Genomic DNA, 72,089 nt, shown 5'->3' with positions numbered 1-72,089 from the left:
TTCAAAGAAACATCAAGCAGAGCTGGAAAACTTAAAATTAGCCATCTAAAATCACTATAACACAGAAAGTCATGTTATGGCCCTGGAGCAAGCTGAAGTAATTGCATCTGAGAGCAATACACACCAACACTGAGTTAAAGAGGATATTGAGAAAAAGAAACAGATCAAATAGATGGGAAACGAGATGAGGAAGGTGGTACACTCTACACATGAAGCACTGCCCTAAAAAAAAAAAAACTACAGCAAATGCCATATTCCTGTTTCCTCAGCTAAACAAGCGTATAAGCCCTGGAGGCATACATCACTCAAACACCTGTGACATTTTTGTGACCTCAGCACATGTCAGAGCTGCCTAGGTTAAAAATACTTGTCAGTTTTTTCACACGAGGGTAGTACGGCACAATAAACACGTGGCTAGTAGAGCAATGCTAAAAGGAGGGTTGCAGGTGTTGTCTTAAATGGTAGATTTTTGTGTGCAGATAGCTGTGGCTGTCAAGAACATCCAGGATCTATATATCTTGCAGCCGCAGCCAGTTCCGTTTCAGGTGTAATGATGATTTCAGAATTGCTAATTAGTAAATATATAATATGTTGGTCTTCTGATATCAAGACGGATTGCAACGCTCTACATCTGAGGCACAACGTGACAAACGAGTCTTCCCACAATCTGCTCAAAATCAGTCATCTTGATATATGCTTCCAGTGCCTTTTCATATTCAAATGAGGAAGACGTTGGAGTGAACAGAGACCAGGCAGCTGTGGAAAGAAGAACCCATTCAGGAGATTTAAACGAGTGATCATCATCTCGTATCAGTCATCTTGTCCCAGCTCTGCTGCTACATCCCAGAGGAGAGGCCGTATTCGTCACTGTCTTCCAATTTACTGGAGATTTTCATCGTGTTAAGTCGGGAAAAACCATGTCAACATGTATTTAACAGGAATTTGCATTCAGCCTGTCATCAGTTACTGCTAAGTATATCACATTAACTAATAATGGAAGTCATGACAATCCTTTTTTTTTCTTGTTAACAGCCTGTATGTGCTGACAAGCACATGCCATTTAAGATAAATGTATCAATAACACTCTCATGTCTCTACACGAAATATGAAGCTACTGCCAGCAGCTGATTAGCTTCGCTTACCATTAAAAATGATAGCAGGGGTAAACACCTAGCCTGAACACGTTTTAAGGGGGATTATATAACTATTTCTTGGCCTGGTGTAGTGATTAACTGGACACTCCTCTCTGGCAGCCTCATGGATACAACAACTTTTGCGACTCCAAGGAACCACAGATATATATCTCTTCCATCCCTAATACAGAGACAGGTTCAGTCTGGTCTTCAGGATCCTTCAGATGCTGCAGCGCCATAACTGGGGCAAAGCATACAGCAGATGAAATGTCGGTTTACATTGACCAACATCCAGCTAGACATTTGGCAAAAAGAGCGCGTTAATTACTTTTGTTAGAGTAATGATTCAAGTGTAAAAGCAAGTTGCAGTTTAATGGGGAATGATATGGCGGACTGTTGCTGTAAGTTCTTTATTAAACATTAAAGATTAACTATGTTTCATGCACATATATACATATATATGTTATACAATTAGCCTACATGACTTATGTTATAGTTTTTCGTCCTCAGATGACAGGAGAAGCCTTCCACAGCTGAGAAACGTATGTTTGTTTTCTACTCCAGCGTACCTCTTATGAGCTGCTGCAACCCATTTCCCCACTTGCCCTTGTTATTATATACAGTACGCCCTTACAATATTAAAGCATACAATTGAGTAGAAGACATATTAATAAATCCCTACAGTGTGGCTGTAGCTTGCCTGCAGAAAGCAGACCTGTGAAATCTCCCCGTAACAAGTATGTTTGTTAAAACATGAAACGTGGTATCTACACTACACGGTGAGAAGGTATATGGGCTGTAATAATGTGTGGCTGTTCTCCTATTTTTACTTTTTCATAACACAGCGAAGAAAAAGGTTGTTAGGAAACTAACAGTTAACAAGCAGTTTTGTATTCAGTATTGTACCTTGTAGAGACCCAGTAACTAAACTAAATTAGATTGTAAATTGCAGGCTGCATCATAAAGTCTTACCATGACTGCTCATTAATCTGTAGGGAGAAAGAGATTAGTGACTGCGAAGATTGTATCTGAACTGCAGAAATTTTAGGATGCCATGATCATATTTAATGGCTGAAATCAAATGCCCATTTTTTTGTGTAACTAATACATTTGCAAGGCATTGATGTGAAATATATTTAGGTTTTTCTTTTCATGTCAGGCCCCGATAAGGATTTTGGCCATACCCTGTGGCAAGAGATAACTTGGTGTCACATGACAGTGGTGACATGTAATTAGTAAGCTCTGACAAGCCAGGCAACAGCTGTGTCCGTCAGTGCAGAGAGAAGCCTTAACCAGCTCGATCAAAGCGGGAGATTTTAGTGGGGCGATGTGACAGTAGCATGCCACTCTGATTTATTTGCTGGCCCTGATGTCATCCAAACACTGAGCACTGGTAGCACTGCCTGTAATCACACACACAACTCACACACACACACCACTGCTTCATTTTAGTGTCACTCTGTATTCCATGGAGAATAATTATCAGGCCATTACAAAGATCTAACAACTCATGAAACAATTCTCTGTAATTACATTGTCAACCTGTATGAAATGACTTCCTTGTGCATGTGGCTTAAGTGATTGGAATAAGTAACTCCTGCAGCTACTTTTATTGGATTTCTCAAAAAAGCTGAAATACCATGCAGATCAACTCTGAGATAACTGACAAGACAATTATTTCTCCCTTAAAGAAATAATTGGTACTTAAAGAAAATAAAGTAACTGTCAAAAAAACAACAATAAAAAAGACCCAAAGTGTTCTGCTCTCTGTTTCTGCTGTCGTCTCATTTGCAGAGATCAAAGAACATCTCTCACGGAGGTCAGCTCAGATGTCCCGCAAGGACACATGCCAACAAACACAACACTTGTACAACCCTTAACTGAGTCATGGATTAAACCACAGCAACAACCAGGAAGTCATGGGAATTGATTAGCAAAATGCTGAATCATTTATCAACCATCATCTTTTGCCCGCTAACTGTGAGCTGAGGTACTCATCTGAAGCGATTCAGGGAGAAAGACCATCTTTAATCATGGGTAAACATCTTAATGATGTACCACACAGGATGTGAGTTTTGGCACAGGGCCATTTGCCGCTTAAGGGGCGTCAACTGTGACAGAGCCAGTGCAAAAGAAGCCAGGCAAAGCTGACAGAGTAAAGTTCCTAATTACAGCATCACTAACACTCCAGATGAACACAAGACTATCCAGGAAAAGCCTGGGGTAGAAACTCGCGCCCATGTATAGATTTACATTCATTAGAATTACCATTGAATGAGAGCTGAACATTTCACTGTAATGTAGATGTGTGCATCAGTTACTACTGAGTTTTTTGTTTTTTTTTAGCTTTAACGAAACCAAAAACACTGGATTAAATGGCACGTTTATCCACTCTATAATGGAAGCTCCATGTTAGCATGCCTGGCACATGAGCTAAGTTAACAAAATTACTTTTTAGGGTTACAGGTAACATCTTCACCCTGCGGAAGTGAAGATCATGACAATGCTTTTACCTGCTCTTTATTTGACCCAGTATTTCAGAGAAGTTGTAAATTTGCAGTTATCATTGTAAACTACACTGTGCACAGACTTTCTTCATCGATGCTGTGCTGTCTCAACATTTCCTTCTGTGCCGGGTCATACAGTTTATTTGTTTACACTTGGGGATTTTTCATGTGTTTGCACTTTTTGACCAAAGTGACCCTCTAAGTACAAGCATTCATTGACTCCTCCCTCACTTTTCCAGCTTCAGGAACAAACTACAACTTTTAATGCTGGTACAGCAACTTCTTAACTCTATCTCCCTCTGCAGCTGATTACTAAGAACATAACTCTAGAGTACCTACATAGAAACATTCAGTCTCTCCATCTTCCTCTCTTCCATAGCCCTCTCACCTCCTGCATCAATCCATAGTTCACTAAATAACTAATGAGAACATGCAGCATGCTGGCTGTAAAACTGCACCATACCTTTGATCTCTCCAAAAACTTTTACATCAAGGTCCTAACAACTCTGATCCAAGAAAACATGTTTTTCTATGATTCCCATTTGAGAGCTCTGGCCTTTTACTGTATATCCTTGGTATGGCGTTTGTACAGGATCACTTTGAAGTTGCCTTGAGAAGCCCTAATAAAAACTGTCATATTAACATGCTGCTTTTTCCCTTTCTGTCATCTCTCTCCCACTTCACTCTTTCCAGACTATTCTAAACCCAGCCCCCAGCCTCTAATCCTTCAGCTTTGATTCTTATTCTCACTTTCCAATCATTTGTCTTCTCATCTATATCTTCTCTTCCTCCAATTCAATTTCTCTGCAAGAAGGTCAGTCTTTTTCCACTTTTCTCCCCTCTGCCCAATTCTCAAACCTTCTCAATCACTTCTATTACAGCATGACAGTCCACTCAGACAACCGGGTGACCAGGGCAGATGGACTGTCTATAGGGGATGAGGATCTCTCTCTTATCCCCCCATCACTCTTGCAGCCTACCTTATTTGTCAGGACTGAAGGTATGCAGTCACCAAGCTTCCCAAATCTAACTAAGACACCACAGACACCACAGACAGTCAGCCCCTCTCTTCAGTCAAAAGCTGCCACATTTTATCCTCAGAAGGGTGTGGGGTATTGGTTCCTATATGTGTAGTTAGCTTCACACTCAGCTTGATAGATTCAGTAATGGAGTGGCCTTTGCAATTGTACTGAGACTGACAGTGAGACAGCTGTGACAGATGCCGCCTGGATGTCTGTAGATGCAGCTGCCAGCTGGCACTGTGAGCCATGGACATGGATGACTCAGTAGTGAGAATAGCTGGGGAGTAGCCTCTCGACTTCTTGTTGTGCTCTACACTGCCACTCAAGAAGAAATACATAGGTTTAACGTAAAATGTGTCCATTTACTGTAATAGGGTGGAATATCGTGCAGAATGAGGCACTGCCTGGAGGACATAGTTTTGTCAGCAGGAGGTTAGAAATGTAGCAAATATGAAATATCAAAAACTATTTCTCAAGACTCATAACTTTGACTCTCTACTGACTGAAGATTTGAAAATTTTGAACTCAGGTGGAACCATCACAGAATATATTCACACAAAAAGATACCCTTGCCTGCTCTTCAAGGGAATAATTCAACATTTTGGGAAATTTGCTCATTAATTGTCTTGCCAAGAGTTGAATGAGAAAATTGATAACTCTAAACTTAGGCTACAGCCGGCAGCTGGTTAGCATAATTTAGCTAGCATAATGACCAGAGACAAGGGGAACAGCTAGATAACAAAATCTACCTATCTGCACCTCTAAAGCTCATAAGTTTACATGTTTTATCTTGTTTGTTTAATCTGCAAAACAAAGTCAGTCCTCCCAGTCAAAAAAAGCACTGCATATTCACTATTTTTATATTAACAAGCCATAATGTGTTAATTAGCAAGCTCTAGAGGTATTAGTAAATCGATTTTGTTCCTTTGAACAGAGTCTTTCCCCCTGTTTCCAGTCTTTAATTATGTTATGCTAAGTTAGCTTGTTAGTTAGCTTAGCATGTATAGTATATGAAGTTACAGCCAACAGCCACTAATAGCTTAGGTTCTACCATGCAGCTACCATTTCCTCTGTTCACTAATTAACACGTTGTCTCTGGTCATTAGTTAAACTACATTAACCGGCTGCTGGCTGTAGTCATCTGAGATGAGAATGGTATCAATCTTTTCATCCAACTCTTGGCAAGAGAGTAAATGAGCAGATGTTGTTCTTTAATTGTTAATTTTTATTTCTTACTGGCCAGACAAAAGAAATACAACATGTTTATTAGAGCACTTTAGAAGTGCTGGTAGGCAAATTTTATTACCCTTTGACAGAGCCAGTCTAGCTGTTTCCCTATTTCCATTCTTTATGCTAAGCTTAGCTGACTTCAGCTGCTGACTGTAGCATTTCACTTACTAAACAAGAAAGAGTGATTTTGTCGTTCTCATCCGACTCTCTACCAGAATGCAAATAAACTTACTTCCCATGATATGAAACAATTCCTTTAACTATTTACATTAATGGTGTGATTTATAGCAAACATTACCATGAAACAGCTTTTGATACCATTTATGGAGATGGAGAAGATCAAATTCTAATGCATGTGTAGTGTTTTCAGTACAGTGTGTGTGTGTGTGTGTGTGTGTGTGTGTGTAGTAGTAGTTATTTTCTGAGTGTATTAAACTGAAAAAATATCAACCCTAACCTAGTTGTGAGTCGATATTTGCTCTGTTTGCAATGCCCCCTCACACCTACCTGCAATGGCTCTGGCTCACTTGTGAAGCTGACTTCACTGCGGTAGACAGGACTGCCATATTATACACCAGCACAGCACAGCTCTGTGTGAGTGGTGAGTAATCTGTTACCTCAGGTGCTACAGATCCTACAAAAACAGTTACACACAGACCTTGAGCCAAATTTTCATTCAACTTGCTTTGTTAAGTGCAATAGAGTTATATCAGCAAGTAATTTATTTATTATAATAATATTTTCTAAAGTTCAGACACAGTATCTTTAACAGCTGTTGGACTTTACTTTTTTTTTATTGACATGATAGAAGATGCAAACAGTTAGAGGCAAGAGTGAGAAGAAAAAAGACAGCTGATCAATTTTTCCTTCAAATAATTCTGAGCTATTAAATAATTTTACTGAATGGCTTTATGGGTAAAATGCTATAACTCTATAATTGTAATTTATAAAACTACAACATATAAAAAGTGTCCTTACTGCACTGCTGTATATATTTATATATATGTTAAAAGGTCTCTGACAGAAACTGACTAAAATTTCCTCCACTGTGCAATTCTTTAGACATAACAGGCACACTCCATTAAGTAACGTCTGAGAGTTTTGTTTTTTCAGACTACATCCTATTATTATGGAGAAAGGCATCCGCATACAGTATGCACACACAAGAAGCAGGGCACAGAGTCATTATGTGTGATGCATTTATCTTTGTGGGAGGCAGCGTGAGCAGAAGGCAGCTAGTCTCCTCTCTGTCACCCATACTAAAGAGACATGAGCGAGGACAAGAAGAGAATTCATTAGGAAGAAGTATCAAATATAACACAGCAGAAATGTAAAGGGTGGGTGATTGGTCATGGAGAAGTTTTCAATATTTGCGTTTCAATTAAATGTGAGCAAGTAGTTCAACCTCCGCTGCCCTCTCGTAGAAGAGATGAGATGAGGGCTGAGTTTTAAAAACAGACACAGGAGAAATAATGTGGATAAATTGAGAAGGACTAGAAAAAAGGAAATAGAGGAGTTGAAGAGAATAAAGGAATGGAAAGGGCAGTGGTGAGGAGGTGAGAGTGAGGCTGGAGGAATGAAGGTGCCTGCTGTGTGTGGAGAAAAGCGATTAATCCTAGTCTGTCTGACCTCTCTCCTTGCAAAAGTTGGCCTGCTATGCCATGAATCATATTGTGTCGTGGTTACACTTTAATTCACTGGTGACGAAAACACACTTTCACACTGCTGTGAGAGCTGCAGCACCTACTGTTCAACCAGCACATACATTCATACTTACACATAGTCAAAACCTTGACTTATAATATAATACATTCGTTTGTGTAAAGGTAATTTATTCTTTTGAATGATTCTATTAAAATCAGGTTCTATAAAAGCATAATTCTTTATTACAAATTGTGTCTTTTTTTGTAGTTTTAACCATTATTTCTACCAATTATGAAACAATGTGCTGACACCTGGGAGCTCGGTCTTACCAGGTATGAAAAATAAAGGTAAAACCAAAAGTAACCACACATGTACTGTGCAGTTCAAAGCTGCAGTTGGTCTGCAAACTGTGATGGACGTTTTCAATTGAAGTTTACAAACTGCCTTCCATTTCTTTTTCAAATCCTTAAAGTTTGGCTAACTTGTGGTGTTTCTTGCCCTGTCAGGCTTCTCTTAAGAATTCAGCTTAGATCTCTCCTATTACGTGTCACATCCATCGCCACCAAGAAAATTGGCTCCTGGCATTGCAAACTTTCAGTACTTGAAAAAGTTTCACTTTATTTCTTTGCACTTGTGTCCGGGTAATATATGGCACAAAGGGAAGTAAATGTCAAAATTTAGTGTGATATGATTAAGTTAAGGTAATGGTAACAGAAGGCTGCAAACAGGTGAAGGTGTTATTTCATCGGCCCTATAACTTTGACAGCTGAAGACTGGTGAGTTAACAGCAACACGAGATAGGTCTAGCCTGACGATGTAGCTGGTTATAAACAGACTGTGGAGATGCAGGCTTGTATTCTATCAATCATACAGCACAGAGCATTTCACAGATGAAGTAAGTATAGCTGTAGCGTCTTAAATGTCATGTATAATTAAATGTACTGTAACAGCACTTACAGTGCAGGCATAAACCTGCTGTAAATGCCCAATTAAATATACTCACAGTGAGGAATCCTCCCCTGAATAATACAATGCAAATCAAAGGTTCTTTCATCACCATTATACCTCCAGCACACATCCCAGTAAACCATTAAGATTGCTCTCTTAAGGCAAGCATGTAGCATGTGTGTGCACATTGACTGTCCTGTGAATTTTTCATTCGCGTTATCCTCAGGCCAAGCAGAGGTTTTCCATAGCTCGAGATTTAAAAGAGCTCCATAATAAACTTCTCCCACCTCAATCCACATTGTTACCTGAAGGTAGCGCAGTGAGCTTGCCGGCAGCCTTTGTAGCACGCACAGTCCCAGACTGATCCATAAGCAGGGTGTGGAGAATCTGTCTGAGGTCAGAATCAACAGGTTGTCAGGACAAGAGAACTGTCAAAGAAGCATATTTTACCTGCAGGATGTAAAAAAATAAAAAGTAAAAAAAAAAAAATCTTTGTGTGATTGCTGCAGCATTTTTTAGTGTGTTACTCAGTCAGTTATTTCTTGCCGGCAAATTAATGAAGTTTTTAAGAGGTGAAAGCAGAAATAGAGGTGAGCTTTTTTTTCTGTATGGCTGAATAGAAAAGTGCTTAACTACAGATGCAGCTCAGTAGGTTTTGCTCAGAAAAAAAAAAAAAAACTATTTGAGAAAACTCTCAAGTGGTATATTTATATTTTTCTTTATAGCTTTAAGTCTCAGAGGCTTTTGTTCAGCACCTGAATTCTCACCATAAAAGCCCTAACAGATTCAAATCCCTCTTCACTACTGCCAACACACACATAGATTCTTTTACCTTTGGTTTCTGAGAATCAAAAGAAAGTTCAACATTAGTTCAGAGATTATAAATTGGAAAGGAGAAATAGGCATATTGCGAAATGGTCCTTACTATCAGTCAAAGAGACACCATCATTAAATGAAAACTGGCAAATTCCAACTCTGTCTTTTGAGGATGTCTCATTAAAATCCTCTTATCTTAGTGAAGGGCTTCACAACTTCAGTGGAGCAGCAGCTCACATGATAATGACTTTAGTGACATTGCAACATTTCTGTGCATATTATAATGTCCATTTGTAAAGGTGATTTAAAATAAATGAAGGAAAAAAAAATCCTGTTGAAAATTTGTGATCCTCAAGCTCTCAAGTTGAGCCTGAAGTTGACAAGAAATGCCATAAAAAACGAAGTCGTACTGCAATTTGGGAAATGAGTGCACACCCACTCATGAAAGAGTGCATGTCTTGATTGAGGATATGAATATAAAACAACATGATTGAAGTGAAGAAAATTGTAGGCAGCAGATTTCATTCGACTGTAGATTTTACTCAATCACTCCATACTGATGTCACTGGCACACAGAGGATTGGAGTTGTGTGTTTGATGTTTTTTCCCTTAAATTAATTGGCTAAGACCCACAATTAAACATGCATAACCAGTGGGCTATTTGGGCTTTAATGAATAGTTTAGAACTTGCTACAATATCATAATATTAAGCTATAAGGACATTTTCAAGCATCTGTGTTTACTTATGGAGAGTATTTCTCAACAATTATATCCTCTCCTATGAAAACACATTTTATTGTTATATGATGATTTTAACTGATTTATGATGTTGTCATCCATTATCCGTTTGTGCTGCAGCCTCCACCTTTGGGTGCACGTAGGAGGATGTATAGTTGTTGGTGAATACATTAATAAAACATAGGAATTATAAATACACTACAACTACTATGTGATGAAACAGAAATGCATGTGGAAAAATTGAAATTCATTAAAGATTGTATATTGAGTGGGGCAATGGGAGCCACATTAAATTTGACCTGCTTTGGGTAAAACAGTAGATTACAGCCTTTAAGTTCTGTCTTGGTAAAAAAAAAAAAAAAATGGTCCCAACATTTTCTCATGATATATCTTTTTTGCCCGAGGCAAGTAAAAGTATTTCTGAGAGAAAATTCCAGGGAGAATTTGATCATTTGCCGTTTTCAGTGTGCCTATCATTATGCGACACATGATGGACACCGGCTGTGCTTTGAAATGGCTGTCGAAAGCGGAGTAGAACTTTCTGGCACAAATTTACCTACTTCCAAGGCGCATGGGGAAAGTTACAAGTCTAAAAAGATCAAAAGTCCACAAACACTTGTAGTATATGGAACAACTGTATTGTCAGACCAATGCATGTCGGCTTGTCCATCTGGGTCCTTTTATACTACAAATGTTGTTTGAGTTTTAACCTCTTTAGGTTTGAAATGACTTCAATCGTACAAGAACAATACGACTAAATCTAACAGTTTTCAGTTTTAACTCTGCTGCAGTTGCCATGGGCTTCTGTCTTAATACAAAACTCACAGGCTCATATCTGTACATTCAAACAGTTTCTGGTCACTGTAATAATTCCTCCTCTTCACACTGTTTAACTCAGACTGCTGAAACCTCACATTAGCTTCAGCTCAAGTTTAGAAGTCTTTTATTTTTTGTTTCACAGAATGTCACCAGTGTACACATGTGTAGGCACGTGACTGTTGTTTTAAGACATACTCAAAGAAAATGAGAATTTACAATAATATGGCACTTCATCCGTGAGGATTATACCAAAATAATTTGGCAAGCGGAGAAAGCTGTCATTTTATCTGCTGCTACCATACATCAGTCACTGTACAGTCATAGTGCAGCTCATCTCCTACTCTCTCTGTATAGAGGGCTGATGTCAACCTGTAATTTTCACCACAAATGGTTGTGTTATCAAAGAAAGTGTCTCCCTAAGTAGAAAACATACAACAAATATGGGTTTCTGTAAGGGTTTGAATATAAACAGTGCTTAAGAGTATTGTATTATTTACAACAAATATCTTCTACTATAGCTTTCCTTAATAGCTTTTATTTTTTTATGAGAAAAATAAATAAATAAAGAAAAATAAAATAAAGATGCAGGAATAAACCCAAACACTATTGTCATCTTTTATCCAAAGACTGCTCTATAAACTAATGAGCCTGAGCCAGCACTGTTTGCATATAAATCAGTCTGAAAGAAGTAATTAGGATATTTCCCCGCACTTGGCTTTGTGAAATTGACCATAAAAGATTGATGATGTCTTATACTTTGAGTCCTAGTTTTTAAAATGTGATGAAATATAATAATTTCCACAGATAACCTATTAATAATCTTATAAATAATGGCAACATGTTTTTCCCCTGAATTTTATTAAACAACACTTATGTACAAATATATTCATTACAGGACATGTAAAATAGTACATCTCAGCACGCTGTAAATGGCTTTCGGTGCAACTAGTACAAATATCCAAACTCCACTAAGATACTGTAGCTATTCACACAACACTGAAAAACACACTTATGAAATTCAAGCATTAGCAACATTTTTTTGTGATCACTCTTTCCTTTTGATTGCTCATGATTTCTTTACTAAACTAACTGATCCATCAAATGACACATTTCATCATGACTTCTGTAGTCACTGTGGTGCCATGTAAACCTTTAAACTGAGGTTTCAAACCCACCAGATTCAAAGTACAATCATGCAGTTCCCTGAGAGGTTATTACCACTTTACCTACTTTGGCAGCCAGTCCTGGGTCAGAGGTAAGGGAAAAGAGTCATTATTTTTTCAGTCATTACAGCTTTTTACCGTATTTTCCTCTTGTCAGAGAGGAGCATCTCCTGGGTCATCCTGGACCTCGCCAAGAATTAGAAAAGCGTCTCCGTCCACCAGGAGCTCCTGTGGTCATAGGCAGTCCCTGCACAATGCCACCTGGCCGATACGATAGTCCCTGCAGGGGCATAGGCGCTGGTATTTGGCACTGGAGCCAGCGCAGCTGAACAGCAGCGGATCCTGCTGCAGGCCACATTCAGCATGTTCTGCTGAGAAGGCAGGGAAGAGGTGGTTCATCTCTGACTCCAGTCCCTCACACTGGAAGTCCAGCCTGGACACAAAGACAGAGAAGGAGGACCCAGCTTACAATGTAACATTTATTGTTTTCAGGTTTATAGGGTATTAACTGTTATTCCTCTAATAATATGTTTAATATTAATGTTAGCAGGAGTGCCAGAGGGTACCAGTGATTATTCCACTAATATTTAATATTAATTCTACAGTGTTGCCTCTAGAACCTCAAGGGGGGAAGGGAAATATTACAGGGAAAGGGGAGCCGGTGTCTTCTCTTGTACTTTGTGCTGCTGCATAATTTTGAAACTAGGAGTGCAGATGACGCACAACACCTTGAGGAGGGAAGATTAGTTAAATTCATATCTCCCTCAAGATGCAACATCTCATTTTTAAGACTTTCCTGAAAAGACATTACATTTCACTAAATACTGAATAGTGTGAAACAGTCTCTTGTGTTTAAAGGGGGGCAGTTCAACTTACTGTTTTCCTGTTTACTACCCTGATACATGCTGATAAACACTAAATCTTTTACATTAAGGAATGAAAATTAAGTGTGACAATTTTGTTATAATGCAGTGTCAACAGGAGCAAATGAAAAGATTAAAAATATGTAAGGCCAAATTAATATGCACAGTCATTAACAAATTATCCAAATGAGGAAACATCTTACGCGCTGAAGGCCTCCTTAATGTTGATGAAACGATACAGGGCGGGTTCGCAGATTAGTCCTGCACTCTGACACGCTTTCACACATGATTGACCCTCCAGCGAAGCCAAAAGCCTCAGCGCACTGAGTGGAGGCCAGGATGTGTAGGAGCTGCCGTTGGACGCCCAGGTTAGGAAGCTAGAGTTGGGCAGGAGGATGAAAGGGCTGGGAGGGCTGCCCAGCCACGTCCTAGACAAGTTTACTGGAGGAAACTGAGCTTGAGGAGAGCAAAAGTCCTGCAAGTGCGAAGACAAAATGTCCCAGATCAGTAATATTTTGAGTGTTATATTGCAAACACTTTGACCTGTCAGGTAAAAATAAGCACTATACTCCACTGCAGAACAGTGACAAAGTATTCAGCTTAGCAATACATACAACTTCTGGACAACTGATACGGGAAATAATAATGGAAGTGTTACAATGCAAAGATGCTTATCAGAACTGACAAGTCCTCAACAATCTTCCAGGAGAAATATATGAATGCAGTTATACAACCCAATAACAAATGAGGATTGGAGGCAAAATTAGGCTCAGGTGAAAGCCCTGATTACATTCCCCCTCCAGCTGGAGCTATTCATAAGACCCAGGTAATAACATTTCTCTGACATGTCCCTCTGGCCTCTAGACCCGTTTATTAAACAGGCTCCTAGTGCCCACAGGCAATAACCAGGTTTCCAATCTCTCCATCTCTGCTGCACCTCCACTCTTAAACACAGACATCATCCATGACACGCAGGCACGCACCAACACACGGACACGCGCACTAAGAAATCTGAAACTATAAGATTAGATAGTCACATTGGTCTGTGCAGTCAGATGATCACACAGGTTTGTTTAAACATGTTATGTACATATTATCTGCACAGGTGAAAGTGATTACCTGGAAAGGTTTTTTTTTTTCTCTACATGAGAAGTTGTTGTACTTTTTCAATGCAATAGATGACTGTAATGGACGTTTTGAGCGTGTTCACTGTTGGGTTCATGAGGAATAAATTGGGTGTTTGTTTTGAAAGCCCGTGTGATCATTTGAATGGAATGATTTTGAATGAATCATGTGGTAATGTTGCCGCCCTCACCAGTTCAGTTAATGAGGGAAGTGTTTTCTTGAATGCGAAAACATATTTTAGTATATAACTTATAATGTCTTACATTAATGCAAATGTCTGCATTATTATTTACACATTGCATATATTCTTTGTACAATGAACATTAAAACATTTATAACTCCTAAAGATTTCACTGCTGTACGTCACAGGATGACCCCCCACCAGCCCATAAATGCATTGTAATAATAAAAATAACTGTTGAACACAAAGTTAGCAGAAAGTAAACAAACATCTTTCTCTGTTTACTACTCTAATTGTGTGTGTTTGAAAGAATTGTCACTGTTATTTTTCAGTTAAATGCTTTCTCAGTTATTGGGATACTTTAAGGACAAAAAATAAGAGGACATTTGCCATCATGGTGTCCTATAATCAATGCTTTTTTGTTGGGGGGGGGGGTTCACAATGGGGGCCCTGGAACTCTGTCAGTGGATGGAGGTGAGAGGAAGTCAGAGTGGGAGATAAGGAGGATTACAGATTCAGCAGGAAAGTAGAAAAATTTGAGAAATGTGAGCGATTTGTGAAGTTAGAAATAAAATTGGAAAATTCTGAAAGGAGGGTCAGGGAGGGTTGAAAAAAAGTGAAAGAAAAAGAAAAGGGAGGAGAGTCTGATTGGGAGTCTGACCTTGTACACGCCAGGCAGGCAAGCAGTCACAGTCTCAGTCAGTCACGGCATGTTGAGTGTGTGTGTGTGTGTGTTTCTGACAGCGGGGGAGAGATTGTGTCAGAGCAGAGCAGAGGCTAACACATTTCCTTAACCTGCCACTGCCAGACCCTATACCAACCATCACAACATAATAGATGTGCCAGAGGATGTCAACATGAGTGAATATACAAATACAAAATACAAAAATGTGTGTATGTTGGGTTTGGATGTGTGTGTGATGAGTGTATTCTTTTTTGTTTGTTCGTTTGTTTTGGTAGAAGGACTTCTGTACTGTTCTGATTACAATAGTATGCGATGTAACATCAGATTTTAATTATTGATGAATTCATAATTTCACGTGTGCAAAAAATTGGATAACCATTTCTATGTATGAGCGTTATTTTCTCTTTCATGTCTGTCCTTGAGGAGCATCATTGAGAAAAAATTAGTCACTGTGCTTGTCTATTATGCTTGTAGCTGGCGCCTGCAAAGGTTTTAATAGCTGACCCAGGCAGTGTAGCAGAGGTATAAATACTGTGGCCAAGCAACTGAGAAATCCCAGAAAGGGAACTGTCTAAATACAAGTTCAGCTTCTTGATTTAACGCAGATCAACTGAATGGACATGTGAGTGCTGCAAGGACAGGAGACATTGTGCAGTTGTGAAAATTCAATTGCCGTTTTAGTTTTTAATCTATTATCAGCCATTTATCCACACAATATTTCTAGGAACTAGTGAAAACCTCTTTATTTAAGTACCTCAAAACACAGGCTGCTGAAATACTTAATACAGTTATCACCACAAATTTGACTGAAAAAAGCGGCTGTCAAGATAAGCAGGGAAACAAAAGATTCAAATAAATATTAAGCTTGGAGCATGAAAAAATGAGGAGGCTAAATGTGTCGAACTGAAGCGGTGTGGTTTAGATGGTGTGTGTCTGTTCCAGGAGAAGGACAAATGATAAATATGCTTCAGAAACAGCGAGCAAGTAAGAATGCTAGGAGAGCCAGGAGAGACCCAAGCATCCACCAATGTCTGGTCCACACCAGGAAAAGTCCAAGGAAGCAGATTTGCTGGGTGTAACAAAACAACAGTCTGTAAACACTGTAATGGAGGTGAGTTGGACTTGTAAGCTTTAGTATGAACTTAATCACAAATATAGCTGCATATGTTGGTAATATTATATTAAATGCAAATTAGCTGTGTATATCAGCTATATGCATAGCTAAAAGTGTACTATGACATTTTGGGAAAGTCAAACTATTTATGTAAGGGGGCCATTTGTAAATTTTCTCTGCTGCCAAACGTGGTTCCGGGAGCCGGTAGTGATGATTGTTACTTGACAAGAGCTTCTTCATTGTTGCGTTTACAAGACAAGAGGTTATAATATTGCACTCTGAGTAACAAGGCGGGCCAGGGCTAGCTGGTGAGATGTGATGGAGACAAGAGTTAACATTGCGGTAGAATTCCACCGCTGGAGACAGATTTTGGAGGATAAAGGAATGAAGTTTTAATGCCGAACTTGCAACGTTTCTTCTAAACTTGTAAATAAACAGCTGTTAATGCTAACGCCAGCTATGTAGCAATAGCAAAATTTACAACTAGCTCCATCAAAACGCTTTTAAAAAGGGCCACAACAGCTGAGCCACACACTGAATAATTACTCTTGCTCACATTTCACTTCTATTTCTATGGTTGATTCACACCCCCAAAATGTCACCAACCTAAGTTGCTGAGAGGCAACATATGCACCAACAAACAATTTCTATTATATCATTATAACCCTAACTGGCATGCCTACTGATTTGGATTTGTTTTGAGACCCACCTGGTTCTGAATGTAGGCATGAACTCTTTCAAGCATCCCCTCACAGGTGTACTCATAGGGCAGGAATGGCTCCACCTGCAAACACAGATGCGAACACAGATGAAGAATCGGTGGGGGGCAAGAGAGAGAGGGAGTGTGTCCATGTAATTATAGGAACTGAGCATCTGATACTTAATCAAAACTGACATATTCATTAGTGTAATTGTGAAAGGCTTATATCATACCACAAGCCTCACATTAAAATCAATGACCTAATACATCACAGGTGACAAGTTTGAAAATTGATTTCATTATTTTTAGTGATGACTATATCAATATGTCAAACAATGGATTAAACTGACAGCGGGGCATAGGTCGTCCGGCGCCGAAGAAGCCGATGTTTTTGAGCATTCTGGGTCCATCGGGTGCATATATCAGTGTCGTTAAGGCCCGCCGCTCCTTGTGTGAATTTTGATACCAGACAGTGGATTAAAATTCACTGAGAGAGCACTGATCGATAGCTTGTCCAGTTCTTTCTAGTGTTTTATGCTAACAGCCTTGTGAGAGATGTGAGAACACAGCAGTGGCAGGAAGAAACACTCTTACTGAATTAGTGCAGGCTGATGTCTTATGAGACAGTTTTATATTAAGTACTGAATTTTTGAACCTATTGTTTTTTGATGACATCAGTAATTATGAAATATAACAGGATAGGATACATTGTGTTAGGATCCCCAGTGCAGAATACCCTCTGAATGTCTCCCATGGTAGCTGAAGTGAGATCTCATTGTTTACTATCAGGCCACTAAAGCACAAGGGCTTTTAAACTGATAAATGGTTCCTTTTAGTGTTGTGTTCCTTTTAGCACTCCCTTATTACTTTATTTCATCTGAGTTTAATGAAATGTATCTGGCACTTCATCAGCTATTCTGCAATGCAATTTGCCTTTTGGGCATCTTTATATAATAGAATCCGAGAGCGAGAGGAAAAAAATGCTTCATAGATGGTGATTTGAATTCAGCAGTGGAAAACATTTCAAAAAGACTTTGCAGTTTATATACCAAAACTGACTGCATTGCTGGGCCTCAAAAATATGTGAGCAACATTCATTATTTCACGTCATCTTTGATGACATAAAATAAAACTTCATCCACTTTCCCGAGCTGAGCTGTGCCTGGAGCAGCCATGTCCAGAAAAAGGTACACAAGCCCTGCCTGCGAGTAAGATGAAGCTGGTGTCAGACATTTTAGTGCGCCTTCATCAGCTGTCTGTTTCTTCATTTCCATCATTCATTGTTGCCATGGTGTCAGTAAAAACTGAGGCAACAGTGTTTCAGACAGGCACAGAGGTAGCACTACAGCTCACTGACAGAAAAAGCTATCTTACATTAAAAACATGAGCAACAGCTTTACTAACAAACCTTAACTTCAAATAGTGCTGGGTAGTTAGTGAGTGAGTGAGTGAGTGAGTGAGTGAGTGAGTGAGTGAGTGAGTGAGTGAGTGTAATTCACAATACAGAATAACAATGAGTATAAGCTACAAGAAGGGTTTAAGTAAGTGAAATATGATCGATTAAAGTAAGAGATGAGCTAGATTTTCGTGGCAGTCAAAGAAAACTATGCATTCAGCATCCTCATTGTATTTCTGGGTGAGAAAGATCCAGTATAACCTCGTAAGCTTTGTACATTATTATTTAATTCATATCACACACAGCAGCTTACCTATAATTATGTGATGCTATACTTTTGTTTTACCGTATTTACAATTCTCTTTAATTTCAATCTAGTCCTAACATTTACATGTCCACACTACATGGCCATATTAAAACAAAAATCCACCAATTTCTTATGCATGATATTTATGAACATTAAAATGATTAATCTTTTTAAGAAGATACAAAATAGAAGGTGGAACTTGCTCAGTCAGTCTGAGTAATCAGTTTTGTTTTGCTTCCACCAAGTAACCACTTTTTAAGCATTTACCAGTGCCATGACTGGTACCTTATTTTACCTCTATCAGCAGGAAAGACAAAGTCTATTTAACACACCTGCTAGGTAGAGGCACACATGCATCTTGGCACTGCAAGAGCCTTGGCTGTGGCTTAGTGTTGTTGTGGTGACAGATTGAGCACAGCGTGATTGATTAATATGATCTGCTGTGGACAAAGCTTACTGACTGTGGCGCTGGCCTCTGGAAAGCAGCCATGTAAACCCAGGTGTGGGCATAGTTTACTTACTGAGCCGCTCAATATCTCAAGCAATTAGCAGTGCGGGGCGCAGAGAGGGAGCCAGCTAAGCATTTTGCTCTAATGTCGGACGCCATGATTAAGAGCTCTATTAAAGGCTGAGGGCTTCAAAAGTAGGTCAAACCCCGTGAAGTGTGAATGTAAAGTGTGCAAGAGCATATTATGCTATCACCCAGCCTATTATGCAGCAGTACAAAGTGTGCTGCGGTAGACTATATATTAGAATACTATTATATGTTGAATGGGTAGTGCTGAGTTTGGATGACAAACACAGAAAATGAACATACATTGATCCTCATGATCTCACGAATGGTCGCATCAAACTCTTCAGAGTTATTGAAGTCGATTGTGATGACATGAGGCCTGCCAATATACTGCTCTGCATAGGGATGCTGGGAGGACACCTGAGGGAGGGATAAATAGGATATATAATTACAATAACAATAAAAGTCTTAACTACAAATCAAGTCAAGATGAGAGAATGGTGTTGTGCACTTGATTGTTATGGATGTGTGGATATGTGGAAGGACACGCAGAAATTAAATTACTGTGTTCTGTAATAATATTGTCAATCACCATCATTCTCATGGCTGAGATGAAGACAAGTGTATCTACCTTCCTGGAGGTGGGCTTCCCTCTGAAGAAGTTATGATTGAGAGAGCTGTGAGGGGGATTAAACTTGGGTTGTAGGAAGATGCAGCCATTGGCTATGGCCTCCAAAGGGGCGGGACCTTCATATGGAAAACCAAATCCAATGAAAAGCTTGACAGGAAAAAAGGAGGAGGAGGAGATCGTGAGTATATACACTGAGCTGCTCATATCCAGGTCAACACTTGTGTAAGGCTTAGTTTAACTCTTCAAAAACACAAAGCTATTCAGAGAGCTTTTCATTATGAACCAAAAATTGTGTGTGCAAACATCTGAGCATTCTCATGAAAGCATCAATAATGTCCCCACCTTAGCCTTTCTAAGGAGCTGCTGCAGCTCCTGCTGAGGCAGCAGACCATGGTTCTTGACAAAGGCAGGCACCTCTGGTGGACGCTGTGTCTCATAGTACACTGTCCCGTGGATCTCCATGTAGCGATGCAGAATGGCCAGGAACTTTTCCTTACCCTTTTCAGACATTCAGGAGAAAATGAGTTAAACACTTAAAAAAAGGCACTGTAAAATAACTGATTTATCATTGCAAGCACTGCTGCAAAGGTGGGTCATCTTCATTTGCATTCAAATTATTATTTTTTTTCAATCCACCATATCCCTATCGGTTAGTTTTAGCCTCTCATTCTCACTTTGTATTTGGCATATATTCCAATGGTTTTCAAGACCACTTGACCTGCAGTTTGGATGCTTTTATACTGCTTATGTTGCTTTGAAAACTCACATATTAAAGCACAGACCTCTATGATGAATATATAAATAAATGCTGGCCAAACTAAAGTCTGTTTTTATGAAATTCTTGAATTAACTTTCAGATAAATGTCTCATTCGAGACACAGACAGTACTTATATGTGAGAATGCCAGCTATGCATTTATGAGCTTTTCCTTCTTTTGATTTGTACTATGTTTAATTTAAAGGTTCTGTAAACAAGATTTTAAACAATAATATAGCAGCAAACTACTATTTTCTATGTAAAGATATAATGGAGTAATGACGTCCTGAGCAGAGAACGAAGATACACCCCCTCTGTGTGTATTGTAAATCTGAGTGTCTCTGTCCTTTGTTTTGGTATCCGGTCCAAAGGCATGTGTACGTGTTGGTGCATGTAAGTTCCTCCCTTTTTACTGGCTCTGTCGGTGTCATATGTGCAGCCGGTCCCAGGAGATAACTCCAAGGCTGAATTTCTTTCTTTCCCTGTCGAACTGTGGAGCCAATACTGGTCTGGCTTTAGGAACCTTAAAAGGCTCCAGCTTGACTCGGAGCTGACTTTTCTTCTCCTTGATGTTTAAGTAACTTGATAGCTACATAATGTTACGTCTTCATTAATGACCTGCTACATTAGGCAGGATACCGTTAACTAACTTGCTGAATTTGTTTAGCAAATGTTGCTATTGCTAACTGGTTTAATGCCAGCAGGCAATGTGTGGACTAATGGTTATGGCTGGCTAGTAGCAGTGACAACTGTTTACAGAACCTTTAAACACTGTCAATGACTTCTCCTCTAGCACCAACATTACTTTGACCAGTTAAATGGAGGTGCACTGATTCATCAGTATTACACACAACCACTCTATAACGGGCAGAGGAGAAAATCCCAAAGGTGTTGTGGGGAGGGCAGGAGAATGACCCCAGCCTGAGCAAAAATTGTCAATGGAAATGAGGCAACCAGATCTGATGAGCTGAGTCAGCTCTTGTTAGCACTAGCATCATCATCTTGGTAACTATCCAACACCGGTGACATGATGAAAGAATTAAATCAATGTATATCTTCTGTGTTGCTGTGTGGAGACACTTTGCTTGAATAATGTTACTGAGCTAAAAGTGAATTTGTTCATCTCAAAAAGTGTTGCTGGGGGGAATGTCATGAATTATTTACTAATGCTATGTCTTGAAGGCATAAAGCATTTATAAATGTCATCCGAGTGTTACTCCTCGTTTTTCATCTTGGGCTATTTTAATGTCTGCGAGCAACATGGAGATGAAATCACACTTTCTGTAACTCAAAGTGATACTTCTACAGTGAATTGTAACTGTGACCGTAGGAAAAAGGGCAGAACTTCTTCACTTAATTCAGTCATTCATTTAGTCATTTTGTCTATGCCCATGAATACTCCACCCTAATAAGTGCACATGCACACACACGCACATACACACACACACGCACTTACATGATGGTCCTCTATGCTACATTACACAGGTTTAGATTCTGGCAAATATTTGAAATCACGTCTGTTAGCATTTATTTTGGAATAACTGCTTCCTGGACTGACATTCAAAACTAAGGCTCTGATATATGAATACATGCCCACATAACTGAGGGGGAACTGTCTAGGAACACTCAGTTTGGGTTTTGACATTTGGAGAATCGATAATGCCAGTGTAAGGCAGGTGCACTTACTTGAAGCTGTGTAGATCCATCAATGATGCATCAGGGTATCATGAATACAGAGTAGTACAGGACGAGAACAGAAGCGTGAAGAGGAGGGATGTGAGTAGGGACACGCAGATGTAGGGGAAGAGAGAGAATATGACATGAAGAATTAGTCATTTTTCCTCTCGTAGGACCTTTGCAAGCCCCAAATCTCACATGCATCTCAGAGGTGAAGGAAGAAGCTGCTCTCAATGAGGGGGTATTCACTGTCTGGAGAGACCCTGGCACTACTGGCTTTTACAGTGCAATCTTTCAGACTCACAAATGTTACATTGCGGCTCAAGTTGTTCTAAGAAACATGGGACGCTGTGGCAGTGCAGGAACAAAGCTCCAGTTAGATACAAGTGAAGCAAACCTTGGGGGAAGCTCCAGCACACTTCAAAGTTACAGTATGAGAGAGAAACCTTGCCAGTAGCTCGGAGGGAAAATTTACCCTAAACAAAACCAATTGTTCCTCTACCAACACACTTCAGGACAGATTCCTGGAGGAGACAGTTGTTTGGAAATGTTAGATCTAGTGGGTGTTTTACAGTTAAGGAATGTGATATTCAAAAGTTCTGCCTTTTTTTTTTTTTTTTTATCACATTAAAAACAACCCACTCGGGGTCAAATCATTTCCTCCTCTCACAGATTAGAAAGATGCTACAAAAATATACCACATGTATTGACAGTTGTTGCAGGGGGTTATTGTGTGATACGGACCTTCCACATGCTGGCTTCTTTGCCATACACAACCGCCATATTGTTAACCTTGTTCCTCTGAATGTTCAGTCTCTCCGTCTCATTCAGCTCCTCTGCCACAAAACCCATAAAAGAGTTGTCTGGAGTGTGGGCTGCCAAGGACAAACAAAACAATTGGAAATACAACGTTACAAGTCCAATTCAATGTCTGGGGGAAAAAAAAGTTATTAAATTAAAGTAGCTACTGTGGAGATCCAGACTGCTGTGCATTTAGAGAATACAGAATAAAAGGAAGGCAATGGCAATTCTGTAAAGCTGAAATTCATAATATTTTAAAAAATGTATTGTTGCATTCATCTGTATGGGACAGTGTGGTGAAACAGTAAAAATGGTACATGTACTGGGGTTGAGGATGCATTCCGTAATTGTGATGTTGAGAAATTTCTAGTTGATGATGCCAGTGTTAACTTCACCAATAATCCGTACAGTGTATTTTCCTCTATGTGACCTGGTCGGTTGATTTTAACTGTACATCAACAGAAAGGTGAAAGATCTTTACAGAAGTGAACCTTTTTATTAATCATCTTTGTTGTAGTTTTGACGAACACAGGATTATAGATTGCAGCTTTAATGTGTGCTGAAAGCTTTCAGCTCTCAGAACACAAAATGGCACTATGAATGTTGGCACACACAAAGGATCTACTACACCAGGGAGCTGTAAAGTGGGAAGGCAAAAGAAACTGTATTTTCAGTCAATTTTCAAACCTGAGATGAAAGCTGACATCTTTCACAGTGTCATGCTTTGTGATAACACAAAGTATTTTGGAAACAGCGGGGGTTGCCCATTGTCTCTGAATTAATTGGAGACTAGTGCAAACAGCTGAAGTTTCACCAAATGTGCCGTGAATGTGCTCGTGTTTGTGTGTGTAAGCCTGGTGGTGCTTGGCTACTGTAGGCTGCTTCAGGCATCTGTGCAGGCACAGATGTTATGAACGAGCTCTGCGGTGTTTGTGCCCCAAAGCTGCGCCTGTGTCGTCCTGAGGACTTAGTAAGCTCATCCAATCTGTTTGCACACTCAGTCACATAAACTCAGACGCACACATGCCTGCGCACACGCATCAAAACACCTCGTATTTCTGATTTATAATCATCTGTGAAAATTTATGCAGACATTTAATCTAATAATTTCCCATAAGCAGATGTGAAGCCTCGAGCTCAGAAAGAGCAAAGTGGAAATCTGTTAGAGAAAAATCAAAGTCCACGTACGGAACATGGTCATGTACTGTTGGCCGTGAAGGTTCCAGTAGCCCCAGTTCGTTCTGTAGCCGTGCAGAGTGGCGTACTCCTCGTGGTTGTATGCAGGCTCAGTGCCGAAGGTGTCAATCACTCGGATGTGGCACCTGGGACAGAATAAGAAATAGGCTGAGCTAAAATTAGAACAAAGTTGTGTCTTGCTTTCAAATCAGGAAGTCTCTGCTGAATTAGTGAAACAAAGAGCAAAAAAAGTGAAAAATAATCCCATCGGTTTAGTTTTTTTCACCAAAGGTAGCACGTTCATGCACAGTAAGAATTAAGTCTGCATAATAATATGCTCACACAGTTAGATCACAGTAACGACACGAATGACAGCCGTGTAAAAACAAACAATATATTCTTCATTTAGAGTTATGGGAGCTTATCACACAGCTATAATAGTGTCTTGTTGTCAGAGTGGTTTGTAAAGCTGTCAGCCGTGATGGATATCCATGTCCCCTGCCAGTCTCCCCTCGTTGAGCAGAGCTCATACGGGGCCTCAAGGTGAGACAGCTGAGGTTTAAATCACAGCCTTGTTTCACAGCCATCACAGAGCCCTCTCCTGGAACAGAGCATGACACCACCTGGACTCGGCTAAGCTGGATTTGAGTCAAACACATGGATCAATACTGCTCTCTGAAATGTTAAACTCTTTTGCCATGTGTAAGTCTCTCTGGATTGACTGAAAAATGCTTGAAATCTTTCCTGATAATGTTGAGGCAACATTGCAACAGGGAATAGATTGCACCGCTTCGACTGCATCAGCACTTAAACATGTTGAAATACATTGCATTGACATCTCTCCAGATTAAACCTGAACGGAAAAACAGGGGTGGAACATTTAGTTTACGAGGAGCAGCACGAAAAAAGACATAAAGAAAACCAGCACTTTATCAGCAGTGAATATTCGCAGTAGGAAGTCAAAAAATCCACTGATGTAATCCAGTCCGAGAAGATTTATCAATGCCCTGCATCTCTAATCAGCATCAGGGCTGGTGAGGAAATTAAAGTACTGGTCTGTCACACTTTGACAGCTCAGGAGTGTTTGTCGATTGGCTGACCTTGGACTGATGCTGATTGGAATCAGCAGAGGCTTTCGCTGCTGCTCTGCCGGGGGCCGCATTTTAGACAATTAAAACACAGGAGAATCCGAATGAATTATTGTGAAATGCGTGCACCTTCTGCTCGGTCATTTAACAAATGTAGCAGCTTTCTTTTCTTATACATTGACAGTAAAATACAGGATGCAAACAACCTGCAATAAAGCCAGAGCATGAAATGTCAACACTGTATTACACCCCATCGATTACCATTATTTTCACATTGCTATAACTTGAAGATTTTGAAGTTTTTCTTAAATATATTTCCCTCCCAAGGGAATAGTTTGCATTAAAAGCTGTTTACAAAGTTTTTCTCCGTTTGGATAAAGAAAAGGATTTTCTTGTATACTGTGACTGTTCCAGTTTTGCTCATGTGGAACAAAAACTTTACCAACTGTATTTATTGTCAGAACAGAGCCTGCAGCCACGCAGAGTGATGGAATATGTTGGTTTTTGTTTGGGCATTTGCAAATAAATGAGCTGTGTTTCATTCTAATACATATAACTATAAACTTGTGTTGTGTATATGCTAACACATTCATTTTAAGCTTCTCTATGTGATGCATATAATCAACAGTCTGAGAAAAAGGAAGTGACATCAGCCCAGAAGTCTGACCCTGTTCATTGATCAGCGTGGAAAGAGGCTAAATTAGCCGCCCAGTCTACCAGCCTGTAATGCCGGCAAGTCAATAAGCCAATAGTGAAGTATTTCATCAGAAAGGCAATTAGTGATAACCAAAATTAATGCAACAAGTAAATGGAGCTTGTTAAACAAACAGAAATGACAGTCCTAAGAAAGAGAGAGAGAGAGAAGACTGACTTGTGCTTCCTCAGTGACAGACCCATGTGCTGCTTCATTTGCTGCAGGCCATGGTAGTCGGTGTAGATAAGGTCAAAGGGCAGAGGTCCCGTCAAAGGGCAGCTTCCTCTTCCTGGAGGGACACCCAAAAACCTGCATACATGGATCAGATGTGCTTTTATTGTGATACTGAGTCGAAAAAACGTGCAAGGTGCCATAAAAACACTCACTGTAATCCAATAGCAGAGATGAAAAACACAAAAGAAGAGAAAGAGCAAATGTCACTACCTGAGAGAGTTTGACTGGCCATCTCATAAGTGGAAAGAGAAAATATCTCGGCAAAAGTGAAGCAGTCCAGGGGCACTCAGGTCTAACGTACTGAGTTCTTGAACAGAATCTCAACTAAGGTTCTGCACATCCAAAAGCTCAGTTCACTTGCCTTCAGTCCAACACTTTTACACTGATACTAATAAAGCTGTAGTCGACAAACAGTCAATGATCAGTTAGTTCATTTAATAAAAACATGTTAATATTGTCACTCCAGTATTATCATACCTGTGCAGGTGGATGAATTCTTGCAGAGGAATCTGACAACTTTCGTGAACATTACTGTGATTGACAGACCATTGTGGACAAAAGGACTAAAAAAGCAAAAAAATCTACTAAAATACAGTCAGTTCACCATAACGCAAACAACAGATCAGGAGAGTAATTGATTTTGATGGGACAGCTCTACTTTTCATAGCGTTGTGCTGCAATTTCTCCCATTTCTCTCAAGTGTGGAAAAGGGTGCATGTAAGAATTGAGAATGGTTGGGAGAGAGAGAGAGAGAGAGAGAGAGAGAGAGAGAGAGAGAGAGAGAGAGAGAGTAGAAGACAGGAGGAATGAAAGAGCCCAATTGCACCGTGAAGCATCTCAGCGCTCTCAGCAAAACGACGGCAGAGCCATTCAACCGAACAACCCACAATTCAACACTACCAGCCAGTGATGTCTCGCACTGGGGGGTCACTCGGTTTGTCTGCACAACTTGTTCTGACTCAGACGCAGAAACACACATATTATATGAGACATGCAGCATGTTCATTTAACCAAACATCTCTGACAGATGCAGAGAAATGGCCGCTTTCAAGTTTATTTGTGCAGCATCTGCCTTTGTCATGACACCATCTAAAGCACCACATAAATTCTTATTTGAGCTGATTCATTGGCTTTAAATTTTAATTGCTTTAATTATTCTTTAGGATTCACTATCATAATTTGGGTTGTTATAATTTTTTACTATGTATTGCCATTTTTATCTTTTTATCTTTCCTTCGAGAGATACTTGGTCCATTGGATTTTTTTTTGTGCATTGTTCTTTTACGCGGCTATATTTTAAATGAGGTCTCTACCTCAATGTATTTACGAGTAAAAATTAAGGTTGAATGAATGGAAAAATGTTGGCATCTCTTGCATTGTTACTTCTCTTACCAGATGTTTTTTGAGAAAAATAATGAAGAAATTACAATTAAGTGAATGAGGAAAGCACTGATTGCAAAAAGGCTTGTATCGCCTTGCATATTCAGCCCTCTATATTGCTCACAGGGCATGTGTGTGAATGACGGTTATATTCTTTGTATATTTATGGCATAAATTAAATGTGAGAGATTAGAAGTCAGCGCTGTGTTGAGATAACCTGCCCTCATTGCTTCGCTATTCTCTGCAGTCAATGAGCCTGGCTTGATCAGGCTCGGTATTAAGAGTCTGCTGCCTGAAAAAATACAGTATAAATAAAACCAGACGAGAGCAGTTAAAAAAGGGCCTTTTGTTACCAAAAATAAAAAAAAGAAAGAAAGGAGATGCAAATTTGTTGTCTGCTATGACAAAGTACAGTGCAGCTTCAGAGTGCTCTGCTTTCAGTTGGGATCAAGGTAACACTTTGTTTGAGGAAAACACAATCAAGCGTGTCTGTTTTCATTACAAGAGAAAGTAATGCTTTGTCAAACTTCAGCAGTTCTTATGAGCCACGCAGCATACAAAACAAAAACAAGAGAGAGTGGATGTACTTTGTGCACTAAATGTACTTTACTGTGTGTCGGGATAATGTGACATTAAACACTTTGAGGCAGTTTGTAAAACAAACTCTAGTATAAAATACTTCATAAATACAGTGATAAAGTTCTGTAGGACCAGTACATACCACACAAACACACTGGAGGTGTCGCTGGAGCCAATCTTAGCTGACAGTGGGTAAGAGGTGGGGTAGTCACCAGTTAACAGAACCTGCATGTGAAAACATCTGATTTATAAATGTAACACGATCTAGTTTTTGTCTCCCGAAATAATCAATGACCCATTTTGGCTATGCATAGTTTACACACCTACAATATTAAGTATATGATGCACTACACAGCACCTTTAGTTTATGTGCACTATTTTCCATGTCAAAAAGAACACACAAGGACAAACATGAACTGCAGTGCACGGTGGATATGATTTTTTACAATCGCTCTTTGGTTCTGGGCCAAAGGATTTTAAAGTTAAGGTAAGGAAACAGCATTTGATGACATCAGTCAGTGGAGGGACTATTGACACAGTTAACACCCATCTAACCTAATAGTCGTCTTCCTTGTTTAAGATTTCAGTTTCCCATGACTTTGTCAATGTAATAAATGCTCCTGCTTCATCGACTGGAGCTTTCTCGTGCAAAGTGTAACTGAGACACTAATGGGGTTACAAAGTAGATACGGCAACCAAATTACTTGCGACAGGAAATGGACTGGATCTTAAATATCAACAACGTTCTGTGATCAAAGGAGATCCAAAAAAAGGGAACACTGTCAGAGCTTCTGTTTAAATATGAATGAGAAAGAAAAGTGAACCAATGTTAATGAAAGCACCTCTGTAAAAGATAGAGATGATCAAAATAGCACAGGAAATACTAAAGAAAAGCCTGTGTTCAGTCACTGTTGGTTGAGAAATATAATAGCTTTTAGTGTTGTCAAACTGCATCCACTTCATGAAAGTTTTTGCAGCAGGAGTCACAGACCCATGACCTTACACACTCTCTCAATACCTGGCTCGGAAACAAATCTTGCACGACCCAACAACCACACACACACATACACACAAATACCTGCAAAACAAGAGACTATCGATCTTCCTTTGGACAGTGAACGTATTTAGTCAGCACTGCAGCCTTGTGGAAACAGGCATGGCGGCCCGTTCCCCTACAATAGATGGGATAATGAGCAAGAGTGTGTCAGCCAACGGTGCTTTACGCTGCGGTTTCATCAGTCAAAACTACACACCCAGGCAATTCAGTGCTTACACAAACAAAAGGCTCTTCACTTAAGCTGTATTTCTGTTCTCTATATTGTGTGCAGTATGCAGCCAGGTGGACACAGTACAGTCCAGCTGACAGAATCTTACTATATTAAGGCCCTGATGCGGGCAAGAAAATAAACTTTATTCATATAGAGAAAAAGCACATGAAAGTTATAAGATCAAATATGGAAATTCCATATTTTACACATTATGGGAAAACAGCGAAATTAACTCTTCCACATTATACCCTATACTGAAACAGCTCTCACTTGCCACAGCAGTTTTTGTAATAAATTCAAATGTACGTAAAATAACTTTCTTCTGTTGTTTGAGTGTGTGTATGTGTGTCGTTTCACTTGCCACTATTCTGCGTATGTAGTATAAATGAGCATGTGTTTTCATCAGTCTGTGTGTGTGAGATTTCACTGTGTGAGCTTTAGTTTGAATTATGGTCTTTATGGACCCTCATAGTTTAATGCTGACATGCAGTAATGTAAGAAAAGATGTGTTACAGTGACTGAGTGCAGAACTGTACGTGACTCCACTCCACACAGATTCAATGAAGGTGCTGCTGTTCAGAGGTTTAATTGGATATATGCAAATCCAGAGAAACTTTAAGGGAAGAGTAAAAGGATTAAAGTGTATTATGGAGCAAAGACTATGAAAATAGGAGTACACACAGACTGTAGCTCACAAGCACACATACATATATAGAAAGAAGACACAAACAACTCCATCTTTTTCTCTTTATCTCCTTCGGAGAGGCACACGCGCACAAGATTAAAGGATACGGATGGCATTATTTTATCTTTTTATCATTACCAACAAATCCCATGAAAAGACCAAGACCAACAATGGATTCATTCTACTAACAAGTACTGTTTGTGCAGCCATAGTCTGATACAGCCCATGCCTCTGTGATGTATAACTTCATTATCATCCGGAAACTATTAAAAACACATTAAACAAAAGCCATGCCGTTGCATATTGGTGACATTTTGCTTCACTGTGATGAAGATAGCAAATGTAGTTTAATCTTCTCAGAAGTATAAAGAGGCAGCACATCCCTGAGCATACTCAGTGATATCTTCCCGTCACAGAGCTCCTTTTCAAATGATGACAATGCAGCTAGAGAGTTGTTTCAGGATAAATCATCCTGGCCGAGTTCATCATAGTGAAGGAATATGTCACCCAACGCAACTTTATGCTTCTAAATGTGTTTTTAATAGGTTTTGGACAACACAGGCGTAAGCTCTATCTGGCTTTGGCTACACACATAATAAGTGTAATAGGATAAATTAAACTTTATTCAAAAAATAAAATAAAATAATATCAGATATTTGAAAACATATCATCAAACTGAGTTCTACAGAAAAAAAAGATCTGTGCTTTAATAACCTGCTCAGACTTCAAAGAGGACAAATAAGTTGTGGAAGACAAATTTCACAAAAGAAAGACTGCAAAGAGAAGAACAAAGGTGCAAGACTTGCATGAATTTCCTGAAACGTCTTGATAACCACCATCAGGCACAATTTCTCTCTTTCACAGCTGGCCACTGGCACCATGGCAACTCACCAGTTTGAAGAAAGGGAGAGAATGAGACAAACAAATGAGCGCATGAGACTCCACACTCGCGCTGAATTACCTCTTAAAGGAAAGACGCATAAAGTATATCAAACGGGAAAGGTAATTGGCTGAGGCAGATTTCTCGGTACATGTGAGGGGCTGAAGCTGGGGGCATGGTGTTTACTGATGGCTGCAGGGAGGCAGGCTGGGGAGAGGGCTCATAGTGTGAAGTGAATGGCATGGGCAGAGAGGAGAGTTGATGTGCCACTGAGTGTAAAGCTGGCCTGGCAGAGGGAGCGGGGTCTGGCATGCTAATCGATCACTTGAGACAGCAGGATAGCGAGAGGAGATGAAACCTTAGATGTTGTCGCAGCCATGATCAGATACAGCCGATGTGCCACTTTGTTGTGTTGCATCTGGCTCCAATTTCATGTTTAAATGGCGCTATCACAGCACATAAGAAACAGTCTCTCCTTTGTGTTGGACAGCTTTGTATGCATAAAAAGTAACTGGGGCTCATTATTTTCAGTTTTTATTTTAAAAAAAAAACAAAAAACACTGCAAATATTTTCGCGTTCACGGGGAAAAACATCAATAATACAAACATCTGGGGAGAAATCTGATTTTTAACTTTGTTTTTTTACTTACTAAGAGGGACTGTAGTGCAAAAATCATCAGCTTGTTTGTGTATTTTCATGGAAGTACGTTCGGAGCTGTCAGCATCACAAGAGGGACTAATTTCCTTAAAACTCTTGTAAACAGAGTCCTTATGCTGCAGAAAATCTAACAATTTCGGGTGTGTATGGGCATTAAATATGTCTGTCTAGTTAAGTTTTGTTATATCTACATCGTCAACCACCTAGCTCAGGCCCAGTTGGTCCATCTAGTCACTTTCTGATACTGAGTCACTGTAGCATCCCGTTTGTCCTGAAGAAGTAGCGCTGCTCAGGAGGTGTATTCAGGGGCCGACTGAAGGGATGTTTCAGGCTGGGAATTTGACACCATCCCAGACCAACCTCACAAACCATCAGACTGCTGGTGTTGTAGGCCAACCCTATTTGAGACAAGGCTAGTTACAAATTTGGCCACTATGTTCGTCTGGGAGGAAAGTTATCCAGATAACAAAATACAAATGTTTGTGACTGATCATCAATTCTGGAAAAAAATTATGTTCAATTTACAATTTTCACGATTGCATGTTATTACAGGAGAAAGTGGAAGCTACATGTGTACTTTATAGTCATAGCAGAAATCCTATCTCTCTCTCTCTCTCTCTCTCTCTCGAAAGGAGGGTAAACAAAAATCATGTGACTGCTTTCTTAACTCTTCACCTTTCCAACCACTCATCAGCAATTATTACTGTTGTCCATTATTCAAGGCGGCGGTCTGACAAACGCAGGTGAAGTCAACTAATTCCAGCTTGTTATATTATGGCTGGTCAAGTTGACTGTTAACAGCACAGGCAAAAACGACCACAGGGAACCGGGTAATGTCCTACTTCTCCAAACGGGCTGAGATATAACCTCTTGTACTGTAAATTCATTAAGGGCTGAAGCTCTTGGCAAGACTGGCAAGTAAACAGAACAGAATAACAGAGCATTGGCTATTTAGCAATAGGAAAACTTACATAAAGCTCCTTTAAATCTTTCTTGGTCTTTAAAAAATTCCGTATTTTTCTGTAAAAAAATCTCTAAACGACAGTCTTTAGGGTGACATATTTATGTATGTTTATATATTTAAAAGCACTGGCTAGTTGTATTTTAGTAATAAAAATTATGGAATATCAACATATTGCAACACAAACGTACTGCAGTGTTAACCTAAATTAGTTACTATACTACTCTGTTGTACTGAAGACGAATCCCGGCATTGGCCCACACTGGCTATTTTTAACAGTGCTGCTGTTTTTGCATTTCATCTTAAAGCACAGAAACACAGTCTCATCAATCAGAAGGCTGCAGGGTGAGAGTGCATCAGCACTTATGGAGAGGCACAACCTGACACTGGCAGCATAACAAGGCTCTTTGTTGATGCTTCGAGGAAAAAAAAACACTTTGATTTCAAGTTTCTTATTTTACACTTCAGCATGCCTGCACACGCCTGTCATTACTTCTACTGTTCAGGCTAGGTTTGAAGATTACAGACACATTTGAGTCCCAATTAAACATTTTTGAAATAATTTCTTAAGGTTACTGATCACACAATTCTGGCACTTCTGTATGTTTGCAGCAAGAAACAGGAGGAAATTACCTGATGGCTGTGTTAATATGCTCTGTCAAGTGCACCACAAAAGCCCACTAGACATGATTCATATAGAAACGCCATCGGCAAAGCATCTAGGCAAAGCAGCTCTCACATCCTGCACGTCAAACCAGGGAACAGCAAAGTGGGAGAGCCTGAGAGTATGTAAAAACAGTGAGATGATAACAGCGTCAGACATAAAGAGAAAGACTGACAGAGACATTTTGAGTGGAGTTGGAATCATCCTGTGAGAGAGTGAGGCAAATCAAAAATATTGGTTTCTACTGATTATTTCTGGATGATAACAGTAGTAAGTACAATACTCCTCCACCCTGCTGACAGAACTTGCTGTATGTGACAGGCTGCAGCTACCTAACCCCCCCACCCCCCTCATCTGTTTCTTTGCTCCTCAGGTGTTGAGACGCCATGCTCTGTCGCAGGCTAATTACCCGTGTCGCTCTGGGAGGAGATGAGGGGAGATCCCAAAGCGGAAGTGACAGCTGTCTTTGCCACACTGCAAACTGCAGTGGGACCCTCCCCTCCCCTCCCCTCAGATCGCTAAAAGTGCCGGTCTTACAGACAGAAATGATGTCATAGTCTCCACCTCACTTACAGTAAATCAAGGAAAGATGAGAGACAGAGACTGTACTCCTTCTCTTGTTCTTTTATCACTACCGCTCTGCTTCTACATGGACCTGTCTTTTACTTTTCTCTTCATGACTCAGTGTCTACACTGCTACCACCTCTCATATCAACACTACAACAGAGCAAGACAATGTTTGGAGAAACGGCTAATGCGTAATGCTCTTAGTGAAAGATTGTAAACAGAGTGAATTATGTGCAGAGCAACAATGGTCCTTTTCAAAGGAAAGAATGAGTACCATCAAGTGAAATGTACTAATGGGAGTTATGTGAAGAAATACAATTTTAAAACTGTTTCAAAAGATTACATATTGATTAGTTTCCATTGTTGAATCAGACCTACAGTTAAACCATGTGCCTTAAAAGTTGTGTCACTTTGCAGCACTCATAGCGCCATTAGGACATCCATCTGACGCTCAGAGTAGTGTTCTGACTTTCACAGCTTATGATTAGATGGTGAGTAACGTGAGTCTACAGCCACGCTAAAAGCTATGTGAAGCCAACAATATTAGGCCGGATGGCAGAGTTGATGCTACTGCAATGAATTCTATTGTACTACCAGGGAGTAGTAAGTTGAGTAAGGACATAATTCATCAAAATGACATGTATCACTGTTCCCTGATACAATCTAGATCAGGGGTCCCCAAACTTTTTCCTGTGAGGGCCACATAACTTTTCCCTTCTCTGATGGGGGGCCGGGTTCAGTTTGTAACAGAAAAAGTGTGACAATCGCAGGGGTGCCTAAACGTAAAAATTTATTGTTTTCCAGAAAGCCACACATAACCAAATAACCCTTTCCGGGTTCTTCACAGAAAAAAAAGTCAGGAAATAAATAATAACACTATTAATGAAATAAATAATAATAGTTCAGGGGGCCGGGCCAAATGTGGGGGCGGGCCATATCCGGCCCGCGGGCCTTAGTTTGGGGACCACTGATCTAGATGATTTACATGGCCAGCTAAACCATCTGTTGTGCACAGTGCTATGTTTGAATTTCCCTGCCTTCTACGCAAAACATTTTCTAAAAGAAGTTTATAACTAGGTGGGTTTCCAGCCACATGTTTTTATGCAATTTTGGGTTTGCTCATAATAAAATGGAGCTGGAACCAGCTGTTTCTCTTCACAAAGCAACTCCTAATGACAGCATTGGATGGAAACATGCATTAATTCTCTTTTTCTTTTGCAGATTTCGTCAAAATTGAGTTAAGATTTGTGCTATATTTGGATGGAACCTCACCTACTACATAGTTACGGTATAATTTCAGCTACACAGGTGATTGGGGTTGAAGGAGCAACAGGTTGATAGAAAAAATTAATAATTGCAAATGTATAATAATTACAATTACATCAATAGAATAATCACAACTACCCATGAAGGTGTGATCGTGCATCCCTTGAGAAAATCTTGCAGTGTGTGAAAAGAGAAAAGACACCAACGCCTTTGTCCAGAGACGTCTGCAGGAGAAGTAAACTAGAATCTTACTGTGAAAACACAACGTGTGAGCGTAACTGATTTGCACAGGGAAGATGGCAGCCAAAGTGACTACTCACAGAAGCCACCAGAGAGCATGAGTGCTGCCAATTAGAGCCAATTATGTGATGCAAACCAACAGTCGGACTCCCACTGTAACTACGCTCCCAGTGTGGCTAATCTGTCTATCGGAGAAAACACTAAACATATCAACAATCCTGTCCACACCAGAACCACAGCAGGCCATCCAGTGATATTAAGCTCCTTTCCAAAGCCTGGGTGGGAAAGTGAAGAGTGGGAAATGTAAATAGATACAAGCCTGAGGGAATCTGTGGGAGCACAGCCCACATAACGATCTGTCAATTTAATAGCATGTGGGAGAGTAAAAGTAAGGGATGGAGAGAAATGTTCCCTTTCTATATTCATTAATAGTCACAGAAAAGGGATTTATGGATGTTCGGCATCTGCCATTAAATGGCCAATTTACGAAGGTCATTTAAAAGAATGGGATATGTACACTGGGTTGTGTCTTGTGTGGCTGCAAAGCAAAGAGGGAATATAGTTAGTGCCTTATGAATCCTCTTAGCTTATTTTATATTTTACTTATATTTTCTCTAATGCTGAACATTTCACCAATATCAGCTCTAATGGAACGCCACTGTACACTTATATAAATGTATATACACCAGTGAAATCTTAACTGTCTCTCTCTGCTGTAGCATAAACACACACACACACGCACACACGCACGCACACACACAGTAGAATATTATCGGTTGTTAGCCCTAACCTTGGCTGATATTTCTTTTTTAGTCTTTGTCAAAACTTCTACAATTTTCTAAACATTTCTGACGGTGCACCCAAAGGAGACAGGCTGCAGTGATTCAATACACCATGACACCAATTAGTGGGGTAAATAATAGCACGGTCAACAGAAGTATTCCCACTGCGCCATCTTTCCACCCTCACTGATCTCCACAGTCTGTTCTTATCAAAGCAGCTTTTCTTCACAGCCTGAAATTTAAGATCAAAGGGCAGCTCTAACTCATCAATGCCCTCACCTCTTCCCCACAGCAATGGATACAGTGTTCAATAACAAGCGCACATTATCATCAGCCTGTCTGCTCCGGCTTCACACCACCCACTGGCAGAAAGGAATCGACAGCAAATCTCGTCTTGTACAGTCATTTTCCTGACCAGCCAGCGTGAAGCTGGAGCAGTTCTGAAAGATCACGGCGCCCAGAAAATGTCCAAGGCAGAACTGGACCCGTCTGCCTTCTGAACTCTTACCACACCTCGCCAGTGTGACAATCAATAGACTTATATTTTTAGATGAAACCATCTCGTCTGTGTGACTGGAAGGCACGTTGTGTATATATGTGTGTGTCTGCTGGCATAAGGACTTATGTTCGTGATGACAAGCGACAAGGCTGTTATCACTCTGGTGTCAGTGAGCTGCAGCAGGAAGGAGGTACACAAGCTGTAGAGATGCTGTCAAGCCCTCAGGCTGAAATGGCACTCTGCAGGAAGGAGAGATAGCTTATCTGTGTGTGGCCAAAGGTGATCGAAAACAGTGTGTGGGAAAAAGCGCTCCAATTGGACCGCTGATCACTTGCAGAGCATCCAGAGAGAACAACAGAGCATTTTCATTCAACAAAAAAAGCTAAAGACAATGCTTTATGGTTTGCATTTTCATAAAACAACAGATGATTCCTGCATAGATGCCCCACGGAATCCCACATTAAATTTGGATGGAAGGAATATCATCTCAAAGAGCTGCGTATTGTACACTGACTGCAGCAGTTCTGCCTCCAGCTTGAAAGCAATATGAGAAAATAACAGGATCAGAGAGGAATAAGTCAAACTTTGACTTACCCGTGCAGTTCCTTGAGAGAAAATGAAATCTTGAGGTTGTGCCCGAGCACATGGAGCACTGTGAGGATGTCGGCCCATTGCACCATCTCACCCAAAGGACCCCCCTTCAGCACCTTGGGACTGAAGACATCTCCAGACTCCTCAGTCAAAAAGCCCACATGGACGAGAATCTGAATTTAGAAGGAAAAAGAGGAAGTCAAGAGAAGAGAGGTGCATGCTACAACACAGTGTTTCATTACTATAGTGTATAGAGGGTTTTTTTTTTTTTTTTAAACCCATCTCTGCACTGTTATTATAGAGACCAGGCCATTATTTTCATACATTTTGGATTTTTGTATTCAATCTCCAGTCCTACATGGTGAATAATTGACATTTTGTGAGAGTGATTTTCACAAACGCTTCAAAAGATTCACATATGAATAAATTCAGATATTTGGTATGGATCAGTGATGTCAAATTTTAAATATAATTGAGTATCTAATGAAAGCGAGGAAGCAAGTGACAGCATATTCACACCAACACAACTCTCAAGAAATACAATCGGCTGTGCATTGAGTTGAAATGAAAATTGACCTGCTGAGGGCTAATTGATATGCAGAACGATACACAAGCACTGTAATTGCTGATGGGGAAGGATGGAATTTCTAGACTGTTAAATACATAATGAAATTAGATTTTTCAACAGATGGCAGCATTTAATTTTTTTCTCAATTACTTTTGTCATGAAAATACTTTTATTTATCTACTAGACCACACATTTATTCACCAGTTTGTTTAGCGAGTCATAACTGACACTTCTTCACTTGGCCATCAACATGAACCCCTTCCTACACCTGCTTGAAAAGACATATTAGTTGTGAGGCTTTGCTTCGACTCCTACTATCTTCCAAAATCAATTTCTGAATATCTTTGAGGAGCCTAACAGACCCTGAGGCAGCCACTCGTTTAAAAAGATGTTAATGAGGTTTTGAGAGGCGTCAACTCATATTAGCATATAAACTCTTCCCATATTTCACTGACTGGACTAAATTTGTTTTCACATGGGTGAGTTTTAGATTTAAATATTATCATAATAAATGTCTTAATACCAATTTTTAAGTTTTGGTACTGATACCAATTTTTTGTAAAGTTAATAATAAGCTATTTACATGCAACTTGGATGTTGTTGGGATTGTCTTGTAAAATGACATACTCTTTTAGTCTTGACATTACGCTGAATTTACCAATTCACCACTAATTCATCACTAACCAACAACACAGAAATCGCCTTAATGTTAGAGAAGAGGAAGGCTTCATTAATCTAATTTTAAAAAGTTTTGTATTTGGACATCACTTCGTTTGATGCGCACACACATTGTTAAGGAACAAAGTAAAGAAAAACAACATAATGATAATCATTATAAAGTCATTTTATTGAAGTAGGAAAAATACATGCCTCAAAACTTGTACCGTTAGTGATGAAGACTGTGTCCAAGTGGAAGTCCAAGTGAAATCATATTTAATCATCCCTTTTTGCAGTAAAAAATATTAGACCTGCACCATTTGCTCTCAGTATCCGTGAGGGCGTGTCGCTGTCTGTGTTTGATTGACAGCAGCTGGGAGGCTGAGCGCTGAGCTGTGTTGAAGTTCCCTGTTCAACTAGTGTATTAGTTCCGGAAGGTTCAAGTGTTATTTTATATAGGTCCAGTTGTTGTGAACCTTAAAATTAGTATTTTGAGTTTTCAAGTGTTAGGTGTTGCGCCCCTTTCAGGCCACAAGTGTAATTAATATGATCTGTTTGTATCAAGTGGAAGAAAAAAAAAAATCATTATCCTATATTAAGCTGTCAGCTACATAGAGCTCCCAAGCGGTCTCTCAGGCACTGTTCAGTGTACGGGAAGTGGCTACAGCAGCAAGTCTGTACAAGAGCTGGTGTAAGCAGGAGGCGAGTTGATTGGAGTTTACAGGTTTGTAGTACTAAACGATCTCAGCACCAAGTGCACACAGCTTTGGTATGCCCTGAGGGCAAAACGTGTCAGTCAGTCACCACCTGCACTGCTTAAGACAGGCTAAACTTTATCACACTGTACTCAAGTGAGCTTGTAATACGATATAGGGTTGTACTACTTTCATTGACATGGCTGGCAGAAGACATATAAAAAACAAGTTTTGCCATGTTGTGCTGTAGAGTGCAGGCATATGACTACAGTATTTCCTGAAGGCAGAACCTAACCTAAGTGTAGACTTGATACGTAAAGAAATCAGAAAAATACCAGTAGAAAAGATCCAGTCGTTCATTTTTGAATGACTGGATGTGTCATTCAATGTTGATGAATTGTCCCTTCCAATACTTTTACCCATCTCAAAAAATCTTTTAACTCCCCTCTGTGTAGCAACTATGAGCTGCTAGGTTTGTGTTTTTTCTGCAAAATGTTAGTTATTATGATAAAGAGTGAAAGACTGGGATATGGGGTATACTTGGCTATGATCAGGCAACTTCAAACTGCATTACACACTACATTCTATGATTACACACTGTTGACCAGCAGCAGCCCAGCAGTGGTGGAGCTTGTGATGAGTTGATGGTGAATCTGAAACTGTGAGTATTTATAGTGCGAAGGTTTCAAATGTCACCGAATTTAAAACATCTTCACCAGACAAAATGAACATCAATTGATATTATATATTTGTGTTTGCTTATTTGTGAGCCAAAAGTGCCTGCCGAATCAAAGTAGGAAATCAGGTCCTTTTTAAAGAAGAACTGAAGCGTAAGTAACAGCTGAGCTCAGCTAACAAGAATCTGTAATCAATCCAAACGTGCACAGTTCTTACTACATGTGGGTCATTATGACATAAGGATTATTCATAAAGTAAATAAGTAACAGCTTGCCCAACTGATTTGTTTGACATAATTTTATTCTGAAAATTCTGTGAGCAGCAGCCTGACCAACACAGACACACAGACAGTGAGCTGCAGGCTCTCAGGTGAGCTCTGATGACCCAGTGAAAGATATTGCCTTAAGTAATAATAAAAAAGAATAAAAGAATAAGTTTTTGAAAAATGTATAATTTTAAGATTGGTTTGAGCATCACTGGATCTCTGTCATGAAACGAATACAGAGCTACTATGCGTGGATGCATGTGCCCATACGTGTGCATACGAATAAAGAGATAGAGAACAAGTTCACATAATTATTTTGGCCATCTGGCAAAAACTGTCCCTACCAAAGATAAAACTAAACCTATGCCCTTGCAGAAATAACTACTTGGGTTTAGGGTCACGTTAAGCATCTCAGAGGATGACTGGTTGGGGTTAGGGATAAGGCTTAGTTCAGGTTTAAGTAAGGGAAACACATTCTGACATGGAAATAGTCTTTGACACAACACCAGCACCAGCAGTTGAATAAGAGTAGTCTGCCCACAGGCAGACAGTGTGTTGTTATTAGCAGCAGGTGTTAGCACTGGTATTGAAGAGTAAGAGCCACAACAGCATCTAAATGGAACAAAGTGACATTTGCAGCATTAACATGATGTTTAATGTGCCGCAAATGAGCAGCTAATTAGCTATGTAGTCTGCAAACTGACGTTAGCAGAGCACTCTTCCCCAGTGAATGTTTGTTTGGTCGCTCATTCAACAAGCTAAGATGCAGGAAGGACAAGATTTGTGTTCATGTGTGCAAGAACGAAAATTTTAGCAGGAAAGCTGATGTAGGTTTTTGTTCGACGTCTGTGACCCTTGTATTGTGTAGCACGCTGCTGTCTGACCGAAAATAAGTTGTTCACGCAAACACTAGAAGTGAAGCACACGCTAAGAACAGAAAACAGTAAAGGGATCAGAAAAAATGGACAGGTTGGCCAGAGATGATCCATAAAACATCTGTCTTCTCTACAAATCAGTCCATTTCTGTTTCTCAAAAGCACTCAGAGTTTCAGCAATGGAATCCAAGCCTGCAGGGTCTGGTTAATGGACAGTAACCATTACTGTCAAACAAACCATTACAATAAACAAAGTCCTCTCCCCAGTGGGGCATTTGGGAAGAGTGCAATTTTATTAACAGAACGGGCTTTGATTTATCCAAGTGAAAACTGGCCGATGAAAGAAACTGATCAAAAAAAAAAAAAAAACACACACACACACACACACACACACACACACACACACACACACTGCAGAATGCAAGGGTGCTGTCGACTTGTTTACAGAGAGCAAAATTGAGCAAATTCATTTCTTCCATATCTCATGTTTCATTTATGCTTTTCAGCTACTGAAGAATTGTGAAGAGCAGTGTACATGTTCTGGGTAAAACTAGATCTATAGTACAATGATCAGCCATGCATCCCGACCCCACATCACTGTGAGACGCAAACCCACATAAAGTCCTGCATACAGCATGCATGCAAATGTGTCGAAAAAGGGTCAGAAATGAATATAGCATCAGGCAAAAGAAACTTGAAATGTGCCAGAATGTTGGGTTTATTTTGTTTTTATAATTAATTGTATGCAAATGATTTGGCTACTGTATATTTTTTCCAGAGCAGCCCTGATCTTTAACAGGTGATGAATATGTATGTATGTTCTGAATACGGTGCTGACATCAGAATTAATGCTAAAAAGAAGGAGATAAACATAATATGCTGTAAGATGTAAAGAGAAGAAAAAAAATAATATTGTGAGGTCAAGTATCTTGTTATCATTTTGCTAATGATTTAAAGGGGTACTCCAGTGATTTTGTGTTACACTTCCATAATGTTGAGGGACTCACAAGAGACAGGATAGTGTCTTTCATTAGACAGACCATGCCTACTAAATGCCCACTTCTGTCAAACCCCACACCTCTAGTTTGTAACACAGTCATATTTTTTTCAGACCTTGGGAAGCTCCTCTAGAGTCACAGAAAACATTATACAACTGATTTCACAGGCTGAATGGCGCTCCTTATCACGAGTAAACTGAACTTCACGTATAAAAATCAATGGCGATGAAAAGAAATATGACTAGTGCTCTGGATAATACTGCACAGATATTTCACATGTTCAACAGATTTGAAAGTCTCTCTATCTCTCAAAACACTATATGCCCCCATTTACTGCTACCTATTATGTGGGAATAAAAATAGCAGTATACTGAGTCACTTATAGTGATGCTGTGAGGTTGTTATTGTGAGCGCGCCAAGATTTTTACAGTGTTAGTCATACAGCTTGCTTGTCAGCATAAATGATCCCATATGCCAGGTGGTGATAAGGAACCTTATATTTAAGCATGTGTAGATTGGATGAGGTAGAGAACTGCACTAAAAGCATTATTCATCAAAATTCTGGCAATTGGAGTTTATTTGTCTATTGTTGATCACTGGTGACTAATAAGAAAGGTTAATTAAAACTGGTGCAAACATATTGTTTTGTGGGTGCAAAGGTCTAAGATTTGACAGAAAGGGTACCATCAATCCTTTCAAAGCAGCCTAGTGCTAAAAGGCTGGTTGTTGATGATACAATCGGAGCTCTGAAGGCTGAGTTTGTTTATCTTTCCACTGCCCTCCATGACTGTTTTGATGGCCAAATCCTTTTTGCTGGCCTCATTGCTGTTTATGGTTGCAGTGCCGGCTGCGTACATGGATATTGTCTATGTAAGGCAAACACAATATTGAATATATTGATCATTTTAACCTCCCTGTAGATAACTATTTGAAGCCTCCATCCAAGCATGCACAGATTTCAAATTCTTAAAAACATCATCCTATGCTCACCTAACACATACGCTTTCTACTGTCAGAAAATAACTGAGGGACATACTTTATCTGCTGTTAATTCCACTGCTGTATGTAGCCATCCTACTTTTATGCCCTCAGGTAAATTTATTACCAACTGATATACTGTACCTGTAACTATCTCTAACATTCAATTAAAGAAAGCTTGTGCTGCAAACTGTAGCCACCTCTGTAACCTAATCTTAACCTACTTAAACTTACTAATGTTCTACCATTTTGCACACCTATGCACACCAATAAGAAATTTATGGCCAAGATTCACAGATGATAATAAATTGGATATCCTTTTCATTACTGAAACATGGCTGGATGCAGCTAATGCATTTACTCTTGCTGAAGCTTCAACACCCATTTACACTTTTTTTTTCACACAGCGAGGCAGGATAGATGGAGTTTTGCTGTTGCTGTCATTTTCTCAAATTGCCTCATTTGTCGCCAAATTTCACTTGGTGATGTACACAGCTCTGAATACCTTGCCTTGATTATTGAAGGTGATGTGCCAGTTTTATCTGTGTACCGGTCCAAAAGGTATGACTGTGAATTTCTGTGTTTGCAGATCTATTATCTAAAACTTGCTCAGATTACAATAAGGTTGTTATAAGTGGCAACTTAAATATTCATGTTGACAGCTCTGCTTCCATGAATACAGCTCAGTTCATGAACCTAATTTATTAATTTGATCTAATTCAACACATTACTGTTACTGCCAGGGACTTCTTTTCCACAATTAAATGTAATGATTTTGGAGATTTTTTTCAATTAAAAACATTCTTATCAGGGACAATATTCTCCATAATCAGTGTGATTCGGACTTTGGTTTTATGACTTTGGGCAAAATCACCCTCAAACATTTCTCCATGGTGGACCCCAGTGAGCTTGCTGATGCTATGAGTCAAATCCAATCATCCATCTCTCCACTTGATCCGTTTCCATTTTGTGCCACGTTGCAGGTGATATGTTTACCACTGTTTCCTGCTTGCTAAATACTGAAGGTTTTCATCATTCGTTAAAGACGAACATTAACACATTACATTTGCTGTTTCAAGGAGATCCATCTCTGTCTGTCTGATCAATCGTCCTTTACCATCACTTACCAAGTCAAAAACCTCAGAGTTACAATAGATGCTGACCTAAATTTTCATTCACACTTTAGCCACATCACCAAACTATTATCCCAGAAATATCTCAAAAAACCATAACTTCATCTTGCAGGCAGATTCAGAAACTCTTGACCATACCTTTGTTACCAGAAGACTAGACTACCTTTTAACGGTCTTTTTGCTAAATCCATCCAGTGGCTCCATCTTATTTAAAAAGCAGCCACCCATATCTTAACTAGAGCCAAAATGTTAAGGCTTGGCTTCAAGGTTATGGTTAGAATAAGAAATAGGGATTGTGATACACAATAGATAATGATTCAGGTGATGTTGATGAGGGTTTTTATGTCTGGAGTTACCTATTTTCTGGAGATCAGAAACAAAGTGAGTTGAATGATTGGTTGAATTACTGACTGTGTCAACCATCACTTGTAGAGCTTAACACGTGGTTATTTTTACCACTGTGTTCTGGACCAAAAAACACTGAGCAGCCTAAGGCAAAGAAGACATGTCAGAGGCAGCAAGAGAAGAACATTTCAACACCATACAATTCACTATGTCATTAACACATGAAAACAGCCACAAAAAAGGCAAAAATAACTGCAATCAAAGAATGAAAGTGTAGTAGTTTGGAACACAGGGTTGGCACTTTGCTGTGGGTGTTCTGCACAATGTAGGACTATAAAATAATTAATGATAGATATTGAACATTTACTGTGTATTTCCTAATATGGAATCCAAATTGGCCACTACAAGGATAAAAATGTTTTGTGAAGAAAAAAAGAAAACACTTTTCTGGCTTAATTACTTACATATAAGGAATATATTGTGAAGCTATTTAATATATACACCAGGAGGGATCTAATGTCATTGACATTTCATCAGACATCTGCTCCAGCAGCCAGCAGTCTTTAACACTTTGTGATAATGTCCATGTAAATGTCAGCAGTGAAAGTGCACTAAAGCCAACTGAGGCCTGCAAGGAGCTACTCTCCATCATTATCTACTTATGTTGGTAACTCAACATACTGTGATTCACACAGAGAAGCTGAAGATAAAAGAAGAAAATGTTAGTCGAGCAAATTTTGACAGCTGTTCTTGGAAACTTAGTAGCCTGGCATGTGGGCAATAAAGGACTGTCTAGCTTGTGTAGAACCGTTTGATCCAAAAAAATCCTGTGCTAAGAGTTGTTTTTTTTCTTTAATGACTAAACAGATGGATTTACATCAAATTGGGAGATAAAGAATATGTTTCCAGGCTTACAGAAAAATAAGAAAGAAAATCTGTTGAAACTAAGAAAAGTGCTTTTTACTGGCTCATCCTCTGCAGTATGTTAACCACAGCCCTTTGAAAAGATGAAACCACGACACAAACTTGTTCACTCGTCCTGAACTTTCATCCTCCAGTGTGTGCAGATGCATATTTGTTTGTGGAAATGCCTCATATTCACCCTTTTTTGCTCTCTCCAGAGGTGGCGGAGCTTGTCATCCAGCCGTCTAGCAGCAGAGGCCCACTGCGCTGCCAGCCTGCGTATGCGTCTCTTCATGAAGCTCAGTGATTCCTTCCCGGTGCCCACCTGCTCCAGCAGAGTCCCGATGTCAGACTGGAAAACAGCCTGGATGACAGGAGCAATAAAAATCAATGGAAAGGATCATAGGTATGGAGGGCTTATGATTTCTTTATGTAGAACTTAAGCACAGGTTCTGCGACAGAAGCTCCTCAAGAATTCACTGGTGTTAACTTGCCCTGAAGCAGAAGGGCAGGCATACTGAGAAACTTCTACAAAATAGACATTGTTAGGCTGTTTTGTACAAGTGGAACTATTTTTATTAGAGGTGGTAGACTATATAGAGCACAGAGAGCCTGTTATATCTTGTTATCTGCTGGTGCCCTGAGGCAAGGCCTCTCAGACGGGTTGCCTGTGGGATTCCTGGATCATCCTCATAAGTCACTTCTCATTTTACATCCCCTCCTCTGCCCACTGTAATCACTGCATCACAGCGCAATACCATTATGCAAGTATTAATCAATGGAGTAACTGTATTGGAGGAGCACAGAGGACTTAAAAATATACACAAGAGAAACTGCAACACTCAAACACAAACTGTCTGTCTCTCTCAAACACATCCAATATAAAAGATAGTGAAATTCTCTCAAAGGCAAAATCAGTATGCAGAGCTGTACTGTACTCTCATAATGCAGGTGAATTATTGCTCTATGGAGCAACTTGTGTATGGCACAGCAAAATGCAGAGTACCCCAGGGATGCCTTGGGATTAGACTCATTGAATACAGGCTGGCAATTAAAGCAGAAGGTAGAGCTGCAGACCGAACACACATCGGGGGCTGCTGTACATTACTCAGGGGAGAAAGAGGGAGGAGGGGACAGAGGCGAATGTGTTTTTGCTGAAAATAAAAATCAAATGACGCAGGAGCGCAAACAGCAATGAAAACTGGGAGTGACAGGCAGCACCCAGTGACAGATGATGTACAGTAGGGTCTTCAGATTCTTCTAGAAGCAACTGATCAACAAAACGTACCAGTGAATCCCTTGGACTTTGAAAATAATAGAGTCTATGGCAGGAGTCATCATTTCACCCACTTTCTTCCTAATTTGGTCATGTCATAATTTTTCTATGTTCTAAGTTGTCTCCGTTTGTTTCACATGCCTGCAAAGAGTTTAACTTGGGAGAGTTTGATACTTTTCCCCCAGACCTCCTCCTCACATTGAACAGGTCTGAAAAAAAACAGCAAGAGTCTGTACTGCAGCGACAAGAGCAAGTTCCCTTATTGGCTTCCCACCACAGAACAGTAGCAGCTTCCTAGGTATTGGACAAATGTCTCTGCAGTAGTGGGATTTTGTTTAACCTGTGCTCTGCTGTTATGTTTTTTTTTTAATTGAGCTAACGGTGTTGCTGTGGAATCCAATTGAATTGAAATGGTGGGTTACCTGTCTCTTGGGTAGAGGCTTCAAGGTGGGTGTAACAGTCTGGTTCCTCCAGGCCAGTGGGGGGCAGAACCACTCAACTTCGCTCAGGTAGATGAGGAAGGAGCAGTCGGAGCCATCCACACCATAAAAGGCATAGCAAGGGTCTGATGTCCAACGAGCTCGCATCCACTGGAAGGCAAAGACCCAAACTGTTGTTCAACTTCAGTTTAATGCCATTCCTACAAGTTCTCTGGTGGCCCCTTTAATGTGGCTTGCAGTCTCGGAAAAACCTGGCATTATTGACATTATATTGATAACACCTTATTTGAGTTAAGCTAGAGGAACCCTGTTAACTGAGTTTTTGCACGGCTTCCCACTCATGTGAACAGGAATGTCAGCAAAAACAGCATGACGAGGTCTTCCGGCAGTGTAAGATCAAAAAAAATATTACAGAGAAGGCAGGCTAATTTTGTTATGGAGGTTCAGATCAACTAAATTTACTGTCTTTTTGGGGGTTTTTTGCAGTAGGTTTGCAGTAGTTCCAAGAGGAAGCAGACAGGAAAATTTAACAGTGAACTAAAGAAACATCTGTCTTTCTCCCCAGGTAAGCGGGTCTTCTGTTATTTGCTGACAGAACTTAAATCATTTACTGTTTAAAAACACTGAAGCAGGTTGCCTGTACAGGCATGTGTGTATGTAATATATAGAGTATACTCATATGGTGTGGAACAGACATGCATAAATATGATTGTGATACACCTTGCAGATGTGTATTTTTCTATACATATGCTACCTCCGTACAGTGTTTCCCATATAATACTTTTACCAAAGTGATTGCCACTACTGCAATGTCATGAAGTTGTAATTAAACCAGTCAGTCTCTCTATCGGCCTGCTGTGTGCCTGTCATTCGGGTTGCACATGAGCTCTCGCAACGTACATGTGCCACGACTGGGTTCACTTCTCTGACTTGAGTATTTGGGCAGCGGACTGACCTTTGTCACGATTTTTCTCCAGTGAGGAGATAGAATATTTCCAATCATCACTAAAGTATACATCATGCAAGAGAGTCCATAAAAACTAATGGAATGATCAAAGTTGTCATATTGACATTGAAGGTGTATTGATTGATTTCCAACATCAAATAATGCATTGACTAACACACAAGAAAACATTTCACCTTAAAAGTTGCCAGTAGCTGCCAGTAGCCTTTGAGAGACACAGCGAGTGAAATTATTTTTGCTGCCTAGCTATCATTAACTATGAGAAGGAAGAAAAAAACATCCTTTCATTCATCAGTCACTCTTTTGACGGTTTCTTTATGTGTGATGCATTTGCAAAGAAAAATAACAAAGACAACCTATTAAACTTGGACAGCTTGTGCTGCATCCACAATGCTGCTGGAAATAAAGGCTTGCTTGTAGTATTGTCAACTTGATGAAATTATTTGTTTAGTAAGACTAAGATTTAATCATGTTGTCAGTTACAGTTGACTTATGTGTGTAAACTTACCACATTAGGAACAGCGGTTACATAACCTTTGAAGCGAGCCACAACTTAAAAGTGTGCATGCACGAATGCGCTTGTGTCATAGGTATGCTCCTGTACTTAAACAAAGAGCAGTACACTTCACAGAAGGCACCGCCTGGGCCGCTGCTGAAAAACAATCCTGGGGGAAACATTGCTATATACATAGACACCTCATACACACCTCTTAGCTACAGTTTTTGAATACTGAACAAAATGTACATATTTTTCACACATTTTGTCTTCAAATCATGAGCTTTCCTTGCATTTCTTTAGGCAATTAATAGAAAGAAGCACACTGTACAGTTTATTGCTCATGTTGTACACACTGCTTGTTGCTACTGCTGCTATTTTGAATCCATAATTCATATAATGTATCTATATACAGTTTGTTTATAAAACCATATTTTGTTTTTGTTTGTTTTTCAGTGTCCTGCTTTTCTTTGCTGTCACCCAATATAATTTTTTTTACTCAGAAAACCCAGTTCTCCACAAGGAGCCTTTAAACATCCTCTTATCTTATTATATAAAATTCATGTTGCACCAAGGTGAGTCACCAACAGAGGACAAGGGGATGTTTGTTCTGTCTGTGAAACTGTTTGGACTTAAGTGAGATATGAAGACTTACATCCATCTTGCTGGGACAGTCTGGATAACGGGGATCTTTAGGAATCTCACATTGTCCTAATGTTCCGTCCCTACCTGAAGAAAAGAAAAATGCAGGGTATTTATCAAAGCTTTAACACACACACACACACACACACACACACACACACACATTTTGACAAAAGACCACACATATCAGACACTGGCACAAAAAAAAAAAACACTGGGTCTTTTTTCACAGTGCATAGAGACAAAAGTCACACACAAAGATGAAGGTGAGAAAAACATGCTGGCAAGGTATATCCTATACTGTATATTTACTTTGTCTTTACATCTTTGGGCGAGGAAAATAAAGCGCCCGGTTTGTATTTCTGTCATAAATACTGTTAATTATCTTTCCATTACCTAGAAATTCTATCAGTACATCAGATTTTATGTAAGATTTAAGTTAGCAACATAAAACCCAGCAACATAAAATTGATAGATATAAATAGATAGAAGCATCACTCCCCATGGACCTTCAAGTTGGTCATAAGACTAACTGGTTAATATTGATTGATCTAGTCTGCAGTGTTTGCCTTGGGCATTAAGTGTTTGACTTGGCATTAGAGGATATATCCTCTTACCTTTGGGATGAACAGATAAATTATCTGTTTCAACCAAAATGCTGGATTTACTATAGATAGATTGTATTAGTGTGATTCATAAAAATCCTACCCCCCCCAACTCCCTTACTTCTCTTCTCATTTTTCCTGTATCTTTCTGCTGCTCAGTTGACTCTCTCCCCGCTTCCTTTTTTCTCTGCCTCTCCTCTCTCTTTCCTCTCCCTTCATTTCTTCCCCTTGAAGCCCAGCGCTAGTGAGCCTAATTAAAGGAGTAGTTGCAGCTTCTCCAACAGCATCCTGCCAAGCGTCGAAGAGCACAATCACAGACAAATAATTGCTATCCATTCTGTCTGATTAGCATGATAACGGCGGACCTCTCACGATGAAAGGTGCTACTGCCTGCCACTGTCAAAACTTAGCCAGGTTCAGAGCGGCCTCATTTAAATGATATCAGACATTATGACAACAGACAAATTATCTCACAAATTTTAATGAGACAGTGAGTTGAACTGCTTTCAGTCATAAAGTGCAACGTAGTGGATACAGGAATGAGGAATTGAATTGTAAATTAAATTGTGCTGTCCAGTTTCTATTCTGTGCCCAATAAAGAAATTGAGAGTGAAAGCTAATAAAGAAAGCTGACAGACGCCGATCCCATTAACTAGGCAGTAATTCATCACTGTGCTTTCAACATCCTGCAGTTGTGTGGTTATGACATGGCAGCAACAATTGAGCACTGTGCTGTGGCGCACAACAGCTCTTCCACCCTGACACACAACAGCGGCTTGCTATTTGGACACGTAATGTGCCGTGAATAATGTCTGTCATGTTCTATATGATCAACCAGCAAGAGCATGTTACACATAGAAATTGTGCATTCAAGTGTTTGACTGGATTCAGGCTTGACAGTCGGTCTTATGTGGGCAGAGTGGGAAAGTGTTTTTAGATTGGATGGATTTGAAATGGACGGAGGGGATTGTCTAAAGGGCTACAGCTATATTTGGTATTCTCCAGGTATGTGACTGGGCACTGAGTGTGTGTGTGCATGCGTGTGTTTTAATATCATACCTCTGTTGCTAGCCATGCTGCGCTGCAGGATCTGCTCCACCCTCACTGCCATGTCAGACATGTTCTGGGCTATGGCCTGGATGCGCTCCACTAGCCCTATAGGCTGAATCCTGATTGTGCACGCCACACACACACACACACACACACACACACACACACACACACACACACACAAAGTGAAGGAGAATATCCAAAAATATTCCAACAACAACTATCTTGTTGTTGACCTGAATTCTCTATAAACTGCAATCAGGCGTCTTCAAATGAAAGAGGACAGTATTTCTTTTATAGCCTCCTTCCATCCAGCAGTATTTGTTGTTTTCCCATCCTTTGTTCTGAGTGTGAAATAGTGGGATAAAAATGCTAATTGTCTACAACTTGAGGCGTGAAATCGAAAAAGCTTTTAAACATTGACAGATAATTTATTTGTTCAGATAAAAAAAGTGACTCAGCATATTAAAGCGCATCCTAGGGGGAAATAAAAACAAAAGTCAATTAGATTGTTGGCAAATGTGTTTCACTGCACTTGACCTCTGTGACCTAAAAGCTTTTGGCAAAACCATCAGGAAGCTATATTTACAATGGAGAGGCAGATATGGAGGAATGAAACATAGAGAGGGTAAAAAGAGGAGGAGGAGGTTTGCAATATACATTATAGTGCAGGGTTACAGCTCCAAGAGATTTTGGAAATGTCTACCATGTCAAAGAGAAATGGAGCAACAGCAAATTATCTGAACCTTTGTTTAGTCCCAGTCTCACTAAAAGTTTCATTTCACTCTAGAGCTTTATGTTTATAAAAACATTTTCTAAGACCTGCTACTGTGCATTCTTACCAGAAACAAGACCATGACACATTAACTGTTCTACAAGGTGCAAACACCAAAGGAGAAAATACATCTTTCTAAATTTGATCTCTCTGGGTAAAAATGAACCGTCAAAGGAAAGAGGGCAAATGTTTTAGCATTTGCTTCAGCACCTTTGGAATGCACCACAACTACCTCCATTAATGGTTAATGGATTTATGCAATCAATTATAAATATTCTTGAGAAAAAAAAATTATGATATATATATATATATATATATATATATTTCTACTGGTATCCTAAAGAAAAAAAATCTGCTTAAAAGTCAGGTTGACTTGAATTGTCAGATATCTACTGTGTGTGCAGTGTCTGTCTTTAGGAAGCTAGTAGTGCCACAAATACTGTAGGGCTGCAACTAATCAAAAGATGATTTCTCAAGTACTTGATTAATTGTTTCATCTATGAAATGCCCACAGTATATGCCAAGGTGATGTCCTTAAACATCATCTTTGTCTGACCAACACTCTAAAGCCTAAGGATATTAGGTTTCCTGTCATAGAAGACTAAGAAAACCAGAAAATATTCACAGCCAGTGAAATTTTACAGCCTTTGCTTAAAACATAATTTAAACAATTAAGCAATTGTCCAAATTAAATTTTCTGTCAATCTAAAAAAGCAGCGCTTGCCTAAGCTAACAATTATTCTGATTGTCAATTGATGTGTCAATTACTTTGTGTCAGGAAATAGTGAAAAATGTCCATTACCATTTCCCAGAGCCCCATATGATGTCCTGAAATTGCTTTGTTTGTCCAAACAACAGTCTGGACAACTGATGATGATGATTACTTTTCCATTGACTGACAAAAAGAACTAGAACCTAGAGGTGTACATTTCTTGTTACTGAGTGGAGACTACTACTTTTTACTTTGTTACTTTTGAACATAAACTATAGATATAGTTATATATACAGTATATATATTTTATTGGTGTATACTGTATATGATAATATATCACGTACAGTCTCCATATACAATTAAGTAAACGTTTAGTGTTCAGAGGGGAAGTTTAGTTTATTTTCACACTGTATGCTTTGTACGTGTTTTAGTTTTATTTTGCAGAGAGTATTTTGCAAGAGGAAAGCTTCTAAATACTTAATGTCTGTAGTTGCTGGTGGATCCCATTAAATTGGTGAAGTCCTTTGCAGCATTATTCTTGTCTCTACACAACTCTACACATAATCCAACCTACTGAATAACATCTGACATGCAACAACAAAAGATAAAAAATGTAAATTTTAACCTCAAACTTGCACATCATGTCTATGTTATAATCAACCATTATGAATCGATGGAACTGCTGACCTCGGCCTGTTTTACATGAAAACAAACACTTAAATGACTTATTTTAACGAGCTCTCTTGTTGTGTAGTAGTATTTCTGGAATTTATATTGCTCGTTAAACAGCTCTGAATATGTAAACTCAGGAAACTCAGAAAAACTAATGGAACAGTGGTTCTGGGCCAGATGCAGATCAAGCAGTAAAAGTCTGATTTCATTGAGGCAGCATGCATTTCTGTGTGTTTGCCAAGGGAAAACAAATCTAACTGCTTATATGCATAACTTAACATAATCCTAAACCCCAGTTTCCTTTTTCCATGCAGTGCCCAGGAGGCAAGTGGTGGCCAAACCTTTTCTTGTACCCTGTAGATCGGCAGGTCAGCATAAATTAATTGCTAATTACACAGTCACACTGGCACACAATACAGTGAAGTACACACACAGACCAATACTTATTATACAGTGGCACAAAAGCTTTCAGTTGTGCAGACAGTGTTGTTTTCTTACACAGAACCATCCCATATTTACACTACTGGGACACTGACCCAGGAGAGGCTATCAGCTGTTGAAGAGCAAGAGGACAACCTAATTACTTCTTAAACATTGTATCAGGTGGCCAAAGTTTTTCCTTCCTGAAGATCTCCCACTAATCTCCGGGTCAACCCTGAGCCATGCATAGTTTTTTTTAATCACCTGAGTGAGGTAAACCGAAGCCAGGACATTTCAGCATTAGATACATTTATACCACCAAGTTGGTTTAAAAACTATTTGGCCTTTGTCACTGTAACATTTCCAGTTTAGTCCCTGAGAGGCCAATTAAATGACTGTTAGAACTATATGACAGAGTGTATCCACAGGGCATTTTATAGAGAAAATTAATTCCGTAAGTGTAATATCAAAGGTAAAAATAATGATATGCAGAGTTTTTGCCAGAGTACAATAAATATTTTTCCCCAGGCATCTGAAAAGCACTTTGTCAGGTCAAGTCATCTCTTCTGTCATTATTTGCAGTCAGAAACAAACACATAGTGGCCAGCAGTATTGTAAAATTGCTAAGATAGCTACAAAATATTCTGAGAGGTGGTTATATTATTGTGTGCTAGAGTGCAGACTCTATTGAAGTGGATTTCAGAGAAGATATTTCCTGGCTGTGAGGAAGAGGGAGGTGGTATCCAGGAGGGAAACAGACAGTAAAGGCAGAAACAGGAGGGAGCATCCTCTCCTCAAACTCTGAGCAGGTGCTGGCATGAGAAAAGGTCTGTTGCCATGGAAACCATGGAGCACACACACACACAACTCTGTGCAGGCAGCTTCAACTTGTCCAGCAAGACCCCTGCTCTTCCTTTTTTTTTCTTTTTTCATAAGTGACAGTCTCTTTCATTTTCTCCAGCTGCCCAGGGAGAGGGATGGAGTTTGTTCCAACACATATCATCTTTAACACCAGGCTTCCACGACACGAGGCTCTTTTCACTGCGTATGCCTGCTCTACTGGGATGCCCCAGGGCTCCATACTTGGCCTTCTTCCTTTCTTCACTCTGTATCTCTCAGGTCCACTTCAACTTCCATGTTTTTATCTCACCATTACTGTGCCAATGAAATTCACCTTTGGCACACGGGTTGAGCTGGACAGAATATTTTGCGGCTCACCTCAAGTACAACCTTGACAGCTTTGAGCTGCTGTTCCTTCCCAGCCTTTTTAAACACCTTTCGATCACTACTGAAAACACCACAGCAACTAGCTCGAACACTAGAGAAATAGTTTTGTTGCACAAGCAAAACTGAAACATCCTTCAATCATCCTGGAACCTAGACCTTTTGCATAAACCCTGTCTTCTACTAAACCAATGCTGTTGGACCAATAATCTACAAAGGGAAAATTTTTCTTTAAAATACAAGCAACCAGCAAGTCAGTGCTGTACCTGTCCAGTGCAGAGCTGAGCTCATCCAGCCTGTGGGTGTCTGTAGTGTTACCCAGTTTAGACAGAGTGTCCATCCTCTTCATAATGACTTCCAGCATGTCGCTGATTTTTCTCAGCACCCCACGAGACTCTTGGCCGCCAAGTACTAAAAAAACACAGAGACAGACAGTTAATGTACGCAATTTATGTTGCAAATATAGCAGATGGTAAAAAGAGTGAGGATAAATAGACGAGCTAGCAAAGATAATGAATAAGTTCATGACTTTGACATTTTTATGGCATGAAACAATGTCTTTCTATATGGTCACTTTTTATATAACAACATTTAGCTTTATATAATGTAGGAAAAAAGGTCACAGGAGCAAAACAACAGTACAGTAAATCATCGTCTCGGAAATAATGTACCTGCTAACAGTTTGACTGCACCAATGTAGAACGTGAAGGCCACATTTATTTCATGTTCCATTTTACTGTTGGTTTCCTTTAAAACATCACTTCAGTCTAGTTTCTATTTTCGTTTGTTCATTATTAAACCAGCAGCTCACCGAGAAACAGCGCTGCTGCAAAACACAGGGATGGGCAAATTAGCCTGACAGTATTGGTTTCTGTCTTCCTGCTTGGGCTCAAATTGTTAACGACCTGACTGGTGGTGAACTGGAATGATGCTGTTAACAAACACCCAGTCAATTAACCAGCCTGCAGCTACAGACAATAAGGTCAAAGCAGGTCTCAGACTGCACTGCCACTGTGTCGAGGTCCTGACCCCGTGCTGTTTTCTTTGATCACACTAAAGTCTACACTCAATGCAGAGTGTAATTATTAACCTGTAACAGCATCAGAATTCACAATCACCAAAGGCTTCACATGCGCCTTTGCTGCTAAGAAAACACAATTAGCTTGTTGCCTCAGGCAGAAGGTCTTAAGTCGTTTTTGATGAAGAAAATTCAAAGAATGAAGATAAATAATTCCATTCTCGGAACTTGGGAGTGAACTTGTGGTCTGAACCCCCGAGAAAAACAGTAGAAACCAATAACAGCCTTATATTGTTCTTGGTGACTGCGAGTGAAAATAAAGCCTCACCTCTCAGTGTTCTCTCATCAATTGCATTAGCCTTTAGAAACTGCAATGTGTGCAGGCTCACTTCCCCTGCCAGAGTTCATATATCACTGCCCCGGCAAAAGTCACCTTTCACAGAAATTTTTTTTATCAAATCACCAGTAAATAAAAGAAGGAGAGAGAGGTCTGTGTGTATATTTGTTGTTGAAATATAAAAAAAGCAAGGGAGCACTTAGCAACAGGATCAAGAATTACAAAAAAGAAAATTGCAGGTAGACTTCAGCTTACAAGCGAATTGTATTAGGGAAAGCCCAGATATTTCCCCAAATCTCTTTCCTTTATTGCCTGTAAATATTTTCTTCTTTGTCTTAATACAGTTCCAGTCATTTCCAGAATATCTTCAGTCAAAATGGCCTGAAGACAATCTTCCTTTTGAATAATTCAGCAGTTAGACAACAAGTTTTCCTTCCACAGACAGAAAGAAAGAGACTAAATGAATTTCCATTCCATTAAGGAGTAAAGCACTGCAGGGTAACTTATTTCTGTGCTGTCCAAACTATCCAAAACCTGTTGTATGCAGGTCCATCTAGCGAGAACCAAAATCGAGTGAAAAATCCTTAATAAAGAATTATTTTACCATCCTAATGTGTATTTATTTGTCAGGATTTTTGTGGAGAAGAAAAGACTAGGGGCTCATGAAGAAGAATATTTTCAGTTCAGAGGACCCTCTATCAGCTGTGGTGTACTCTCTGCAGTAAATCTAAACAAAGCCTCTGGGCTAAAGTGTGGGAAGAAGAACTCACATTTCTTCACTGTAATGCTCCTTGCACACATTGTGCTCATAAATCACCATTACTGCGACCAAACACCCTTCCTACACAGTACATTTTTAGAACTGAGCCCTATATGTGTTTACAATCAACTGTTCATCAGGCTAGCTTTTACTCTTGCTGCCTCTTGGGAAACATTGGCTCCTGTGTTTTTTTCCAGTGGACAGTCCAGCGTGTCGACAGAGGTGTGTACCAGGAGTTGATAGTATCTATGTGCTAATGTAGAGCCTTCTGTCATTCATCATCTGCTGGTTAATCAAGGGCGGATTTAGCAGCAGCTAATCTCATTTAACGACTCAATTTCGGAAGAGCCACAGCACAATCGATGTTATGAACAAATTCCAATTAGATCACCATTTGTACTGTAGCTTTCTGTGTCCACAGTGAAACACTGGGCAGCCAGCTATAAACAGCTTCCCATAGAGACTCACTGGCTATGTGCATGGCCAGGCAGAAAACATTTCTGCCTCAACAGGCTACTCAAATTTCAGCACTGAAGATTGTTGATGAGAATGAAGAAATGAACACTGAATACAGCTACTGTCCCTCAAACACAATTTCAACTGTGAAAAACACTTGTTGTTGCTTGGTCGACATCAAAACAGTGGTTTTCATTGACTACTTCCACACCAGTCTCCCTATATCAAGGCCACAGCTTTTTACCTCTTGTTTGACTGAAAGCCAGTAACCCTCCTGTCATTTCAGACCCTGCCATTCCCCTTTCTGTTCACCACTTGTCCTCAGTTTGTCCCCGCCTTTCTCCATCACCTGAAGTCCATACCTTCACACCTGCCCCTAATTCTCTCATCAGCTCCACAAAGTGCTGAACGAACCAGACCGCTAGCTGTAGTTCTCCACAAGAGAGTCCATTGTGCCATTCTAGTCTTAGCATCTGGGCCCACTGCCCTCTTTTGTTGGCGAACAGCGCTCTTATCATTGACCTTCGTTCACTTCACTTTTACCAAACCCGTTCTGTTCCTTGTCTGTTTTTGATATGCTCTATTCTATATATAATTGGCTGTGCTATCTTGGGCGGGTCTTTCTGGTTAAATGAAGGCTAAATAAAATTCTGTCTGCAAGTCTTGCTTTTATGTCCTCACCCTGTTTTACTGAGCCACTGCAGCCGAAGAGTTTTACACGACTGAAAGATTAGTATTTTCTTAAGCTTCAAAAGTTCCCCGCTGAACGTCTGCTGGCATATAAAGCTCATCCTTCAGGCATTTCCAAAGACCCTTGATCTGAGCCAATTATCTGTTTATATGTCCAGGATGTGAACGGCTATGAGTGTCTGAAGTCAAACAGGGAGAGGTGGTGGTGCTTTTATTGATCAGGTCTGTTGATGGTTCATTTAGATATGGCCTCTCAAAACTGAATTCACAGATCAACTTCAATGTCAAAACCAGAGAGTCCCTCAGTTGAAGGCTATGATTTGGATGTTTAAATAGTGGTATTCAATTTATAGAGAACAGATTTGCAAGGACAGCCTGGTGCATGCATGACCAATAATCCACCTTAAGTCTCTTCAAGCTTGACAAAAAGTAGGACTGACAAATCATACAATCCACCCTCTTTGCGTGATATCTAATTGTTGTTGCCTTCAAACATGCAGCCATCTGGGAGGCTTTAAAAGAGTGACAGTGCATCTCAGTACCTCGGCTCTCATGCAGTGTGTGGATTTAGACACTGCTCGACATTATCTCACAGGGAGGCTCTGAGCATGGTCTCTCACTACACTGGGCTAATTCTACCACTAGCTCCTCTAATAATCAGATGATATACATATATAATCTTTGCACAAAGTAAAATCAGTTAAACTGAAGGTGCATAAAATGATTTGTTTCCTTATGCTGAGTATGAGTAACTTAGCTTTTCTTTAAATAGGGACAATGTAGCAGTATTTGCTAGGAAAGTTATCAGCAAACGACACAGACTGACATATAGTTTGGCACTCACATGCATGCAAAACCAATGGTAGAAGAAGTATTCAAAATATATACTTAAATAAGCACAAAAAGCACAAGATGAAAATATTCAATTACAAGTTAAATTCAAAATTAGTATTATCGGCAAAATTAATTAAAAAATTCAAAGTCAAAGTACTCATTAAGCTGAATAGGCTCTTTCAGTGTTACATTATTATTATATTAGTGGATCATTACTACTAATACGGATGTATTAAAGTGTAAACAGTACTTTATTGTTGTAGCTGGTCAAGGTTGAGCTAATTTGAACTGCTCTGCAGACTTTTGAATGACTTAATCCGTCACAATGCATCATTTTTTATAAACTGATCATATGTTTTGTATGTAACATCTGAATCTGTAAGGCAGCTATGGAATTATCGCTGTGAGGTAAAAGTAGCGGAGTAAAAAGGAATAATATTTGCCTCTGAAAGTGGAGTAGAAATATAAATTCGCACCAAGTGGATATACTCAGTACAAAAGTCAAAATTATACAAATTACAGTTGAGTTTGTATACTTAATTAGATTCTACCACTGTGCAAAACTGCCACACGCATTATTTTGGCAAGCAGACATGAAATTACATTTACATTTACTCATTTAGCGGACACTTTTATCCAAAACAACTTACAAGTGATGGACTTCACCAAAGCTTCAGTGCAGTACGAGACCTTGGTGTAAATACAGAGTACTCCATTCAATAAATGCAAGGAGATCAGGTAAAGAAGTGCAACGGAATGACCAACTTAACAAGAACATGAAGATCTCACACCAAAAGTAACACAAAGACCTCTTTGAGAGAAGAAGCCCAAAAATGATATGCTGCAGAGAGCTGTCACTGCCAATGTGTTATCACATATTTTGAGATGTAACTTGTGAAGACTCATAAAACACATAAAACACATTTCAGTTGGTGGCTCAGGTGTAATGCAGGTGTTGAGCGTCACTGGTATGTGGAAGGTATGGTATCAATATATGGTCATTAGAACGGTATGCAGGTGGATTATATAAACTGAACACTATTGAAATAATCTTATTGATGATTTACTGTAGATTAAACTACATTTTTCTTAATTCTTCCTTTTTCCCTACCACAGGCTGAATGTTGATAAGATATCTTGGCAGCAATGTAAACATAAACAGAATCAAGTCAGAGATAAACTAGAGCTCTATAACACCTTGTATAAAACCTTATTTTACATTGAGCTTTCTAAAATGGAAATACAGTGTTTTGACATTTGGTAATTTATGCATCAACAAAGCTATTGATTGTAGCTGTGTGTCATGTTTGATTTATATGCAGCGATTCTTTCTCCTCCCCACTGGGGCCATTGAAAGCTAAATAAATAAATGCTGTCATCCCTGATATGCATGCTGGCTGCCTAGTGTTCTTAGTGAAGGAGCCCGGGGTCAGACCTCTCCATCTCATCTGTCACCAGGACCTATTCATATATTCTCTCCTGCTCTGAACTCTTTTACCTTCACACATGCACAGCTAACCCTCTGCCTGTCTCCTCACTCCTAATTCAAATATTCATTACAGAAAAGGCTGATTGAGATTGAGTTTCTCTTTTCTTTTTGTCACCTTTGGGGAAGCTGCCAGGAGCTATTAGAGCAGAAAACCTCTGCGACCTATCCACTGTGTGGCTCCGGCATCTTATTGTGCCTGACAGCCTGGAAAAAGGGGAAACTACCTGCACTATTTATTTATTTATTTCATCAAAAACGTGGCTTTCCGTGGCTTCAATTAAAACCTGATTCCGTGTCTTCCTTTGGCTATCTCCCCTCTTCCCCACACTATGCAGATGTAGACCAACATTTTTTATCAATTCCCCACAGTGATAAACCATACCGTCATTTAGTGTGTGGAGTTTGTTTTTTCCAGTCAAACAATCAGCTCTCAGTTTACCCTGCAACGCATAAGTGTTTATGTCACAGCATACAACCTTTTTCCAGAATGGGACTTTAGTAGTTTTATTCTCTTTTATCCTTTCACTACTCAGATTGTGCCGAGCCATAAAAATATGATGAGCATTTGCATAAACATATTTCCTGTTTTCACACAGAAAAGTCTTGTGTGAGTGCAAAAGAAACAACAAGAATAGAAAATGCTACCTAACCGAAGTCTGGAAGTGAACTTCCTGACCCAGTTTGCAGCTCATCCTACAGAGCCAACAGTGCCTGATCAACAAAACACATGCTCCAAATGAGGCTGAAATCAAGCAGCCTATCATATTCATTCTCCTCTATATAATATTACAGCACAAGATCTTGTCACTAAATTAGTAGCAATGTTGCTTGTGCATTCATGACTTTGAAAGCTATCCTGTTTCTGTATGTTCAGCATATATGAGCACCGATATGTCCAACTGCATGCACATGCTTCACGGCAACACTCTTTACTAAAGGTAATAATGTTACACGACCTAATTTACAGACACAGTTGCAAACAAAACTGTAGTGCTTCCTTTCCAACTGCTTCCCCCAGGAGACAATTTAATCTACTAATACTGCACGGTCTACACCAGCACTTCTACACACATCACACATACACAAAAAGCAAATCAAAAGCCAAGCAAATCACTGGTCTTTGCACCAGTTGACAGAAGCTAACGAAAGGGTGAACAATGAGCATTCATCTTTTATTCACACCTCTCCTTTGTCAGGCATACAGCCAGGCAGTCCGCCGCACATTCATTTCCAGTTATTCTTAACTACAGGTGAAGTTCCATCAGCAGCAAAGGTCAGTTTTATTTTATTCATAACATCTACACACAGTGGAGAGAGAGCACTTCTATTTCAAGCAGATTACTTATCCCATTTTTTATTCAAACCAAGTACTTGAATTCACAGCTTTTGATAAACCTGCAAATACCACACCCTTACTATGAGCGATGTCAGGAAAGACTCATTTTCATGCATCACGTAGTGAAGATTGCTGAGCCATGAAATAAAAAAGTTCCGTCAGTGTCTGTGAAAGGATCACAGCGAACTGGATGTTGAGCACGATGCTCCTCGCACACCTGATGCTCTGACTCAGTGAGGGATTAAAACTGTGTGGAAAAGGCAGGTTTTCTTTTAGATTTAACCCTGAAAACTTTCAATGTTGCAGCCAACAAAGTGTAAGTAGTTGCTTTATTATTCATTTAAGAGCAGTTCAAACATATTTTTTGGCAGCATGCATTCAGCACAGCAAATATAAAGGGGTAAATGTAAGGGGTCTAATACATGCATAAAGATTTAAGAAAATGTCTGCCTTCATTGAGAGACGCAACACTCCGGTTGCCTGCAGCAAAACATATTTTCCAGCACTTAGAGAATGATGGGTAATGGGGCTTGCAGGTAGGAATAGCGAACCTTTACATCTGAACCATTTAGTCTTGCTCTGACCAGGCTAAAACCTGAAAGTATCCTAGGCCTATTTCCTCCTTTGTGACTAAGCTGCACTCAGACCCCTGTGGTAAAAGGACACCCTGTGAAGGTGGTCTTCAAACAGCTTATTAGAAAGCTACAGTACACCTCTGGAGCCTTTAAGATATCTAGGATCAAACGCCTCCGCCTTTCATGCTTCCCACTCCACTAGAAATAGTGCCCCTCTGTCCCCCCTCTTACTTCTTTTCCACATCATTAGTTTCTTGTACCTTCAAAGGAAAGTAATGAAGGAAATGCATGCACATTAAATCTGGATATAGCTTGGTGTCCAAATGCAATTCTGTTATTCTGGGTCTCTGGCTTTCAAATGTCAAGCAGAGCAACATTACATGATACACAGTACACAGGAATCTATAACTATGCAGAAAATGGAGCCTATTTTTGACTGAAAAGCATCTGAAAAGAACGTTTGGCAGGCTTGGTGCATCTTAGGTTAGGTTTTTGACCAAAATAATACAAAAAGTAGTGAGAGAGACAGAGAGAGCAAGGGGAGGAGGGAGACAGAAAAGCAGAGAAGGGAGAGAGAAACAGAAGGTAGCAGGACAATAATTACACATTTTTCCTCACGGCATTTGCTCTTCAGGTAGTTGTTGCCATTCACAAGGTGAGTAAAAGAAAGGGTAGCGGTTGCTGTCAGCACAGCCTGGCCATTTTATTTACTGTTTTGGATTGAAAATACTGTGAGTTTTAAGGTGCCTCTACTGCTTGTATGTGATTTTTGTCACATTTTCTGCACGGATGCATGATGCACACATGTCAGTGTAAAGGGGGACAATGCAGGTGCAGGTGCATGTTTGCAATTATCACAGTGTCCAGCAGCATTAGCTGGATGGGTGTGTGTGCTAAACACTATCAAGGTGCTGCTCCACTGAACAATTCACCCCGGCTCATTCATTATGCTAACTCCCCGTGCCGCTAATCCTCATTCCCAAACATGCACGTGTACACAAGCACACAGTGGACAAGAATTTACATAGCCTGACTCTCCCTGTTTGGCGGTATTGCAGGGTTTAATGAGCTAGAGGCTGGATGCCCTCCCTTGACTGCAGCCTGTGAGTGGTTAATTAATCAGACAGCTCTCCTGTCTTCTACCCCCCCTCCCCCCAATCTCCCCCCTTACCCTGAACCAGCTTTGCATATACTACTTCATAAATGAGTGAGATCCTTGAAATTGTCTCCGATGATGACACCTGATGCACCTCACTACAACATTTTCTGCATCACTACAGTTCAAGAATTACACTGATTTTCCCAAGGATGCGCTCCGAATATGAGTCAATATTAAAGCTTTTAATAACTGAGTACAATCATTCAACGCAACAGTATCTTTACATCTCACACAAACAAACAACCAACCACAGGGTGTCATGCTGTTTACTGATTGGCTCAGAAACAGACTGCATGATTCAACAGGGATGAAACGATTACTGTTGCCTCATTTGAATAGAAATAAATTGAGATCAGTGTAATATTTTACAAATACAAACTACAAACAACTGGTGTCCTTGGATGGTTTATGATAGATAGACGCTTTGCTTTCTCCCGTGCCAGCTGGTATCAGTCACAAAGGATGACACACAGTGTCAACATTGTGTCAGGCAGCGATAAAAAAAAGGTGAGAGACAATAGTCCAAAAGCTAACACCAACTCTCCCACATAGATTGTGCTGTAGTGGTTGATATGCAGAGGCACATTGCGCAAACACAGAAAACGTGTTGAGAAAGATAAGTTTCTCTAGGGATAGTGGCTCTGAAAAAAAGTTGATTTCTTTCGGGCATAGCTTTGATTTGGTCAGTGCTGCTATTCCTGAACCGACATTTGAAATTTTTAAAGATAAGATTTTTATCTAAATTTGTCAATCAGCTTGTTCTTAAAGAGACACCAACACATGATCAGTTGTGCTTTGTGATAAACATCACGCTGAACCATACAGCATACCAGAGAAACAGATGCAGTACTCTCCCCTGATCACATTACCATCAACATCTCAAGCGCAGGTTTATTATTAGTAGTATTAGTATTTTCAATTGGACTTCTCTGCCAGATTAATCCTTGTTATATCAACACATTCGCCTACACTTGCTGTCAAAAGTGTTACAACACCTCAATTTTTCCAGTTGTTGCTGAGTCAATTACATAGTGCAATGTCTCAGTGTAAATATTAAAGATTAAAAAAAAATAAGATAAAAGATAAACTTCTGCTTTGCTTTCATCTTCCAGTTCATCCCAAACCAGCTCCATGGGGTTTAAGTCTGGAGTCTGTTCCATCATGTGAAGTCATTGTCTGGTTCTTTTCTTCTAATGTTTTGGGTCATTATCTTGCTGTAGGATGAACCCTGACCAACCAGTCTGTCTTCCATTGTTACCGTTTTCTCACTATGCAGTTAGCAATTTACAGTACTACTTTCTGCAGTACAGTATTGTCCTAATAATGCATCAAAGAGTGTAGTAACACAATTTGTTCCAACACTGGCTTTGTACAAACAGTACAAGTAAGTCATCACCTATAGGAGTTGTTTGGATTAACTTTCAAGGATTCATTTACTTCCTTTGCTGCGGGAACTTTTCAGTTTTGGTGACCTTGTTGTTTTTATTACCTTGGACAGTTTACCACTTACCTTTGGACCAGTTAATGTTATTCACTGCACTTGAGCAGCTGAAATAAAAAAAATAAAAAAACTTGAAGAAATGGGGGTGTTCTAACTGGGTGTTTTGACCGGTAGTGTGTATACAGGGTCAACATAACCAACATATAAATATGCACAAAACTGCAACATAAAATCCCAACAGCTTCCACAAATTTGAACTACTAGTAGCCTACTACAAGAAAAATTAGTTTATGCAGGTCAGAACAAGGTCATGTGGGCACTGAGCAGAGATGAAAGTAGGTGTAAAAAAAAAGATGGAGGTGTAGATGAGAGAAGAGAGCAGCCTCTGCAGGCGACAGCACCCTCTGACGCACTCCTGATGAGCAAAGTGAGCAGGTCTGTCAGCCCGCTGGCGGCAATCAAGGAAGCCCCACAGAGCTCTCAGCATGTTTCCAGCCTGTTCATTACCAGCGCAGGGCACAGCCACTGTAGTCACAGGCTACCAAGCAGCACTGACGTGCAACCACAGGCTTACCTTCTGCTCGAACGGTGAAGGGGGAATCTCCGGGTCGCTTGGCCGAGAGCTGGCCCCCGAGAGAGGTCATTAGAAAGCACAGGCTGAAGAAGCCAATCCCCACCACAAAGATCCTGCATGAGAGGGACAGAAACAAAAGGATAAATAAGTGATAAAAGAGCAAGAGACAGGGTTAAAGCTTGTGAGACAGAAAGAAAAAGAGTAAAAAGAACAGAGGAGGACAAGAAAGTAGAGGAGGAAATATCACAGTATAGGCACAAGAGAATTGACTTCACATCAAGCTCTTTGAGATAACATCCCTCAAAGTCTGTGTGAAGCTCTATCGAGCGTGGACATACAATATTTTTCAGTTCATATTGTATTAATCAACTCACAGAAAAGAACTGTGTAGTCGCTTGACTGTGTCATCTCAAATGAACCATAACATGGGTGGGTTTTCTACATCACGATGTGCTCAGTGAGCAAAACATCCAAAATAAAAGCATTAAATTACAGGTGAATGGCTGCGCTTTGGAGAGAACAGTAAACACACAGCAAACATTTCTCCAGCTCTCCAGCTCTTAAACAAACACCAAATGCCATGCTTAGAAAATGTTAGGAAATGTTTGGAAACAAGCTTTTCATGGAGTGGAACTGCGAGACAGATTGTCACACTTCTGCAGACCTCAGCTCTCTTTCTTGAATGTTTAAGGCAGAAAACTGACAGCAGAAAGGCTGCAGTCACTCAGCTAGAGCCTGAGTGAGTGATAGGGATGCATTACTATCCAAAATGTGCAGTAATGGTTGCTGTGCAAGGAAGCATGTGTGCTTTGTGAGGAAACACGAGTATTGTACGTATAATTCTAAGGTGAGACCTCTTCTAACTGTGCCAGCCACTCAAGTGCAGTATGAGCATGTGAGTTGCTCACTGGCATGTTAAATCAGGTCTGGAGCCCTGGCAGGACATGCACTGTTACGTTCACTCAGAAAGCTGTAAAACATCAGGGAACCTTACGCCTGAAAGACTGACTGCCTGTGCTAGCATGGACACCATCGCTGCCCTTGTGATGACTAATTCCTTAATGCTAATGAGTCCTTGAGCTATCAGGTCAAACTTGAAACTTTTTAATGAGTTTGTAGCTGCTTGATTTCCTTTCACTGTTTCTCCAGCTGCTGGTGGTGAAACTTTTAGCTGCATAAGCAATTGTTGTACAGCCTGTATCCAGTTGTTCCAATTAAAATCAATGCTCTGAGCTTGGAAGACTTGTTCCACTAAGGGAAACGACCATCACGGTATTCCTATGTAGGAACCCCATCTAATATGTTCTACAAAAAATGTTTACACTGCGACAGTTTAGCAGTTTTTGCTGTATTCATTTTGATCAAATTTTTCATGATGTTGCAGCAATAATAATAATAAAAAGTAAAAAGTAAAACAGTGTAGAGAAGTACAATGTAAGTCTGCTGTCATCATTTTGAATGTAAGTGAACACTAAAATGGTTTCAACCGGCGTCAGATCGGAAGGAGCATGTTCTTACCTGAATGGTTTGAAAGTGAGAAGACATCTCCTCACCATAATGGAAAGGTCGCTGCTGGTTGCGATCATTTTCCACACACGTAGAAAGCTCCGGGTCTCCTTATCATTGTGCAAGTCTGTGCTACAACCAGCGTCAGAAGCATAACTTTCAGCCAGAGTCCCTAAGATTGGATGAGGGTGCGATGGAGGGAGCAACTTCCCAGCCCCGACTGCTGCCCGTGCTGAGCTGTGAACAACTTCAGCTGGCACCTCGCCGGTGCGTCCTGCAGCGGCGGCTCGGTTAGTCCGATTCTGCAGAGGAACAAACAAGGGGGAAAAAAACTATTTGAAGACTGTCCTTTAATCGGCTTTCACTGTATCGCTGATACGGTTGACTGTCTTGGAAACGGAGAGCTGAGTTCTTGAATTACTCCGAGTGGACGGAGCACTGACGGACTCTCTCTTCTCATTAGCCTTTATGAGCAGCTCTTTAGTTGTGGTGCGTTTACCGATAGCGCCATCTATTGATTCATACTGGAATACGAAAGTTGAATTATTCTCTGTGTGCAGCCAGTGAACAGCCCATGCATGAGGAAATAGACAATAATAAGAAAAGCGTCTACATCTAGAAAAATAATTTCACGTTTAAATGTTATTATATTGGAAACAAGTAAAATCAATTAATTATTAAAGCCATTAAGTGGTATTGTGGTGACACAATAAGACTGATGCTTCTTATACACATAATTCTAATATGCACTAAGTCTTTTTCACGATTAGATGAATGGCAGTGAATTATTCATCATGACATGAATTCTCTGAGACTGCATAAATCTAATCCCATGGCAGATCACTTCATGATCGCAAAACTGACATGGAAAAGTCTTCATCTCTAGCACCATTTTCAAACAAAAAATATAGCCTGTTCCCTTTGAGGTCTCGGGACACAATTCAGCACCGTGGACAGCTCCAACCTGCAGGCAGACAGACAGCAGCTTAGCAGCGACATCCAGCGGTCAGAAGACAGAATACACTGACTACACCTGTAAAACATGGCTCTATGTTGGATTCAAGGGGAACAGTAGCCTATTTGTTTTAATGATGATGATATAAAAACATTTTTTATATGATGGTTAAATCAGTATTAATGGGTTTGATCATTTTGAAATTACATTGCATTATTGCACAGATAAAATGTACGTTTATTTAAGGGTGTAAATCAGTATCTTAGTACGTCTCAGTAAAAGCAGTTATACAAAGAGAAGATAATGACAATAAAAAAAAAAACTGTATACCCAAAAAACAAATAAATGATTTTACTGCTTATCTAAAGAAAGCTGTAAACAAACAGAATAAAGTAGAAATTATACAACTCAGTTGTTGGAGAGACAAAACAAGGTTTTCAGTCTTGAGTGAAAAATCACAATGTGTCTCAAGTAGAAAAAGGCTCTGCCACCAGATTACTTATTCTTTAGAATCCATAGCTTCATTTACTGATAATGAAATCTGGCACATCTTATAGTCCCTCAGTTGTTGCTGACTTTTGGGTTTTTTATGTCTTCATAAGAAATACATGAAAAGAAAAACAAAGAAATGTGACATGACCGGGGCCACATCCAGTGTCGGCCTAATGGACAGCAAGTGGCAGCATCCTCTGTTGCCATAGCAACTGTGTTCACTCTTACTTTGCCAGGCCTTGGCTCTGCCTGTTGCTGCTATATTGACTCTTGGTCTGCAGCCCAGCGAGACTGGCTCTGCTGACATTACAAGCCTGGGCAGAGATTTAAAATGTGCCACAGGTCAGATCACATTCACTTACTATAAAATGACAACATGACTGGTCTCCATCTGACAGGCCGCTGGGGTTCATTACAAGGCTGAATGAGAGAAAACCTCAGCATGAATTATAAGTGACAGAAAACTGATTATGCACATCTGTGTGTGAAACGCTAACGAACTGATAAAAATGTTCCTTTTATTTGAAAGCAATACCTAACTTTGGCTTCACAAATGAGCAAAACACTCTCAGATATCAGTGATTGTTGAATCTGAGATAAGCTTTCACACTCTTTTGATTAGAACAAGAATCATAATGCCACCTGAAGAGACTTAAACCAAGGACATTACCACCAACAGCAGCCTCTCAGGTTTTCTTTCATACTTTATCCTTTCTACTATTTAATTCCTCTTTATCATTTCCTTCCCTCTGTTTTGACTACCTGCAGCCCTGCGTAACTCTGTTTGTCTATCTCTTTTCTTTTTTCTCCTTGTTCTTATCATCTTCTCCTTTGCCTGATTCATCTTGACCCCTCCACCACTGCATTGTCCTCAGTATTTGTTATTTCACTTACTGCTTTTCTATCCCACTGTCTTAATCTCTCTATCTTTCTCGCCATCTGTCTATTTATCTCTTGAGTATCTACTTCCTCTGCAGTTTCTCTCTCCCTCCCACTGTTTGGTTTGGACTCACAGAAGCAGACGCCCAAGGACAAAGAACTCTTAAAAGTAATGCCTTTATAATAAACACTGTATTTGTATTGAACAAAGAAGTATACACTTGGGAAAAGCAGAGGCGGAAAATGGAGGCTTATGTGTTACAAAATGGGTAAAAATTCAAATGCATTAGGCTTGTAGCTGTATGATCAGAGAAGAAATAAAACCCAATCATACTGAGTTTTTGGAACATCTAGTGTTTTTACTAGGTTTTGTCTGCCAGGAATGTGGGAGAAAATCAGGGACTGAAGCCTCAGCAAAGCAGTTCACAGCACTTCAGCCCACATACAGTAACTTACTTTCTTTGCTGAACTTCACTCATAGCAGCTGAAAGACAAATAACGACTGCATCTTCAAAGAAATAGACTTCGCTGTCTTCAGCGCCCTAGGTGCGAATGTACTGGTGTCTCAAGCAATTAGCTACTGAAAAACTGTGAGACAAAAGTAATTAAGAATTTTTTCTTAAATTAAATTGTCCAAAATTCTTGTAACTCTATCAACTGAAATTGTATTTGTTGTGATCCAGCCAAAGCAATTACGTAATACATAATATTGATTCTTTAGCAAGACATACTTTTGACTCCTTATCCTACATCCATGATTGGCTGGCAAACCTGTGTGGTTGCATTTTAAAATTGCCAAGCATAACTAGGCCATATTCGATATTACAGCTTGTTGATAAAACGGCTTGTTGCTATCGCTTATAATTATATACATATTTATGAGGAGTGCATAAAGTCACGAATATCTGCAAAACTGTAAAGGCTACAGAGTTGAAACTTAGCAGACAGCTGCCCCATGATGAAATACTTCACATAGTCACAAATCACTGCAATAGTGCTACCATATGGCCAGTAATTGATGTTTTAATTGACTAATACTTTAATACTTATATTTTTTCTTATGTGTTCACGTGTCTTGCTTTGAACATGGTCTTGTTTGGTTTTGTTTTACGCATTAGTCGGCATAAGGACAGCAGCAGACGCATTCTCCTCGGAAAATGCAGATGCTCTAGTTTTAACTGTTCATTACAACCATTTACTGTGCGTTCAGATCAAGAGCATAAAACGTTCACTGTTGAAGTGTCGTGGGCGCTCTGACGTAGATGAAATAAACAGCTAGCAAATTAGGAATGCAAACACACATGTAAACCGGTATCTTATCCTCACTGCAAACTTCACACTTCAACCAACTCACCTGGAACACCTTTGTCAGGTGTCACGTTTGACCACTCCAGTCCCTGCAAGCAAACAGGGATACGTCGTAAAGGATAGGGAAACCCCCCACCGCAATTATCAATTCCTCCTCCATTGTGCCTGGGAACAAATGTTTACAAGGTTGTTTCTTCTGGTATTCTTTAAAGCGGAGCACTTTTACATTCCGATTGGTTTCCGCCAAATTGCGTCATAGCTCATTACCATAAAGTACATGCCGCTGCTCGCCGCCCACTGCCAAGGGTCACATAGAAAGTGAATGACTTCTTGCTGCCTTCAGTCTAGAGTACAGTTACTTAAAACTTTTAGCTAACATTATGTCAACAGTTTCCTGCCTAGTTAACTATTTAAGCTGTTAATTCATCAATTAACTGTTTAACTTACTTATGTGCTCATTTACTAGCTTTTGGCAATGTGGTGTTCAAGTGTTGCAGCTGAGCCTGTGTGGCTAGCTTAGCTTAGCTTTTATACGTTAGCCTTTTTCTAATTAATTGAGCTTTTCCACAGTCTTCACTTAACTGTGGAAGTAGCATATCCCCTGGGGTAAAACCTTTCTTTGGGAGTCACTGCTGTAGCTGGTTGATATCAAATGTTACAATACCCGTGTCTTTAGTAACCTCAGCAACATTTATTATTTATCTAATAAAAAGTAAATTCACTCAAACAAGAAAAGGAAAAAAAAAAATCAGATTGGGTTAAAGGGATTCAGTTAAATTTCAAAAGCTGCTACAGTGAGCAGAAATCATTTTTCCAAATGACCACATCTCCACATGCTTAACTACACAATGAAAGCTAAACTAAAAAGAATTGGACTAACTCAGACTGTTACCCAGGCTTTACAAGCACACTGCTTTGACTCCGGCTTTCATACCTCTGAGCACCTGCTGAACCACATCATTCAACATGTGTCAGGGTAGAGAAACAGGCATTCTTTTAATACTGCAGTTAAGTGCCAGCTCCACACTGAGACGCACTGATTTTTTGATGTTGACTGACTCCAACCATGGATGCTTGAAAGACAAGATATCATTTAAATTTCTTATTCCTCTCTCACCAAGCCCGCTACACATGGTAAGTTATTTCTCACGGGAGCTCTCTCCCTGCTGTTCATTACCATAAATGTCCATAACACCCATTAATTTAACTGAGAGCGATAGTACAGCACTTGTGATGCTCTAATATTGGGCTCTAATATTGGTGCTGAAAGTGTAGCAGCAGTCTTAATGTTCACTTAAACAATTCCATAAAGATTCTGATCCATTAAGGTCTAAATGGCTGCACATGTAATAGCAACTAAAAGATGTGTGTAACAGACAATCTGCAAACCACAGGGACCAACAGAGAGGAATTATCATCTTTAGAGCTCAGGCTTTCTCCTCTCCCGTTCTTTGCAGATGCTTGGTGGTAAACCATTACAAACATGTTTCACTGGGTCTACATGCATTCATGGCAGCTACCTTGCACATACATTTAAATACCATTTACACTTTCAAAATTATTGAATAAGATATATACTGGCAGACTTAACTTGAATAAATTATTTAGCTAAATCAACACAGTTACACAGGCTGCTGTTAGACATGTGCGTATTATGTGTGTATATCCTTTGTGAGTGACTTTACTGTACCTGCACAAATACACCTCACAAATACTGTTCCGAGTTTTTTCTCTGTCATCTGCACACTTCTCACCACCACGCTGCATGAAAACAGCTGCATCCATCTGTTCTTCCCAAGGTTTGTGTATATAAACAGATCTAAATTGTGCGAAAGAAGAATCTGGATACATTCACTTTTTGGAGGGCTGGGGAGTTTTTGTGTGTGTGTGTGTGTGTGTGTGTGTGTGTGTGTGTGTGTGTGTGTGT

The 72,089-nt window shown here is 39.8% G+C and overlaps 1 protein-coding gene across 1 annotated transcript; it reads right to left on the bottom strand.

Annotated features, from left to right (window-relative positions):
• Positions 1 to 11,696: 11,696 nt before the first annotated feature.
• Positions 11,697 to 66,887, bottom strand: mgat5b (alpha-1,6-mannosylglycoprotein 6-beta-N-acetylglucosaminyltransferase B). Its single transcript, XM_087171421.1, has 17 exons — positions 66,541 to 66,887; positions 65,023 to 65,135; positions 54,620 to 54,764; positions 50,560 to 50,669; positions 48,909 to 48,982; positions 46,776 to 46,943; positions 45,277 to 45,441; positions 36,986 to 37,155; positions 25,906 to 26,037; positions 23,959 to 24,092; positions 22,714 to 22,844; positions 19,879 to 20,034; positions 19,537 to 19,683; positions 19,209 to 19,325; positions 16,698 to 16,772; positions 13,087 to 13,358; positions 11,697 to 12,453 (listed from the first exon to the last, which is right to left on the bottom strand). Exons 1-17 carry the CDS (start codon positions 66,606 to 66,608, stop codon positions 12,255 to 12,257), a joined length of 2,376 nt encoding a protein of 791 aa, XP_087027547.1. The 5' UTR covers positions 66,609 to 66,887; the 3' UTR covers positions 11,697 to 12,254.
• Positions 66,888 to 72,089: the final 5,202 nt, after the last annotated feature.

Source organism: Seriola lalandi, unplaced genomic scaffold (genome assembly GCF_002814215.2).
Source record: "Seriola lalandi dorsalis isolate HSWRI2012SDOR001 ecotype SW California unplaced genomic scaffold, Sedor1 jcf7180002054997, whole genome shotgun sequence".
Lineage (NCBI taxonomy): Eukaryota > Metazoa > Chordata > Actinopteri > Carangiformes > Carangidae > Seriola > Seriola lalandi.
This window is presented reverse-complemented; position numbering and strand designations above follow the sequence as displayed.

Bases quoted from the DNA above. Each gene is read 5' to 3' on its own strand.
- mgat5b (XM_087171421.1), bottom strand. From the start codon at position 66,608: ATGATCGCAACCAGCAGCGACCTTTCCATTATGGTGAGGAGATGTCTT. The intron at 45,442-46,775 runs GTAACCCACCAT...CCTGTCATCCAG, and splicing joins AGCCTCTACCCAAGAGACAG to GCTGTTTTCCAGTCTGACAT. The intron at 19,326-19,536 runs GTAGATACACTT...TCCCTCCCTCAG, and splicing joins GGAAGCCCACCTCCAGGAAG to GTGTCCTCCCAGCATCCCTA.